Below are 71332 nucleotides of genomic sequence, written 5' to 3'. Positions count from 1 at the left end.
GGCAAGGCAAAATAAACAGTTTGCAGTTGACTAATTTGGATAATTTAATTGGATGTAAGCTATAGCAGGGGCTTCCCAGCTGACTCAACAGTAAAGAATCTGCCTGCAATGCAGGAGACACGATTTCAATCCCAAGGTTGGGAATATTCCCTGGAGAAGAAAATGGCAACCCACTCCAGTATTCTTGCCTGGAGAAATCCCATGGACAGAGGAGCCTGGAAGGACTACAGTCCATGGGGTGCAAAGAGTCAGACACAACTGAGTGACTGAGCATGCATGCACACAATCTATAGGGGTGGCCCCTAGTTTCTTGGTGCCTGGCTCTGGGATGATTAAGGTAGAGAAATAGGGCCTCCAGGGGTACACAAGCCAGATGGAAGAAGTAGAGCGCTGCATTAGTTAGTTTGCATTTTATAGGCATGCTCTTGGCTAAGTCATTTGCTATATCTCTAAAAATTGGTTAGTTCCCAATCTGTCCAGTCTGTTTTTTTAATATGTTAAAAATATGTCTGTTTTCTGTCCAGAAAGTTTTTTTAATATGTTAAAACTTCATAATATATGAAAAATATAAACAATATTATATTTATATGTATATTTAAACTGATATACATCTATTTAAACTGTCATATGTAGGGTAAGGGAGTCAGAGAAGGTGAGATTCAGAAAAAGAAAAAGACTGATACTTTCCAGGAACAGATCACCTTTAATGAGGCCAGAAAGGGCAGCAGTCAGATTAGTGAGCTGCTGCACTAACCCAAGAAAAGAGTAAGTATATATAGGCATATATGTGGAAATCTACTATCTTAAGGGGGCCCATTCTTCTCCAAGGTTGTTTGGATTAGTTTTCTCTTAAACAGCTGGGGCTGTTTAAGAATTCTGGAGATCCACCAGAGGCTGAGACCCGCTGGGAGCTGGACGTAATCAACTTTAATGTCCATTTTTTTCTTCGGGTGAGAGAGTTCTTTGCTTTGCCTAGAATGGTGGGGAGGACCCGGAGGGGAGTTTGAACTCCAGGCTATTTTGAGCCTTGCAATTTTCCTTCATTCCAGACCCTAAGGAATATATATAAAAAGAGAAAGAGAGGTGGGCGTCGTTAATATTCAGGGCTTCTTCATGCTGATAAATGAGCGTCAGGGGTTTGTGGTCTGGGAAGAAGGAAGTCTAAGGCCCATAGTGTTGATTTTCTATTCTAGCCATCAGGGTCTTGAGCAAAAGAACAGTCATGACTTGGTCTCGGGAAATGGCTCATATTCGGTACTGGAGGAATCCCTGGAAAAGATTAAACAAACAAGGCCCAAAGGTGAGTAGGAGGATGATAAAAACGAATGGTCTGAGAAGGGCTGAAAGTTATAAAAGGTTCCCTGTAACCACAGGGTGGAGATGTAATCTTTAACATGTTCAAACGTGGATCCTTGAGGACTCGAGACCTAGATATCTGCCAGAAGTTGTTCCAGGAATAATTGCAGTTGTGAGACAGATTGGTTTATCCATCACCAGCTGGGGCCAGTGGAAGCTGTGAGAACTTTGGAGTTGTAGGGCCTGCATGAGGAACTTTATAAGTATTAGTCTGGCAACCATTGTCATCATTGGGCTGCATAACCTTTTTAAGCCAAGTGATGTGTACCCAAGGGGTGATTTCTTTTAATTTTGCAGCAGTATGGGGTCAACAGAATTACCACGTAGGGACTTTGCCATTTTGGCATTAGATCTGAGTGGACTGAGCCGTCATATAGACTTTGTCTCCTATTTGAAGGAATGGGTATGGAAGATTGGGGTGTGGTCAAGGGAGTAGGTCATCCATATGTTGAAAAAGGGCATCTCATATCCAAGCAAAGGAAAAGGAAGGCAGCATGGCAGTTTGGGACCGTCCTGGGAGGGAAGGAGGCCTAATGGTACTATGGGCCCCCCATACCTGGCCTGGAATGGACTGATATTTAAGGGTTGTGTTTTGTTTTGTTTTGTTTTGTTTGTAAGGCCCGGACCTTTAAGAGGGCTAAAAGGAAGGGTTTAGTCCAGTCTTGATGAAGTTCAATTGTTAATTTGGTCAGAGTTTCTTTTAGGACTCGGTTGGCTCTCTCAACCTTACCAGAAGACTGGGGATGATAAGGAACATGAAACCTCCAAGGAACTTGAAGGGCTCATGCAACATTTTGGGTGATTTGGGATGTGAACTCGGGCCTGTTGTCAGACTGGAGGGAGGAAGGCATTCCAAACCTGGGGAAGATTTCAGTAAGAATAAGGTGAGGCACAGTAGAGGCTCATTTGTTGGTAGTCGGGAAAGCTCCAATCCATCCAGAAAATGTATCTACAAAGACTAGGAGAAATTTAACCCTTTTTACGAGTGGCATGTGGGTGAAATCTACCTGCCAGTCTTGTAGGAAGATGTTCACGAATTTGGTGGGTGGGGAAAGGAGGTGGGTGAATGTTAGAATTAGGATTTGTCCACTGACAAATGGTACAAGTTTGGGTCAGATTATTTAAATAAGTCACATTGTCCTTAGTCAGTTCAATAAAGTTCTGAAAGAAAGCCTTAAGTACTTTTGCAGAGGGTTGGAAAAGGGAATGCAAATATGAAAGTAATGTGCAGATGTTAGGCTCGTCAATTTGGGCTATAGTAAAGACAGGACTAACAGAGGGGCCTGCCACTTTGTTTCATGACCTGCTATATTGTTATAAAAGGAGATAGGACCATGTTGCTGATGTCCCTGGCAATGTATTACAGCAGCTGTTTTGGAAGCTGAGCCGCATGGAGGAGTTCAGAAAGAAAGGAAGCATTGAGAATAAGTGTGCCCTTCTGAGTCAGGAATCCCCTCTCCCTCCAGATTATAATGTTAGACTGTAATATGTTATAGACATACTTGGAGTTGGTGTAAATGTTTACACTGTAAATGTAAATGTTTACAGTGTAAATGTTTACACAAGGTGGCCATTCGAGCATGACAAGATCGAGTTGTTTAGACAAGTAAGAGAGAGGGCCCCATATGTCCCCCCTTTCTTGGCACAGAATCCCTAAGGCATCTCCTTGTTGAGAATGCACAAAAAGGAAAAAAGGCTTGGTATAATCAGGTAAGTAAAGAGAAGGGGCCTGTAGTAAATGTTTGATGAAAGTTTGTATTAGGGTGTGGAGAGAGGTGGGGGCCAACAAGTGTTCATCTAAGTTTCCTTGAGTAGCTTGGTAGAGAGGTTTTGCACAGAGGGCAAAATTTGGGACCGATATTCAGAAGAAGTTTAATAGACCTAATAGAGAAAGAAGTTCCCTCTTGGTTTGGGCCTGGGGGTCTGTGTCAAGGCTCGAAGTCTCTGAGCTGGAATTATTTTGGATGTGGGAGTGAGACGCAATCCCATGTAACTGACAGTGGTGGAAGCAATTTGTGTTTTGGAGAGCGAGACTCTGTAGCCCCAGTTGCCTAGTGCTGGGAGCCAGCATGAGGAGTCCTGCCTGTGGCAAAGGTCATGAGGTTAAGGGGCTCGACAGGCAAAGGCGAGTTGGACCTTAAGGGAGCCTCACTGGATTTGCTCGAGCATCTACTCCCAAAACCAGAGTCTGCCTGCTTTACTGTGTTATGCTTTCCGCCTACTCTTCTGACATTAACAGGGTGCTGTCCCCCCACCATCTTTTTCTGGAAAAAGTTAATTTAGAGCTTTTAGATAATAAATCTCCTGGGCATAATAAGAGTGTTTCAATCCAAAAACCCCTCTGATGGCTTTCTAGCCTGCCTGCCAGACTCTTACAGCTGCACATGTGATTGTTTGCCACAAGAGGCACAGGAAGCTTAAAACATCCTAGGAATGTAGGGGCTTCCGAGGAGTCAAAATCATTAGAATAGGACTGATTAAGGATTTCATTTGTTGAGCCAATACTTGCTGCCAAGTTTTCATATCTTTTATTTGTTGATATAGTTGGTATGTAGAAAAAACAGGTGGTAGCCCTGGCATTAGCAACATTAGATCTTTGAGTTAAGTATTTTCTTTGTTATAACCCACTGCACCCTTGTTCTACAGAAATGTAACTTTATTTAGTACTTTAAGGGTGATGCAGATTAAAGAAAGAACACTTCAAAGGAAAAAGAATTTTCTGGTTGATAGACATTTATTTAGGAAGAGAGCCATAAAAATGTTAACAGGCCTCTTGGCCAGAAGATAATGTAAACCACCTGAGACCTTTTGTATATGGGAAGGTATGCAAAAGGAAAGCCTGGTCTCAATAAGGATCAGGACTGCTGCCCCTGCATAACTCTGCATATTCCATTATTTCTTTATGTACAACTTGGGATATATAAGCTGCTTTTGAAAATAAAGTTGTGGGTCTGGCACCGATGCTTGGCTCCCCCATGTCGTTCTTTTCTTCCTTTTCTGGCTGAACTCCCATCTGGAGCATGGAGGCTCATCATGTCTATTTATTTGCCCTGGCTTCTAAGACCCACGCGAGAGGGATCCCAAGGCAGGGCACCCTCCACTATTCAAGCAGGTGCCGGTGGCCTACGTAGACAGTGCAAGTTCCTTGTCTTGGAACTTTATTGGTTTTCCATGTAAACCAAGTTATTCAGCATCTTTTCTCCACTAATTTTCCTACTACACTATTCTTTCCTAATCTCTCTTTATATTTCTAAATAAATAAGATTTTCCTCACCAACTCCATCCCCGCTTCAAATTACCCTGGATCCATGGGGCTGGAACCCGGCAACCTAGTGCATTTAATACTGTCACAGTGTGGACTAGGCAGTTATGGCAAGAGGAACTACATAACAATAAATCATCTACACATTAGGTAAGGTAGTAGAGCCTAGGTCTAAAGTTTGTCAGTCCCTTTGAAGGGCTTGACCGAAAAAATGAGGGCTATCTCTAAACCCTTGTGGTAAAACGGTCCAAATTAATTGTTGAGATTGATATGTGTCTGTGTCTGTTCAGGTGAAGGCAAATAGAGGCTGTGAAGAGTGGTGTAGAGGTATAGTAAAGAAAGCATCTTTGAGGTCCAATAACGTGAAATAGAGTGTGTCAGGAGGAATACGTGAGAAAAGGGTATAGGGATTAGCGACCATGGGGTGTATGGATATTATGGCCTCATTGATCTGGCAAAGATCTTGGACTAGATGCCAGGAGTGGGGTCCCTTTTTGACTGCCAGTATAGGGGTATTATGAGGAGAACAGATAGGCCACAAAAGGCTGGCTTTGAGCAGTTGGGAAATTATTGGTTTAAGTCCTTGTCAGGATTGTGTGGTCAGGGTATATTGAGTTTGGGTTATTACCTGAGAGGGATTTTTAAGAAACACCTGTATCGGGAAATGGTGTCAGGCTACCAACGGGGCTTCGGTGTCCCAGACCTGAGGATCTATTAGGGGAAGGTCAGGGGGCAGGTTTTGGGAGTGAGGGCTGGCCAAGGGTTCAGGTGTCATTTGGATGCAAAGAATTGATATGGAATCTAAGAATGGGAGGTTTGTAGAAGTTTGTAGCTTACCCAGAAGATCGTGTCCCATCAATGCCACTGGGCATTGAGGAACTACCATAAAAGAATGTATTAGTGTTGCCTTACCACGGGAACAAAGAGAGGAGGGATTATTTGGGGATAAAAAGAGATGCCTGAGACCCCTTCGATGGCCACTTCTGAAGGATGCAGAGGGCCCTAAAAGGTTAAAAGTGAAAAGGCCACTCCAGTGTCTATTAGGAACAAGACTTTGTGTCTGGCCACCATGCCAATTACCCGAAGCTCCAAGTCTGTCTGTATGGGGCAGACTTGGGGTCTGGAGCTTGGGCTCCATCACTGGAATAATTCAGGCACAGTTGGATCATCTCTCACTTCATCTGAGGAACCATGGCCTGGGGTGCCAGGGCCTCCCTGAGTCTGGTTCCCAGCCCATTATTGTTGGGCCTGGGGTGGACCCTGAGATTTGGTGGGTAGTGTGTGAGGACAATCTATTTTCCACCCCATTGTTTGCAGGTGGGGCAGGGTTTGGTGGGTGGCCAGGAGTTTGGGCAGGACTTAGCCCAGTATCCTGTTTGGTTACATCTGAAGCAGGGGCCTGGAGGGTTAGGTCCCATACAGGTGGGCCGAGGTTGATGGGCCAAAGGGGTTGAGTTTTTTTCTTGGATAGCTGCAGCGAATAAAGCATATTTGACCTTTCTTTCTTTTTCTTTTTTCACTTCTTCCTCCCTATTGTTGAAAATTTAAAGGCTATTTCTAGATCTTGCTGAGGGATTTTGGGGCCCTTCTCTAACTGGCATAGTTTTTGGCAAATATCGGGGGCTGATGGGCTTATGAACTGGATGTGTAGGTACAGAAGTCTGGCAGGGGTGGAAATATCTAGATTAGTGTATTTTTGGACTGCCTCAGTAAGTCGTGAAAGAAAAAGGGCAGGGTTTTCATATTTTTCTTGAGTCATTTCCCTAATCTAATTGTAGTTAACATGAATGTGAGAGCTTTTCAGCATTCCTTCTAATAAAAAGGTGATAATATGATGCAGGTACCCGATGCCGGCATCACCTGCTTGATATGTCCACCGTGGCTCAGTTAAAGGGACTGTATCATCAGCCACCAGATTAGTCCTACCTTGGTTATGGAGTTGATCAGCATGAGTCAGGGCGGCTGGCCATATCCGTTCCTTTTCATCAGACGTTAAAGTGGCATTTAGGATGTAATAAAGATCATTCCAGGTTAAATGATATGCTTGTGTAAGGCAGAGGAATTCTTTTCTATATATAGTAGGATATTCTGAAAATAATCCCAATTTTTCTTCAGTTTGGCTCATATCAAACACTGAGAAAGGCACATGAACCCATGTAAGGCCCTCCTGTCCCCCTACCTCTCTAAGAGGGAACATATATTTGCTTCGGGTCCTGGCCAATGGAGGGGGTGGAAATCTCTTTGGAGGTTTTGGAGTCATCGCTTTCTGTTTTGGAGGAGGAAGGGCTAGAGGATGGGGTCTGTCTCCGGAAGCTTTTTCTCCAGGGCAGTAGGGAGGAGCCTTATCTGCCAGATAAAAGCAGGGGCTCAGGGTTTAGGGGGCCTTTTAGGGGCTTTAGATTTGTATTCTTTTGTAATGGAGGGGGGAGAGAGAGAAGAGCAGGATTTGATAGGTAGAAGAGTCCTTGCAGAGAGAAGGACGGCTTCTAAGATCCCAGAAGGCTTGAATATAGGGACTTCCAACCATTTGCCATTCTGTTTGAGGAAGTTAGTGAGATCTGATAAAATATTGAAATTCCTGAACTCAGACCAGAGGTTTTGGTTATCCAGTTTGTATCGAGGCCAAATTTGAGTGCAAAGTGCCTCGAGTTCATGAACCTTGAGATTGGTCAAGAGTAGAGGTTGGAGGCTTTGTTTTACACAGGCAAAGGGGGAGTCCCACGGGAGGGACTGGCTTGACCCCCTAGCAAATGGTGACTGTCTGGTCGAAAGGAAAGATTGTCACCTAATCTTTTGACTGGGTAAAGAGAGAGAGAAAAACTCTGAAGGAGGAAGAGGCATCCCCCACAAACCTCCCCAGAGGGCCTTTTGGCTGGAAGGTTCCCTAGGAACCCAGAAAGGATGATAGTCAATGGCGCCCTAGAGTACCATCCGAGCTTACCTGGGCTACTGGGTCAGGCGAGAATTCCTGGTGAATGAAGGGAGGTCGAATGGCAAGAGGCCTCTGTCCTGCAGTTGGTTGATCTCATGGAAAAGAAAGTGTAGAGAAGACGAAGAGAGAGAGGCCAATATTCTTCGGGTTATGTGGAAAACCAATAAAGCCCTACACAGGACTTGTACCACTCACGAAGGCACAGGGTGTCCTCTCAAGGAGGTCTTGAATGTCCTGGGCAGGAAAGTGAGCTCAGCAGGCTTCCAAGCTCCGAAGAGCTGGCCATGGAAAAGGAGAAGGAATCTCAACAACCCACCTGGGTTTCGGCACCAAAAAATGTAGGGTAAGGGAGTCAGAGAAGGCAAGGTTTAAAAAACAGCACTGTACAGGAACAGATCACCTTTAATGAGGCCAGAAGGGGCAGCGGTCAGATTAGTGAGCTGCTGCACTAACCCAAGAAAAGAGTAAGTATATATAGGCATATATGTGGAAATCCACTGTCTTAAGGGGGCCCATTCTTCTCCAAGGTTGTTCAGATTAGTTACCTCTTAAACAGCTGGGGCAAGCACTTCTGGAGATCTGCCAGAGGCTGGGACTGGATGGGAGCTGGGCATAATCAACTTTAATGTCCATTTTTTTCTTTGGGTGAAAGAGTTCTTTGTTTTGCATAGAATGGTGGGGAGGACTCGGAGGGAGCTGTTTTGAGCTTTCCTTCACCGTGTGTGTGTGTGTGTGTGTGTGTGTATACATATATGTATATATGTGTGTATACATATATAAACTGAGAGATATGTGTGTATATATGTGTGTGTGTGTGCCACTTTAAACTTCTAACTCATTCTTTAACCTGCCTAATCAGTAACAACTTAAGCACATCATGGGTTGCTTCTGTTTTCTAGCACAATTCAATCTGACTTCTCAATTTACTTACATTCTGTTTGAACTCCCTCCCAAGTTTTCTTCCTCTCCCTTCTTCCCTACAATTAAGTCTAATCCTTACTAGCTCAGGTCCTGCCACTCCACCAAACAAATTATTCTAGCTTTCATTAACCCTTCCAATTATTGTTCAGCTCAAACTGATTATTGCCAAAAGGAATTTGAGCCCATCAAGACCAATTTTTAAAGAAAAATATGAATTTCTCCATGAACTAGCCCAAAGTTTTAATGTTAGTAACCATTTTTTTTAATGTACCCTCCTCCACACACACACACATAAGAAGATGTACTAGCCAATCTGATTGTAATTTCTGTTTACCACTTCTAAAGGGCCTGTGCGTGTGAGCTTTGGGGGTTTTAAACAGGAACTGTTCAAACTGGAGCCAATCAGTTAGTAGAGTAGTAGAATCTATTTTAATGCACACTAATCAGAATATTTAATAGACTCAGAATTTAGGATGGGATGAATGGTATCAAAGGAAAAACATAAGAGTGAAACAAGTTAGATTGCTTTGAGAAATGTTATATTTACATTGCTGGGTAGCAAGCGACATAGAAAGTGAATGTATTTCTCACCAAGGAGAGTGGTCAACAAGTTTGGAGGCACATATGTGTGAGACCTAGGTATTACTCAACTTAAATCGTCCAGAATCCGAAAAGAATAGGAACAGAACGGAGAAGGTAGACTGCCTATGGCCTTGACTCTTCACTCTTCCCCAGGGAAGCTCAAACAAAACCAAGAAGCAGGGGTGCGCCCTGCTGGCTTAGATACAATGGGAACCCCGTGCCGGGTCGCGCCTCCTTTCCCCGAGAGGGCGCTGCAGAGAATCCTTTCTCCAAGGGTAAGACGGCGCGCGCGCGCCCGGAAGCACTTCCACCCCGGACCCATTTCCTCTACGCACCAGGGGCGCTCTCATGACGCATTTCCGGCTGGCTGCACAGAGCACGTGTGACTCGAGAGGAAATAACGTCACTTGGGAGAGCCGAAAAGCTGGGTTGTGGCGCCGCCGTGAAGCCCTTCACCGACAACATGTCTCATTTACCGATGAAACTTTTACGCAAGAAGATCGAGAAGCGGAACCTCAAATTGCGACAACGAAACCTAAAGCTCCAGGGTGAGATGCGCTGAACCTCTCGGCGGCCCGGGTTGCAGAGGGAGCCGGCACGTGGGCCGTGGCGCGCTACGGCGCCGGACGGCGCTGGTGACTGCGGTGGTGACTGCGGCCCCGGTATGGCCCCGGCAGCCTCCCCCAGAGCATGCGTGCTTGGGGAGCGGGGAGAGGCAGCCCGGGGCAGCTTCCATTCCGGCCCAGCGCAGGTGCCGACGCCGCGTTGCCCCTGATCTGCCCCTGACCTTTCAACATCAGTTTCTCCTTTTCAGAACGCGGACAGGACCCCGGTTGATTTTCTTTCCGGCCGAACCAGGCTGCCCCACTTCCACCCTCCCTATTCCGATTCCTTCATGATCTCTAGGGTCCACCTCATCCCCCACCCCCATTTCCCAGCAGACACGTGGGACTTTCTCATCCCCGCTCATCTTCCTTTCACATCATCTATTTCGTGTGTGTATCGTTTCAAAACAAGCTGTGTATCACTCACTTCTCGGACATACCTGGTACCCTTGCTTTCGCCTATCTCCCTGCACTCGACTCCTGCAGACCTTCATCTCCTAAAGTGTCTCATGCGCGGTCATACGCGTGATGCATGTGCTCGTGCCGTCTTCCCGCCACTCCTCACTTATACGTTTCTTGGGAGCTTTTGCGTATTTGTGTCCATAACAAAGACCATTGCAAAGCATTTTACCTGAATGTCACTTTTCTTTAGTTTGCACAACTTCCTTATAGTGGAGCAGCCATCCTGAAGTTAGTTGTGTTAGCCTTTTTAGGTCCTGTATAACAGCAGTCCCTAACCTTTTTGGCACCAGGGACTGGTTTCATGAAAGACAGTTTTTCATGGTGAGGAGTGGGGCCGGGGCAGGGGTGTGCGGGGGGCGGCGGTTCCGGATGATTCAAGCCGGAATTACATTTATTGTGCACTTTATTTCAATTATCGTTATATCAGCTCCCACCTCAGGTTATCTGGCATTAGATCCCAGAAGCTGGGGACCTCTGCCCTGTTAGACCTAAAACCCCCTAGGGCAATGTTGGAGGCATACTGCCTAACACTAGTTGGTTTTCTACAGAGATCAGTTGATTGAAAGAAATCCTGGAGGAGGGAACAAGTGTGTGAATTTTAGGAATAATGTTTTTGAAGTTCCCTAATGTTCACATTTCCTATGGAATAACAAAGCATTGCTGACTATGTCTTGGTAGTTTAAGGTAACAAAAGGTAGTACTTTGTCAAAGTATAAACAGAAACTTGTAAAACATTGTTAGGCATTTAAATACAATAAATATCAAGGCAAATAAGTAGTTTCATCAACGGAATTTTCAATTCGCTGACAGCTGAAAAAGTAGATTTGTCAAATACCTAATATGTATGTTTTGTAAGTACCATTGTTTGGCCCCATCTGTTTAAATATTTAACCTCATTGAAGTTTTCTTGTTTCAGACTTTTGACTCCTTATGAACAGAGAGGTGGTTTTTTTGAAGTTAAAAAAATCAATGCAGCATTCTCTCCCTGTTTTTAATTTATTTGTGCTGCAGTGGAATACTATAAAATTGGAACTCATTTTAATGTACATAACAGGGAAGTAAAAGCTAAATCCTTTCAGTACTGGAAGCCATGGCATTTCATTAGGGATTCCAGGGCTTCTAAGCAAGTCTCTCCTTTGTCACAATGTGTTTTCCGTTTTTAAACAGGTGCCTCAGCTGTGAGCCTGTCAGAAACTCAAAATGGAGATGTGTCTGAAGAAACAGTGGGAGATGGAAAAGTTAAAAAGTCCTTAAAGCAGTCTGTGAGTGCGGGCTTGTCAGAAGCCCAAAATGGAGATGTAGCTAAAGAAACAGTAGGAAGCAGAAAAGTGAAAAAGTCCCTAAAACAACCCATGAGTGCTGGGCTGGCAGAAGCCCAAAATGGAGACACATCTGAAGAAGCAGGAGTAGGTGGGAAGGTGAAAAAGTCCCGAAAACAATCTATGAAGGCAAGCGTGTCGGGAGCCGACAACGGAGTCCTACCTCAGGGAGCCATGGAAAATGTCAAAGTTAAAAAATCCATGAAAGAGTCTGTAAATGCAGGCATGTCAGAAGCCCAAAATGGAGATGTATCTAAAGATGTATCTAAAGAAACAGGGGAAAATGTCAAAGTTAAAAAAGCCTCCAAGAAATCTACCACATTGACCAGTGGAGAAGCAGCAATGCAGTCTCCCAATTCGGAATCAAAAAAGAAGAAGAAGAAAAAGAGAAAAGTAGTGGATGATGCTGGGCCTGGTATGTACTTTTATTTTTTTTAACGTAAGCCATTAAGTTTTTCAAGTTATCGTTCTGCCTTGCCTCTCTTTTTATTGTAATGTCCACACGACATCCAAGGCTCCTCCACCCCCACCCCCACCCCCACCCTTACTGGCATGCAAGAAACTAGCCTGGTAGCTGGAGGAAACATCAGAGGAAGGTGCAGTTTAACTTTTCTCAAAATACTGTTCTTCTTTGGCAGTTAACTGTCTGAGCTTCTTATGATAAAGTGTACTGTGACATAATATTTTAGATCTACCTATTTCCAAAGAGAATTGTGGAATTACTAAAGAAATCTGGGCTGGTTTAGAATTTATCTTCTTGTGTCTTTATGAATCAAAGACTTTACATTAATGATTCTTTCACTCACCTCTTTTTTCCCCTGGTTCCTTTTTCCCCACAATAAATTCCTATCTGTGAAAAGCAGCATAATGATAATTTGAGTATGTAAAAATAGGAGTTGGGAAACTTCTGAATAAATGGAACATTAATTCCCCAGTGAGTAGAATGGCCAGAATAGGGGAAGAGGGGTGCTTTCATTTAGAAGATTATTGGACTGAATAAGTTTAGGTGAAAGAACAGGCATTTTCATTAAACTGTGAGTAGGCAGAGATTTCAGGGGAGGGTCAAACAGGTATCGGCAAACTGTTCAGCCTTCTGCCTGTTTTTGCAGACATGCTTAACCGGAACCCTGTGATACCCGATTGTTTACTTGACCTTTGTGATGACAGAGACCATACAACCTGCAAAACCTAAAGTGTTTACAAATCTGGTTCTTTATAGATAACATTTGCCGACCCCTGTGTTAGCATGTCCTATTCACCTTTTGTCGGAAATAAAGTTTTCACCTAGAAAGATGCTTTGGATTTTTCAAACATGCCTGGCTGTCTTTTTACTGCCTACAGACTGTAATGCATTTGTAAATTATAAGTAACTGCTTAAACAAAAAGTGAAACAAGACAGAGACTAAAGCATGAGGATTAGACATTACAGTTTTGATTTAAAGTGGTTGTAATCCTGTTCTAAAATTGTTAGTACCTTTAGGGTTCTTATTCTGAGTATGCTGGAGGAAGTGATATTTCTACTCTGAAGCACTGAATCACAGGACTGGAAATTTAAATCCTATTGATAACCTTGAACTGTTTTAACAAAAAGAGAAGTCATAAGCCTTGAAGTCCAGCTGATAGTATTCATGGCCTTTGAATCTGTGGGTCCTACAGAGTTGATCATTTCCCAGAAGGGTGTTCATAAGGCCCAAGGAAGAGGCCAGTCCTGGGTTACAGAGTCTTGAGTTCTGGCTTAGGTCAATTCTGTTCTAACTAGCATCACTAACTGCCATGAATTTTTAAAAGCACAGCATAGAGTTAACCTATTTGGCCCAAAAATAGAACATTTAAGAGCATGATGGGAGGTAGGACTGGGAAGGTAGTTTAGGGAACTGTGTTTTGAAAGTTGTGAATATATGCTAAGAATGAAGAGCTAGGAAACCTTCCCTCTCCTCTTACCACTTACATTCAAGGAACCGGCCAGCCAGTTTCTGTCACCCAGCCGAGTAGGTTGTTGCCCTTGCTTTGTAATCTGTCTCAAGTAGTATAAAGAGCTTTTGTGTTTCTGTTCCCCTCTAAGACAAAATTAGCTTTTATAGGAAATTGGTGTTATGAGAGGAAAAAGTGTTTGTTATGGGTTTTTTAATTAATCACTTGCCCTTGTCTCCTTAATGAATTTTATAGAAATGGGAGTGGTTGGTATACTTAAATTGTTTAGTTCAGCTCATTAAAAATTTCTTACTAAGACAGTATAATAAGTAGTAAGTCAGAGAAGGAAGTATTATATCACTTACATGTGGAATCTGAAAAAATAGTACAAATGAACTTAGAAAACAGAAACAGACTCAGAAACATAGAAAACAAATGTAGTTACCAAAGAGGAAGGGGGAATGAATAGGTTGGGAGTATGGGATTAACAGGTGTTACTACCATCTATAATAGATGATAAGGATTTACTGTATAGCACAGGGAACCATTTAGTGTAATGAAGGATTTTTTTTTAAATATCAATAATGCATATACCTATAATGTATGCATAACTGAATCAGTTTGCTGTTTACCTGAAACCAGCACAGTATTGTAAATCAACTATCCTTTAATAAATACATACACTATATATAGTATATATGTGTGTGTATATATACACTGAGAAGCCTAAAAAATAAAGCTTTGTTAGCAGATCTGCATGTCCTGCTGAGTTTTTAAATACAGCCAGATTTTTTTAATCAGGAAAAAGAGATTCTTAGCAAATTAAAACTGAAAACATGTTAAGCTTTTGAAAATAGCCTTTTTTTTTTTTTTTTTGCATCATACATCTGTTATTTTATGATCTCATTTGGTCTTGTTTTAAAAAAATTGGGGGATATTTGTCCTTTAAACCAAAGATTCCAAAAAAGCAAAAGCTGAGGACCTGGGAGACGCTGAAGATGGTGCCCAGGCTCCTGAAGAAACAGAAGACAGTGTGGAGAAGCCAGATGGCGAGGAGGAGGACAGCGAAGTGCCCAGCCTGCCACTGGGGCTGACAGGTAATGATCAAAGTGTTTCTCCAGGTAGATTTCTAAAATGTCGCACCTCCCTGGATTATAGGATTTAAAGGGTCAGTTGGAGCGTTTAATTTAGCTGGAAAAAAATATTAATAAGTATTGACAAGAAATGGTTTTATATCTGATTGCTGCTTTTTATTTTCCACATTGTGTGCTTTAGTTCTTATTTCTTTCTCTATTTTTCCTTTTTCTTTATTCCTAACATTAAATATTTTGACATGCACACAAATAGCTCTTAGGGTCCTCTATTTCTTTGGTTTGTCACTTTCCATGTTACAGTAGGAAAGTCATTGGCATGGAAGTCTGGAGCCCAGAGGTTTAATGCTGGCTCCATTACTAACAGAGGAGGATGAAATTAACATTATTGAGGGGCTTGGGCCAGGGTCACCTCCTCTGACCTCCATTTCTTTATCTGTAAAGTCAAGAGTTTAGAATCAATTGCTCCTAACTAAAAACGTCTAGCAGTTACTTGAGTTGTTTGGTGTGAGGTTTTTGTTTATTAAAATAGGGAAGCCCACAACCCAACCTGTATAATCAGAATAGCAATGGTTATTGTGGCAGTGGTTCTCAAGCAGGGTAACTTTACCTCCTAGGTAGGGGGACCCATCCCAGTTTTCCCATTTAAGGGGGTGCAACCCCATAAACCTCCTCTGTCCCAGGTAAACCATGGGAGCAGGTGACAAGTTTCCAGTGGGTAGAGGTCAGAGATGCTGCAGGACCTCCTATAATGCATAGGACAGCCTCTCACAGCAAAGAATTATCCATCCCAAGATGTCAGTGGTGCCAGAGTTGCCAACACCTGAGTTATAGCTGGGGTGTGTGTTGAGCAGGGAGCTCCCTGGTAGTCTGATGCCTTCTCCTGCTGGAGAACCACCACACACCTGATGTATAGGTACATTCTCACCATCTGGGGCCATCTCTGACTCTTCTCAGTTGTCTTTTTTGGAGTGAGAGTTGCTATTTTGACTGATTTCATACTCAGTTTTTATACTGAGTGTTTTCTTTCTTAATTTCAGATTTCTTAAACATTTCATTTCTATCTGAATTTTCCCCTGCAAACCTCACACCATCACCTTTGCCCCAGTCTGCCCCCACCTTGGCATTTTTATTTTTCATAAGTCCCTTAATTGTACCACCTCTCCAACTCTTTGTTATTTCGTTACAGTATAGGCTTTAGATTACACAGCCATTAGCAGTGGAGAAACGTGCAACAAGTATAAGGTCTTTTTCAATCAGCTAAACTAATTTAGGAAACTAGCAATATTAACTAGTCAGAAAAGGTAAATTTGCTAATGATAAACTGTCTTCTGTTTAGGAGCTTTTGAGGATACTTCATTTGATTCTCTGACTAATCTTGTCAATGAGAACACTCTGAAGGCAATAAAAGAAATGGGCTTTACAAACATGACTGAAATTCAACATAAAAGTATCAGACCACTTCTGGAAGGCAGGTATGGTTAACATGAGGTTTGGGCATTGGTCCTGGGCTTCCCAAGTGGTGCTAGTGGTAAGGAATTCACTTGCCAGTGCAGGAGATGGAAGAGATGTGGGTTTGATCCCTGAGTTGGGAAGATCCCATGGAGAGGGAAATTCTTGCCTGGGAAGTCCCGTGAATAGAGGAGCCTGGTGGGCTACAGTCCATGGGGTCGCAGAGAGTTGGACATGACTGAGCACGCACGCATACACACACTTAATCTCTCTGTTTTTAGTGCCAGTAAGTAAGTAAAGTCACTCAGTCGTGTCCAACTCTTTGCGACCTCATGGACTGTAGCCTACCAGGCTCCTCCCTCCATGGGATTCTCCAGGCAAGAGTACTGGAGTGGGTTGCCATTTCCTTCTCCAGGGGATCTTCTCGACCCAGGGATCGAACCCGGGTCTCCCGCATTCCAGGTGGCTCAGAGGTTAAAGCATCTGCCTGCAATGCAGGGGACCTGGGTTCAATCCCTGGGTCAGGAAGATCCCCTGGAGAAGGAAATGGCAATTCACTCCAGTATTCTTGCCTGGAAAATGCCATGGATGGAGGAGCCTGGTGGGCTGTAGTCCACGGGGTCACAGAGAGTCGGACACGACTGAGCGACTTTACTTTCACTCTGGGCTTCCCTGGTGGCTCAGAGGTTAAAGTGTCTTTAGTGCCAATAGTTTGGGGGAAAAATACCAGTATATTCTATGGATCTCACATTGTGTTGGATAATATATCTAACCTTCATTAAAGGCTTTAGGTTATTTATTGATGTTTGGAGAAAATTGTTCACTTCTGTTTTTAGCACAATTGTTATTTCTGAGTTAAGTGTTTAACCCACATGATTGATTTCAGTGATAGAGAAGGTGGGGACTATTTTCTTGTTACGATCTAGCCTCAGTGCCTAAAACATGTGTCATACTCCATGGTAGGTATTCAGTAAATACTTGCTGAATGAGTAGAGCAAATATGTTTCTCCTTTTCCGTTTTATTTTTTAGGGATCTTCTAGCAGCTGCAAAAACAGGCAGTGGCAAAACGCTGGCGTTTCTCATCCCTGCAGTTGAACTCATTGTTAAGTTAAAGTTCATGCCCAGGAATGGTAAGCCTGTGAGCCCACTGTCTCTGTAAGAATCTCACTAGAAGTCTGTCATGACTGTGGATGCACTCCTGGTGGTAACTACAGTTTGACTTTCACCATATATCCTGTTTTGCTTTTTAGGAACAGGAGTCCTTATTCTCTCACCTACTAGGGAACTGGCCATGCAGACTTTTGGTGTCCTTAAGGAGCTGATGACGCACCATGTTCACACATACGGGTTAATAATGGGTGGCAGTAACAGGTCTGCTGAAGCTCAGAAGCTTGCCAATGGGATCAACATCGTCGTGGCCACCCCAGGCCGTCTCCTGGACCACATGCAAGTAAGAGGACGCTACTGTGAAGCCCCATCTTCTGTCTCTGTGAAACATACACTTCGCAGCTAACAGTTTTTTTCTGTCCTTTGTCTTGTCAGAATACCCCAGGGTTTATGTATAAAAACCTACAGTGTCTGGTTATTGATGAGGCTGATCGTATCTTGGATGTTGGGTTTGAAGAGGAATTAAAGCAAATCATTAAACTTCTGCCAAGTAAGTGGGTTGCATCTTCATGTGGTTTGCAGAGCAGCTGTTGGAAGTAGCTGATAATTTTTCCTGTATGAAAACTATTAATGTCAGCATTTTAATTTAACCAAGTGAAATTGTTGTGCCGGTCAGACTTAGAGGTAGTTTGCAATATATACATCGATCTTACTGGTAACTTAATACAATGGTTTTTCCATTTGAGAGCTTTCAGTGCAAGTTAAACAATTTTAACATATGTCTCATTCCTGTCCATCCCTGCCACCCCATCTCTCATCTTCCAGTAGTCATCGACTTGTTGTCTTCTGTGTTATGTTTGAGTTGTATGTACCTTGGTTATAGTACTTGAAACATTTATAAACTGCTTATATCTATAATAACACTGTGGTTCAGTGCCTTATACGATTTCTCACTGCTTCATCGAGGTATAATTAACATAATAATCTTTACATGTAAGAACATGTAAAGCTTATTATGTTTGAAGTATAAGGTTTGATACATTTTGTCCTGTTTACACCTTGAAGCCATCACCACAGTCAATACAGTGAATATTCTCGTAACTCTCAAAAATTACTTTATGCCCCTTTGTGATCCCTCCCTCTCTCCCGCAGTAGCAACAACCCTCCCCTACTTACAACGACTGCTCACAGGTCTCCTCTCTCTCAGGTGGCTCTGGGTCTGCCCTCTGTCAGTGTAGATCAGTTTGCGTTTTCAGGGATTTGTACGAATGGAATCATATGGTGTTGCTGTCTTTTCGTCTGTTCCTGTGCTCAGCAAATTCTGTGATTTGTCTGTGCCGTTACATTTTCAATAGTTCTTTGCTTTGTTCCTCCCTGGCATTCTATTGTATAAATATGCCACAACTTGTTTATCCATTTAACTGTTGGTGGACAACTGTGTTGTTAACAGTTTTGGTCTGTTACATATAAGGTTGCTATGAACATCCACCTACAACTCTTTTTATGGGTGTATATCACCTTTTCTGTCATGTGATTATCTAGAAATGGAGTGATGGGTGTATGTTTAATTTGTAGCATTTTACATCCCCATCAGCAGAGTATGGAAGTTCCAGTCCCTCCTGTTAAGTCTTGAAATTAGGTAGCGTTAATCCTCCAACTTTGTTAATTTGTTTGTCTGTTCTCATCGTTTGCATTTCTCTGTGATGTTAGAATGTTTGTCAGTCTCTGGGATCTTGGGATTGCACTGAATATCAATCATTGGTGGAAGACAAAGTTGGGTCCTTCGGCACATGAATGAGGTAGATCTCCATTTATCAGCTTCCCAGTTTCTCTCAGAAGTGTTTCAGAGTTTTCACCGTACAGGTTTTTTCATTCCTTATGTGAGGTAAAAATTTTCACATCTCATTACACTGGCCAGACCCTCCAGTGTACTCCTGAGTGGAACTGGCGAAAGAGCACATCGTTATCTCACTCCTGGTCTTAGGGGGGAGACCCTCAGTCTCTCAGCACTAAGTGTGATGTAGGTGCTGCACGTCTAGATGCCCTGTATAAGACTGAGGATGATCCCTTTTGTTCCTAGTCTGCTGTTTCTTAAATCAGAAATAAATGTTAGATTCTGATAGATGCTTATAGTTCTGAATTCCCTTTGCTAAAATTTTGTTAAAGATGAGTTGGAAAGTAAGCTGTCTTCAGTGAGCTTTAGCGGAAATTGTCCATTTCAACTTAGTTGTCAGATCTGTAGACATAAAGTTGTCCTTGCTGTTCCTCTTTTACTGTCTGTAGTGATACCATGTTTCCAATTTCTGAAAGTTCTATTTAGAGCATTCTTAGTTGTGAAGCAATTCTAAAAATTGCCTGAAAAATTTGGGTTATTTTTATATGGTTGTGTTTCAGCACGCAGACAGACCATGCTCTTCTCTGCCACACAAACTCGAAAAGTTGAAGACCTGGCAAGGATTTCTCTGAAAAAGGAGCCTTTGTATGTTGGTGTTGATGATGATAAAGCTAATGCAACTGTAGACGGTCTTGAGCAGGTACTTCTTGTCAATACCTTCCATTTTAAGGATCTCCTTTGGTGTTTCCTTGCGAGTGTTTGGAGGATCCTCTAAAAAGCAAATGGGTTAATGAACTTAATAATAGTACCATCAATTTTATATGAGTAAGATGAATTCTGTTGTCCAATAATATCTTGCACTAAGATGTGAGTTAGAAGGTGGAGAGGCTGGTTTCAAGCACGTAACTGTGAAAATGAGGTGACAAAGAGCCAAAACAGGTTGATTAAAAATAGAACTTTAAGATTGAGTCTTTTGATGAGTAAAATATTTCTTTCCTGTAACAATTTAGCTTACAAACTTTTCATTGGTTATTTAGTTTTTAAAAGTATATTCACCTAGCTTTGTGATGTTGTTTAGGATAGTGTACTTCAGCTGTGGTTATTTAGGATCTTGCTGTTAAGGACCTTCTAAAAATGAATCATTGATACATTTTGAAGGTTCCAGTTAATAGAGGTATTGATTTTACTATGATTATAAGAACGTGATAAACAGTAGTCTCAGAAATATGGAAAATATTTAGTATCCAGTGATTGTAGCCAATAAAAGGAATCAAAAGATTTAAAATCAGTCTTATTTTAGGCTGCATTATTATAATGAAGGTAGTAATTTTGCTGTAGGTGAGGCTTAGCAGTGTGTATGCCATGTTAATCTGTTCTCTCCATCAGGTTATATCGGTTCATGAAGTTGAAAGTGTCCATTCGATTATTTTGTGTCTGTTCCCTTGAACCTCTTCTAGGGATATGTTGTCTGTCCTTCTGAAAAGAGATTCCTCCTGCTCTTTACATTCCTTAAGAAGAACCGGAAGAAGAAACTAATGGTTTTCTTTTCATCCTGTAAGTCCGTGAAATACCACTATGAGTTGCTGAACTACATCGATTTGCCTGTCATGGCCATTCATGTAAGTGGTTAGGATAAGTTTATTAAAAACAGCTTACACTTACCAGGTTCTGTAGGTTGTGGGGATTAAAGTATCGTTCTTGCCTCCAAACATAGTTCTGAGTAGTTTGGACAATAACAGGTGATGGGTCCTGTGAGGAGGGAATTCTGCCGGGGGCGCAGGGAGTGGGAACCTGAAAGGAGGAGCAGATGCCATCGCTTCGGGAAATAGACCGGTAGTGAACTTGAAATAAAGGAGCTAACAGTTCCACAGTTTAGGGGTTCTACATCAAGACCTCCCGCAAATGGTCTCAAATTTCCTCTTCCAGTGGATGTTTTGTTTTGGTTCTAGGGAAGGCAGAAACAAAATAAGCGTACGACCACGTTCTTCCAGTTCTGCAATGCAGATTCAGGGATCTTGTTATGTACAGACGTGGCAGCTAGAGGGCTGGATATTCCTGAAGTGGACTGGATTGTTCAGTATGACCCTCCAGATGACCCCAAGGTAACTGGCATCCTCTAGTTATCTCCCCAGGTTCCCTGAGAAGTACCCCATCCCACAGATTATTCCTCAGGTTGTTGCAGTCAGGCTTCAGCATACAGCCATACAGCGCCTCTGCAGTATCTCAGTGATGCTAACAGTGTTTAAGGCTTTCACAGGACCCAGAGAGGGTGTGTGCGAGGAAACGTGAGAGGCATCAGTGGGACTTAGGAACGTTGCCTGCTTGGGGCAGTCTGTTAAGAGTAGTAGATGTCAGAGGAATAAAATGTGCTTATGGAGATGAATGCCACTCTTTAGTATATGTAGTAAAATAAGGTTTTTTAGGTATTTTCAACAAAAGGTAGATTATATAAGTTGTCAGCCATTTGAATGTTTCCAAAAGCCCTTATGAAGTTGAAGCACGCTTACTAGCCATTTGATTGGATCATAGAATTAATGTGAATGTCCTGTCCAGCTCTCCTTGGCCTCAGTACTATCTCTGTGGGGATGGTGCCTGCAGAAGGCATGGGGGACCACTAGCTTTGGGGAGCATGGTGATGGGCTGTGTGGCAACCACCAAGGTTGCTGTGCAAACCAAACCAGTGTATTACCTCAGGTTTTTCTCTCTCCACCAAAGGAATACATTCACCGTGTGGGCAGAACAGCCAGAGGCCTGAATGGAAGAGGGCACGCCTTGCTCATTTTGCGCCCTGAAGAATTGGGTTTCCTTCGCTACCTGAAGCAATCCAAGGTAAAGATCGTCACGTGGGAAGCCTTACACTGGGGACACAGTCCTCTCCAGAGGAATTGTTTGCCGGTGCACATGGCCTTGAGCACCATTTCTAGGTGTGTCCCAGGGGTTCCAAGTTGTCACCATTCTGCTAGGACAGTTGGTGCGGTGGTTTAGCAAATGAGGTTTCTGTGGGTCTCGTCCAGGAAATATGAGCCAAAAAACTACCCACAAAGCACTGTGCTCGAGCCCTATGTCACTCAGGGGGCGTCCCTGTCCCCAGTCTGCGCACAGCCCTGTTGGAAGCCTCCTCTGCTCCTGCTCCCCTTCTGTCTTCACCTCTCCCAAAGCTGCAGGGAGCCCATCTGCTCCTACCCCGTCCCCTTCTGGGCCCCAGTCCTTGCCTAGCAGTTAGCGCTTTACTGTCTCTAATCTCTGACCAAAAAGATAGCTTCAGCCCTGAATCCGCTCTTGTCACGAGCTCCAGCATGGCTGCTGCCTGTTACCTTTCTTCAGCCTGCTGTTTGAAAAGTGGGTTCTGTTTTAACTGCTCTGATTCTGGTCTCAGTCCTCCCTTATCTGACTCTGGCCTTTCTGTTGCCGAGTCTTGTGAATGCTTGTCCGGCCTTGTCTTTCCTGACGTTTGCCTCCTCGTTGGCACAGTGTTGCCTGGTGGATTTTCCCCTACCACCCAACTAGCAGCAGTTCCTGGAAATTGCCATCCGGCCTTTGCAGTTTTTCTCTAGCTACCTAGTTCCTGGTTCCTCTGGGAGGGCGTCGCTGATCTCATCCCTCCTTCGTGTGCCCCCAGCACAGGTGCTTATCAAGTTGTCTGCCCACTCACCTGTCTCCCTCCAGGGGTGCAGGGCCTGGGACTCGGGTGGCTGCTCTTCTTCCCCAGCACCTGCATGAGCACTTTTCCAGTTGTCTCATAAGAGATGACTGGTAAGAAATCCCTCCTGTAGGAGTTAGTGGTCACAAACCCCAGTTTCAGAAACCCTGGTGTCACAAACCCCCATCACAGGGCAGTGTGGTGTCAGGGCAGCTTTCCCAACACTGAAAGAAGAGCTAGTGGTTCTGTAAACTGGAAGCTGAAAGCTGCTTCATCACATTGCACTACAGAGATGTTTAGAGAAGAGGGCGTCAGTGCATCATTGCCCCATTCAGTTTCATACCTTTTCTTTGTGGAGGGTTCCATTCAGTGTGCATTAGGAGAGGAAAGGTGCACCTCTCCCATTGGCATTGGAAGACAGGGAAACAGGTGAAATTGAAATTCCACAAGCCTTTTCCCTTCCGTCTCTTCAGTGACTGATGAGCTGCGTCAGACCAACCTGGTTTTCTAACCTGCATGCTTTTATTTTCTAGGTTCCATTAAGTGAATTTGAGTTTTCCTGGTCCAAAATTTCTGACATTCAGTCTCAGGTATGTGGGAGGGGTGGAGGGCGGGGGGGCATCCCAGCCCTGCCTCTGTAGTGTCTCATTGACAGTCAGTCTCCTCCAAGCCTCCCTTTCCATAAAGTGGGAAGTCTGGACTTGAGTGATCATTGCTGTGTCCTGCAGTGCTGGTGAGCACGTTCCTATACTGTCTACCTGGTTTCATTCTGTACCTGATTTTGCAGGCATTACAAAGCTTGGAGCAAGTGTTTTGGAACAAATGTTATAGATGTATTGTGCTTTCTTGTATTAAAGCCAATATTTATTTGTTTCAGCTCGAAAAACTGATTGAAAAGAACTACTTCCTTCATAAGTCAGCCCAGGAAGCATATAAGTCATACATTCGAGCCTATGATTCCCATTCCCTGAAGCAGATCTTCAATGTTAATAACTTAAATTTGCCTCAAGTTGCTCTGTCGTTTGGCTTCAAGGTGCCTCCTTTTGTTGATTTGAGTATCCTTTTCTGTGTGCTTATGAATTTGTCCAGGAGCTATGGGCCAGAAGCCTGACCAGGGGTTTTGGGGCTTAGCACTCAGGTTGACTTGCACTCTGGCTGAGGCCTGGGGCCCAGGTGGTCGTCTCAGTCACTGACCTCGTGTCAGTGCTCGCGTGGGGTAGTCAGGGTGGAGACGACAGAGACGAGACAGTTTATGGCTTTAAGAGAGGACACGGAATTTGAGTGGCAGAGCGAGCCAGGCAAGTTGTAATATGTTAAGTATTAACTGGGTTTAAAAATCCTACCTGCTAGTTTTAGCTCCCAGTCATGTGGCCACTCCTGATTCGAGCGTTCACATTGTGGTGGCTCAAGGAGGGGTGGTGGGGCCCCTGGTATACAGCTGACTGGTTCTTCCTTGGGTGGTGGTTTGGAGTTGTCTGTCTTTGTGTTGCTGGATTTCCTTAATGCCTGCTTTAGATGTGAACAGCAATGACGGCAAAGTTAGAAAGCGAGGCGGTGGCGGTGGATTTGGCTACCAGAAAGCCAAGAAAGTCGAGAAGTCCAAGATCTTCAAACACATAAGCAAGAAGCCATCTGACCGCAGGCAGTTTTCTCACTGAAGACATACCTTTGTCCTGAAATGGGTGTTCTTTTCTTGCTGTAAGAAAGGAATTTGTGTTACTTTAGGATTTGGACTCATCTAACGACGCAACTGAACTGAACTGAACTGAACGAGTATGAGATGACTTGGGTCACCGGCACTGAGGTTTCCAGTGAGTCTCCTTTTTAGGGATATAAAACAGGTCGCAATGTCTTGATTGCCCAAGAGCAAAGCAAGGCATCTTTCTAGTCTTTGTGATGATAGGATATTTCTAAGTGTAAATCTTTTTTTTCCCCCCAAACTTGTTACTGTTTTAATGTAATTCTTTTGGTACCTTGCTTTCCTAGTGTCTGAAACCTTTTGTGACTTGGATTGCTGTGTCAGCCTGCTAGAAAGGGCAGATGACCGGACACTGGACAGGTGGTGGGGGTGCAGAAAAATTGTCTCAATTGTTGTTTTTTTTTTGTTTTGGTTTCAGTTTTTTCTTGGACCTTAACAGTAGTTTTTTGACCCCTCCTGAAAATATTGCTGTGTGAAAGGGCAGAGAGCTTTGGAAAATCCCTAAGAAGTACCTTCAGTTAAGGGGGCACTGGGCTTTTATATGCCAGACTTTAAAACAATGAGCCTTTCTCCATTTTACTTTTTCAGGAGTAAGAAATATGGGTTGTCATTGTTATTTGAATAAAGTGCCCCTAGCAGTCCTGACATTGAGGGTGGTGGTGGTGGTGAAGTCGCTCAGTCGTGTCCGACTCTTTCCGACCCCATGGACTGTGCTCAGTCGTGCCCGACTCTTTGCGACCCCATGGACTGTAACTTACTAGGCTTCGTCCATGGGATTCTCCAGGCAAGAATACTGGAGTGGATTGCCATTTCCTTCTCCAGGGGATCTTCCCGACCCAGGGGTCGAACCCGGGTCTCCCACATTGCAGGCAGACGCTTTAACCTCTGAGCCACCAGGGGTGGGGGAAATCCCAGATACTTTAGTTTCACTTACAAGTGTAGTCTCTGCTGTTCTCCATTTGGTAGCTTAGCAGACTGAGGCACACAGAACGGTGCCACTCCTCAGGCAAATTTGTTTCTTTGAAGTGGTTTCAGTTTTGGTGAGTCCTTCCAACAGTATTTAGAAGGCAAAAGCATCTTTTTGAGAAAAACTGCCTCTTCCAGATCCGTGAAACGAAAATAGATTTATGATGAAAACTAAAAATGAGCACACAGCAGAATAGCAAAGTCAGTGGTTTAGTCAGATGGGGTTTTTTGTTGTAGTAATTTTTGATTTCTGGTGTGTTTGATGTTTTATTTCTAGTGTGTTTTATAACTACAAAATGGTTACCATATTTTGTAGTAATTTAAAACCAAAGTTGCTAACATCATTTTACTGTTGTACCAGTTAATATTCAGATTCCTATTAAATGTCGAAGAAACAGTCTGGTAAACAGCATTCCAGTAGGAAAAGAAAGATACTATCCCACATCTGGGCTTGACCACCGTCCCCCTTGCTGGACATGTGCTGGGCTTCAGACCTTGTTTGCTGGACTCCTGGCATTTAATACCTGTTTCTCTTTACATGACTTTTCTTTGTTTCAGAAATAATCATGTTTCAAAAAGTACACAAAAGCAGAGAAGAATATTTAATCACTGAACAGAAGTAAATACTGTTAATATTTTGATACTTAATCTTCCAGTGTTTTGTATATGTACTTTTTAATTTTTTTTATCAAAAGTGAAGTTAAATGATCCTCTACCCTGTATTTGTAACCATCTTGTTTCATAACTTATTTTCCTGTGTCATTAAACAATTACATCAACTTTGTATCATTATTACTGCTTTCACCTTGCTTGGTCTGGCCTGGGCTTGAGCCCTGGATGCCTGCCTATCCCACCCAGACTGGCTCTCCTTGTTACACTGTGTCTGGTGTCCATTGGTCTTGCCATTTGTGAGGAAAGCATATAAACAGAAGGTGGAAAGATTATTCTTACTCCTATAATGGCTAACCTCAGGACTTGCTGGGAGTCCTATATGAGATTATGCTCACAAGGCCAGTCCAGCCTAGGGACATCCAGACAACCTGCCTGGCCAGGATTCACATGGGAGGGAGCCAATCACCAGAATCTTCAAGGCCCATTTGCACACAGAAGACCGCTGAAGTCCCTGTGCTGAGAGCACAGCTGCAGGTGGCCTGTGTGGGGCCATTAATTTGACAGATAGGATTGAGTGGCCTCTTTATCCAGCGAGGCCGGGCAGCACAGGCTGGGAGCCAAGCAGATCACTGTATCCAAGTAGGAACCTTTAGGTCCTCCAGGCTGCAGGTGATGTTGTCATTGCCATTTCTAGATTTCTTTTGGTCTTACTGCCCAGGTGCAAGCTGAATTCAAATTAAAAGTGTCTTGTCTATTCAAAAATGCATAGTAGTTAAAAAAGTCTGGAACCAGAATGCCTGGATTCCGATTCCAGTTCTCTTTCCTGGGCCTATGAAATGAGTAGAACAAAGAAAGTACCAAAATCTACTTTGTAAGGGTGTACGAACTGAATGCAGTAACATGTAAGGTACTAGCATGGTGCCCGGTATAAAGTACTCAGTACCTGTTGGCTGCCTTTATCAGTACATAAATCCTACACAGAAGGCCTGCTGCCCAACAGCAGTAGGTACACAGACTCTGAAAAGCCTGAACCAGCTTGGGCCTTTTGGAGAATAGACCAAGGATTTTTGACAGTCTAGGTCCCCTGGAATTCCGATCAGACCTAAGTTTTGGGAAGTGTTCCAATCCTGTCATACCTTCTTAGGACAACCATCAGGTAGATTCATGCAGTTTTCAAGGCTACTCTTCAGACTGGGTGTTCTGGCAGAACACTGACTTCAACCGTAATCTTGATGAATTAAGAGCCTGCTAGGTGCCAGGGGCTGTGGAGGATACACATGCATATGGCTGAGCTCTTAGGAGCCTTGGAGGTCTAGAGAAGTTGTCATGTGCTGGCGACGGAATGAAACACCAGCACTGCAGAGTGGTTTGAATCTTTTTACTTTAACCCCTTGCTTCTTACAGCTGCTTTATTTTATATCCCTTGCACAACAATCTACAGGGCAAGTTGCCAAACACCATAATTCAGCGACTATACAGTGCGCAGGCACAGGGCGAGATTACCTTGACTTATTTACTGCAGCTAAGACTTTGTTTTGGGGAACTTCCTTATCAACTTAAAATCCGTTTTGTCCCTGGGTCTGTTCCTTTTGAGGAATCAGAGAAACATCCTTGTGTGCAAGAAATGTTCTTTTCCCATGGGAACAAACAGAGGATTCTTAGCTGAACATCTCGTTTGCAAGAATGTTCAGCCCTGGTTGAGAGTCTCGTTTGCAAGCACTTCTCAACCTTCCTTATACCTTGTTCCCTACAGTCATGAGCAATTGTAACATTGTTTTCCAAGTCATGTGATGGATGCAGATACATAGAGATATCCCAGCCTGGATATTCTAAGCCTGGAAATTCTGCATCCTTGAATTCTGGCGGACTTCAGCTGAAAAAGAGGTGTTGGAACTTTCTCCACCTATGGATGACAGACTTTTGCTCTGGGACATGAGTTCCCAAATGCCACACAATGTACTGCACAAGAAACCCTGAGAATTTTCAGATTTTTCTTGCCCCATGCCCAGGAGACTTAGCAGAGCAGAGGAGTCAGTGATTCTCAGCACGCTGGGTGTGAGAACATCCAGTCTAGAATACAAACACATACACGATCTTGGTAAACCTTGTAATGCTATCATCTTGCAAAATAAAAATGCCCAGGACAGGAAACGGTGTCAGTGTATTTAGTTATCCACAAAGCAGGGTGGCGAGAGGAGACACCTAAGACTTCTGGTAAGAAACAGCTGTGCCTTTGTTTGAATGCCTCGTGGGAAAGCACAGCATAGGGCAGCATAACAGCCTTGGCCCCCATGTCTCCCCTAGCCAGGCAGAGTCTCAAGATCCCCTGACAGTGCTCCGTTCAGTTGGGATCCAGTTGGTGTTCACATAGGAGATAGCACGTAGAGACAGCCATTCTCCTCTCTAGGACCCAGCATCTTCATTTGTTTGAGGGGCTGAGAATCATCTGATCTGCCTGTGTTCAGAGAGCATGCCATGTAAGTTCTAGTGGGTTGTCAGGATCACCTCTCATTGGAAAGCAGGAAAGCCTTCCCTGTAGTCAGAAGGGCTATGATTTATGTATAAATGGAAAGGCTTCCCAGGTGGTCAAGAACCCATCTGCCAATGCAGGAAACAGAGCGTGCGTTCGATCCCTGAACTGAGAACAATAGAAAAGGGATCTGATGGGTCGGAAACAAAACAATGTCTTTTCGGACTTTCCTGCTGTCCCCTCCCCACGATGAAAACGTCATGGTTTCAGATGCTCTAGGCCAGTAAAGCTAGGAAGGTGTCCTACAATTCTTGCGAGTCCGCATCTCGCCAGCAGGGAGCGCCTTCAGCCGGCCGACTCCTCTGCGCCGGATCGCGGGACTGATCGTCCACAATTTGTTGGCAGAAGAGGGCGATAGGGAGGTCCCTACCACTACCCTGGGGAGAGTAGGGGCGGCCACTCGCCAGGCTCCATCCTGCTCAGGAAAGGCGCGAGTGTCTCTAGATGCAGATGGGACACAGCTGCGAGCCTGCGCCCTTGATCCCCGACAGAGCGGGCGGTGCTGGCCAGGGCACAGGAGGCGTGGCTCGCAGCACTGTTGTTAACCAGGGCCGTCTTGCCTGGAAAATCCCCATGGACAGAGGAGCCTGGCTGGCCGCAGTCCATGGAGTCAGAGTCAAATGCGACTTTAGCGATTGAGCACGCATGGTGATAGACGAAAATTTTTAAAGATCAGAAACCGCACAGGCAGTGGTCTCACCTTTGTTCAGATAAACTGTATTTGAGCATCTAATAAGGGTAAACCAGGTAATAACTAGACCAGGTAGCTCAGCTGATAAAGTATCTGCCTGCAATGCAGGAGACCCTGGTTGCATTCCTGGATTGGGAAGATCCTCTGGAGAAGGGATGTGCTACCCACTCCAATATTCTTGGGCTTCCCTGGTGGTTCAGCTGGTAAAGAATCCGCATGCAATGTAGGAGAGCTGGGTTGGATCCCTGGGTTGGGAAGATCCTGGAGAAGGAAAAGGCTATCTACTCCGGTATTCTGGCCTGGAGAATTCCATAGACTACAGTCCATGGGGTTGCAGAGTCGGACACGACTGAGTGACTTTCACTTTACGACTTCCCTGGTGGCTCAGACTGTAGAGTCTGCATGCAGTGCGGGAGACCTGGGTTCAACATGGGTTCAATCCCTGGGTCCGGAAGATCTCCTGGAGAAGGGAATGGCAACCCACTTCAGTATTTTTGCCTGGAGAATCCCTCAGACAAAGGAGACTGACAGGCTCCGTGGTCCATGGGGTCACAAAGAGTCAGACACGACTGAGCCACTTCACTTCACTTGTTTAACGGTAGAACTCCAGGAATATAGAGGTGATGCTGATGTCCTTCTAGAAGCTTACTGTGAGAGGGATATGAGATAAATACCAGGACAATGTACTATACAGAGAAAATAACCATCTTCAAGGGTTAAGTGATCCAGAGCAGCTTTGGGAAGGTGTGACATCAGAGTCGAATCTTGAATGCAGATTTACCTAGAGCCACAGGGATGAAAGAAGGGGGCATCCAGGTGCCCAGGTAATATGAACGCATATGCAAAGGCAAAGAGGAAGCAACTTAGAGTGTTTGTAAAATAAGAACAGCACCATCCACTTCATTGGGCATCTGTAAGTATTCTAGGATGAACTTCCCGGGTGGCACTAGTGTAAAGAACCTGGCTGCCAATGCAGGAGACAGAAGACAGGAGGGTTGGATCCCTGGGTCGGGAAGATCCCCTGAGGAGGGCATGGAAAGCCACTCCAGTATTCTTGCCTGGAGAATTCCAAGGACAGAGGAGCCTGGTGGGCTGGGATCCCTAGGGTCACAAAGAGTCAGACACTAAAGCAATTTAGCATGCACACACACAAGGATTCTACAAACCAATATGATAAGCCTTTCAGAAATGTTCACCGCTATTAGCAGAATAGGACATGTACTTTCGGAAGCAGTGAGAGTCCAGGCTGGGAACCTGAGCAGAAGTCAGAGAAAGGAGGCTGGAAAGCCAAGCCGTGAAGTTTGGATTTGGATTTGGTTTGCAATGGAGAAAAAGTAGGTGCTATATCAAATTGTGTATTAGGATTCATGCTGGCTAATGGGTGTTTAGGGTGGAGATATTGCTGCCTTGTGGCTTAGTCACTCAGTCATGTCCGACCCCCTGGACTGTACCCAGACTCCTCTGTCCATGGGATTCTCCAGACAAGAATACTGGAGCAGGTTGCCATTTCCTCCTGCAGGGGATCTTCCTGACCCAGGGATCAAGCCCACATCTCCTGCACTACAGGCAGATTCTTTACCATGGAGCCACCAGGGTGGCTTAGAATGGAGAGGACCAGGGTGAAACTGGAGGTGGGGAAAGGTGGGAATTAGGGAAAGAAGCACAGATATGAGACCCTGGCATGCTGTAGTCCTCCAGACATACACCAGTGGAGGCGGGGGTGAAGCCGGAGTGGCTCGAAAAAGACCATGTGCTGACCACAAAGACAGGGGAGCCAAGAGAAAGGTGGTGCCGTTAGCAAATACAGAGACGCCAACCTGGAACCTAACTCATCAGCTCACCCCCCTCCTCTGACTAGTGAAAAACAATCCCTGCCTTGCAGCGTTGTTGTAAGAATGAAATAAATCAACAAATGCAAAGCAGCTTCCGACACAGCAAGGACTGAACATGTTTTAGCCCTCTCGTCTCCCCTTATGAAAACGCTGTCTTGTTTTGCCTTGTAATTATTTCACGTAGCAAATTTCTATCTTCTGGGCCAGTTCATCAGCACACATACAAATATTTTCCAAGTCTCCAGTTTTCTTACTGATCATTTTTGTACTTTGTGCTTACCTCATATGGTAATTTTCTTCTTTCTGTTTCTTGATGTCTCTGCGTCTAGACCAGTGGTTCTCAATGAAGGTGAGTTTGTCTCACAGGTGACATTTGACAATGTCTGCAGACATTTTTGGTCATCACAATTGGGAGGAGGATGCTGCCAGCACTTGGTGGTCAGGAGCCAGAGACGGAGCTAAACATCCAAGAGTGCACAGGACAAGCCTCCACAACAGAGAATTATCCAGCCCAAAATGTCAGTAGCATTAAGAATGGGAATGCCTGATCTAGACCCTCCTTGAAGGCATGGCTGGATCTTATTTATCTTGGTACCCCTTGGTTCTAGCACAGAATGTGGGCTTAATAAACAGGGATCACATAGAAAAGAAATCAGTAAATTTGTGATTTACGGGCAAGAAAAGGGACTTCATTTGGAGCAAGTCAATCTTGAGAAATCAGCAGGATCCCAGGGGAAGAGGCATGGGGGACCAGAAGTCAAAAGAGAATTTGGAGCAGGACGCTTGGAGACATTCCACCACCCATGCACATGGTGTTGAGTAACTGCTTCGTGTGAGGTGCCATGCTAGATGCTGTGGCATCAGAGGTGAGCAACCCCATCCTTACTTGTAAAGAATTCATGATCCACAGGAGGTAGAGACACAGAGAAGTAAATCCAGGAGGAGCAGAGCTCGTGGGAGCCCCGAGGATGGGCCACTAATGCTGCCTGGGAATTCATGGATACCGTGAACATTGACCAGAGACAGGAGGGACCGGGGGAGATCTCCTGGGTGAAGAAGAAGAGAGAGACTGGAGGATATTCCAGGCAATGGGAATTCCTCTTGCCAAGAGAGAATGGTGCCAATGCCTGGCTGAGCTGCATGAAAAGATGGTGAGGAGTGAGGTGTGTGGTGGGGAATAGCAGATATTTGGAAAAGGGTGAAGCATTTATGGGTGGACAGAAGGAGGGTGGTGAAGAGTTTTGAACAGTAGCCACGTGGTATCCTGTGTAATGAGCCCTGATTTCCTGTTAAATAAAAGAGTTCTTGAACCGTCACCTTGTCTAAGTCAAGAGCTGGTGTAGTGTCCTGGAAAGGTAGTGCTGCTTACTTTTTTGGAATCAGTCAGTTCAGTTCAGTCGTGCAGTCGTGTCTGACTCTTTGCGACCCCATGAATCACAGCACACCAGGCCTCTCTGTCCATCACCAACTCCCGGAGTTCACTCAAGCTCATGTCCATCGAGTCAGTGATACCATCCAACCATCTCATCCTCTGTCATCCCCTTCTCCTCCTGCCCCCAATCCCTCCCAGCATCAGAGTCTTTTCCAATGAGTCAGCTCTTTGTATGAGGTGGCCAAAGTATTTGAGTTTCAGCTTCAGCATCAGTCCTTCCAATGAACACCCAGGGCTGATCTCCTTTAAGATGGACTGATTGGATCTCCTTGCAGTCCAAGGGATTCTCAGGAGTCTTCTCCAAAACCACAGTTCAAAAGCATCAATTCTTCAGCACTCAGCTTTCTTCACAGTCCAACTCTCACATCCATACATGACCACTGGAAAAACCATAGCCTTGACTAGACAGACCTTTGTTGGCAAGGTAATATCTCTGCTTTTGAATATGCTATCTAGGTTGGTCATAACTTTCCTTCCAAGGAGTAAGCGTCTTTTAATTTCATGGCTGCAGTCACCATCTGCAATGATTTTGGAGCCCCCCAAAATAAAGTCTGACACTGTTTCCACTGTTTCCCCATCTATCTGCCATGAAGTGATGGGACCAGATGCCATGATCTTAGTTTTCTGAATGTTGAGCTTTAAGCTTAACCATATCCTTGGGCAAAGGAGAGAGAGACTGAAGATAGAAAAGAGAAAGTGAGGGTAGTTGACAAAGAAGTTTGGCAGAGAAGGCTGGCAGGTGAGTAACTGATTTAAGTAGGACACTTTGCTGTTGGATGTCTTCCTCACTCTAAGTAAAGTTAAGAAGTGTTTGTTTCCTAAGAGCATCCCAGAGCATACTTGGATTTGAGGTGTAAGGTGGCATTCTAGCTCCCCTGGCACCAGGGCCTGGAGGGTTTTCTGCTCCATAGGAATCTAGGTGAAAAGACCAGGTTCTGGTTAGGACAGGAGTACCTAAGATATGTTGGGATCTGTGGCAGCCAAAATAATGCCCCCCCAATAATGCCCACATCCTAATCCCCAGAAACCCTGACTATATTACCTAACGTGAGAAAAGTTTTGTGGATGTGATTAAGTGATGATCTTGAGATGCAATGTTATCCTGAATTATCCAGGATAGGCCCACTGTCATCACAGGGTGCTTATAAGAGGAAGGCAAGAGGGTCAGAGAAGGTGACAACAGAAGCAGAGATCAGAGAGTCGGGGAGAGATTTGAAGGTACTGCCCAGCCGACTTTGAAGATGGAGGCAGGGCTGTTAGCCAAGAAGTGTAGACAGATGCTGGAAGCTGGAAAAGGCAAGGAAAGCTTCTCCCTGGAGCCTCCAAAATTCTCTGCTGATACTTTGATTTTAGTTCAGGGAGGCCCACCTTGGACTTCTGATTACTGTAGGATAAATTTGTGCTGTTTTATACCACTAAGTGTCCGGTAGTTCACTGCAGCAGCCATAGGAAGCTAATATAGATAGCATCTTTCCCCCATTTCCAGCTGAAAGACTTCTTTGCACATGTGCACATTTCACGGGATTCTTGGCGACCATTTAGAAGACAGAATCTGTAAAACAGTGGACTTCTCCATTCAACCTTGGAACAGGTTTCACAGCTGTGGAAACTGAATTTAAATCTTAATAGAACTCCACAGGAATTGAAGACGCTTTAAAACAAGCTATATTTTGACCTCAAATTAGGCATCTGGCAGTCTCATTACAGACTCTCCTGCAGACCCCAGTGTGGCAAGGAATTAAATTCACCAGCATTCTCTGCTTCAGAGGAAGGGTCCTCTGAGAATTCCAGCTGGACTGAACCTTCTTCATCTGTGATGGACAGAGCACAGCAACATCCCTAATGTGTTTGTTTCCCTTAATCCTTTCAAGTGCCTTTGGGGAATAAACGGTAGCGCAGTGGTTGAAGTCTTCAGTATTTTCGCCCACCTTCATTTCCTTCAACTCTAAGTAACTGCTTTACATGCCAGAATAGGTTACCATAGCAATATTTTCTGAGCAATAGGTGGGCTGAATTGCACTATTGAAGACTCACAGGAAAAAATATGAAATAACCTGAGAAAGTCCAGCGAGCTGCAGAGCCTCGAGGCTATTAAAACAAGGGGCTCAATGGGTTCCCTTGTGATCGATCAGAAAAGCTGTAGCCCCCAGCTCGAATCAAGTGCTGTGTGGGCAACTGTGAATCACCTGAAAAATCCTCACCTCCTCATCTCCAAGTCACCCATCCACGAAGCTCAAATGCTAAAAGCAAATGAGGAGAGGGGGAATCTTTGAAATTCATATCCACAGGAGGTACTTGACAAAGCTCTCCTATGGGAATCCTGGGAAGATGGTGGTCATCATGCCAGGATAATTTTTGGATCTTTCTGCATACCCACATAAAAAGAGAGCAGCCAGAGAGCAAAAAAATCCACAGGGAAAAAAAAAAGAAAAAGCCACAGGCAATAATTACAACAAAAAGTAGAATCCTGTTGAATCCCACAGCACAAGCGGGTGGGACAAAGTAGCCGATAGCCACAGACCTGTTTGTTATTGGCAAAGTGCAGGAGGAAATGATGGGAAACCCCGCAGTAGCCAACGGACCTAAGAACAGGAGCACCTCCAAAATAGCCGACAAGGGGGCAATTTGCCACCAGCTGCTAAAACTGGAGGTTTTCCCACTCTATCATGAGTAAGGGCAAGGTCAGAAGGGCTGGAGGAGTCTAGCACCTTTGAATATTTTTTGATAGCTCTATTGAGATATAATATACAGGCATATCAGGCTTCCTAGGTGGTGCTAGTGGTAAAGAACCTGGCTGCTAATGCAGGAGATGTCAGAGACTTGGATTTGATCCCTGCGTCAGGAAGATGCCCTGGAGGAGGGCTTGGCAACCCACTCCAGTATTCTTGCCTGGAGAATCCCCATAGGCAAAGGAGCCTGGCGGGCCAGAGTCCATAGAGTCACGAAGAGTCAGACACAACTGAAGCAACTGGGCACACACTCATAGAGGTATATTACTGTAAAATTCTAGTACCATACAGTTTCACCCCTGAAAGTATGTTTCATGTATTCAAGAAGCTGTGCAACTATCACCGCAATCAATTTTAGAACATTGTCACCACCTCAAAAGCAAATCTGTGCCCATTAGCAGTTTCCTCTTCCCCCTGCCTCTGGTCACTGACAATCACTAATAGATGTGATTGTACCTTTATAAATGTACCTATTCTGTATCATTCTTATAATTGGAATCATACAATATGAGGCCTTTTGTGCCCGGCTTCTTTCACTTAGCATGTTTTCAAGGTTTATCCATGTTATCACACGAACTTTTCAGGGCTTCCCAGGTGGCTCAGTGGCAAAGAATCTGCCTGCCAGTACACGAGATGCAAGAGACCCAGGTTTGATCCCTGGGTTGGGAAGATCCCCTGGGGGAGGAAATAGCAACCCACTCCAGTATTCTTGCCTGGAAAATTCCATGGACAGAGGAACCTGGCAGGTACAGTTGGTTCCGTTAACAAAGAGCTGGACACGACCGAGTGAGCACCCTCACATGAACTACATTCCCTTTTAAAGCCAAATAATAATCCACTGTATGAATATACCCAACTTTATTTATACATGTTTCCATTGATTGACATTTGGGTTGTTTCTGTGTTGGGGTGTTATAAAGAATGCTATCATGAACATTCGTGTGCAAGTACTTATGTGGACACAAATTTTCATCTCTCTTGGAGTAGAATTGCTGAGTCAGATAGTAACTCATGATTAATTTTTTTTGTGGAACTGCCAGGCTGTTTTCCAAAGTGTCTGCACCGTTTACGTTTTTAACAGGATTGCACGAAGGTTCTGATTTCTTCACATCCTTGACGACACTGGTTATCGTCCAACTGTTGATTGTAGCCATCTTAGTAAGTGTAAAGTGATGTCTCATTGTGGTTTTGATTTTTATTTCTTTGTTAACTAATGATGTCTTGAAGCTTTCCCTCTATGTTATCTTCTAAAAATTGCAGAGTTGTAGCTCTTACATTTTGGTCTTTGATCTATTTTAGCTATAATATCATGCTTTCACATGTAGATATCCAGCTGTTCCAGCACCACTTTTTGAAGAGGATGTTCTTTCCCCCATTGGATGGGCTTGGCATCGATGTCAAAAGCCAACTGCCCATAAATATATGGGGTTATTTTTGGACTCTCTATTCCAGAGGTCTGTTTTATCTCTCCTTATGCCAGTACCACACTATTTTGATTATTCTGACTTTATAGTAAATTTTAAACTTGGGGATTATGAGTGCTACAACTCTACATTTCTTTTACAAAATTATTTTGGCTATTTGGGGGGTCCCTTAAGATTCTGTATAAATTTTAGGATCAATTATGTGAGAATGCCGATGTGATTTTGATAGGGATTACATTGAATTTGTAGATCACACTGGGAAGTATTTCTGTCTTAATAATAGTGTCTTCCAATGCATGGGCATAAAATGCCTCCCTATCTATTAAAGTCTTTTAAAATTTCTTTCAGCAATATTTTGTAGTTTTAATTTACAAGTCTTGAACCTTTTTGGTTGATTTTATTCCTAAGTAGTTTATTCTTTTTAATGATATTATAAATGCTTGGTTATGGAAATATAATTCATTTTTGCATGTTTATCTTATTGCCTGCAACTCTGATGGATTTGCTTATTAGTTCTCACAGTTTTTTGTAAATTCTTTAGTGTTTTCTTCATATAACACCATGTCATCTGTGACATGTCTTAGTTCTTTCTTTCTGGTTTGGGTGCCTTTTATATATTTTCCTGTCTAATTGCTGTGGCTTAAACTATGGTGAACAGAAGTATTGAAGTAGCATCCTTGTTTTGTCCCTAATCTTAGGGAGAAAGCTTTTAGACTTTCATCATTGAATGTGATGTTACTTATGGGTTTCTCATATATATCCTTTATTATGTTAACAAAGTTCTCTTCTAATCCTAGTTTATGTATTGTTTTATCTTCAAAGGGTGATAGATTCCTCAAATGCCTTTTATCCCCTGCATGCATAATTTTGTTAAAGATTTGGAAACAACACTAAAAGATTACCCTATATTTATTCTTTATTTCATGTTTAAAACATACCAAAAAAAGAAAGTTTTATTTTCCATTGTGATTGACTGCCATTAGCCTTTCTTAAAGTCAGTAAGGAAACTAACGGCTAGTATTTGACTGGGAAAGTTTTTAAACAAAGACAGTCTGAGGATTTCCAGAATTTGTCATGGAATCAATCATGGCAGGGAAAGGGGTGGGTCCGGTTGTAATGACTTCCTCATTTCTGTATCATTTCACCCTCAATGAAGAATACTGTGATGCTGGTAGCTTCATATCTTGCCAACAGAATATACTCAAAAGAGACAACAAGGACTAGCAGCTCTTTTGACTAGATGAATTCAACTGTCAAATTACTGAGGAAACAGAAAAATTTCCACTGGACCATAACGGCATAATACAAGAGACTTGAGAAAGAAAAACAGAGAAAATCCTCCATGACAAGATCATCGGGGAAGTGAAAAGCAATTTGAATGAAGAGCTTTATGACAGAAAATGTGAGCTCCTTTAAGGCAGCTTAAGTCAAATTTATCTATTTCTTTAAAAGATTTGCAATCAAAATCAATAAAGACCTAGTTTATTAAAATTGTTGCAAAGAAAGGGAAAAGAAATATACATATATTTCTACAATTAGGAATGAAATACGAACCACAGTGAGTTACCACTTCACACCTACTAGGATGTCTATAGTTTTAAAAACAACAAGTGCTGGTATGGATGTGGAAAAATTGTAACTCTCACACTTTGCTGGGTAGAATGTAAAATGGTGCAGTTGCTGTGGAAAGCAGTTTCCATCCTAGCGTCCTGTGTTTTTCTTTCTTCTTTTCAGAGCCTGCCCATCAAGTCCCAATACTTACAACACCTCCTCCAGGAAGCCCCACCTCACTGCTCTCCCCCACTGAAGTTATCTCCTGTGCTTCTTGAATAGTAACTTACGACTCTTTGTTAGACATCATCTTGTATTGCTCTCAATCTATTTAATGTGCACTTTTTCATCCATCAAATTGTGTCTTCGCCATTCTACCTCATCACAGATATTACAGGTGTGGTTCCCTAGGACACAGATGCTAGGATGGAGACTGATGTGCAGGAAGTTTATTGGGGTGTGACTCAGAGGAAAACATCACCTTCTGGGGCTGAGAGAGAAGCCGTGCTGAGACGCAGTCTCCAAGAAGTCGCAGTTAAGTCCCTTGGCTCTGAAGCTGAGATGACCCGTCTGAGTCTCAGGTTGGGAAATGTGAGCTGAGACTTTATACTGCATGTTGATCTTGGCTGAAGGGTCCTGGCAGGGGCTGCAACCTGGGCCAGGAGCTTCCTTCAGTGAAGGCAATTCCAGAGAATCTCGGCGGTATAGAGGGCTGTTGGCAGCAGCTTCCTCAGCAGCCGGGGGACCGAGTCCTTCTATCCTAAAAGTGGAACTAGGTGTCAACCCTGAGGGCTAAAAGTAAGGCAGGAAAGAAAAGGGGAGACAGAGGGAAAAGAAGAAAAAGGGGAGGGGTCCATTGGGTTACCTTGCATCTTGTTTGGACCAGATGTAATAAGGTAGTCACTCCCTTATTAGGGCGACGAGCTGCAAGGAGGCGAGAGAGCCACCATGCAGGGTGGTGAAGTGTCCTGTCTAAGGGGCTCTGCTGCTCACTGGCTAAGCTAGGATTTGTGCCCACGAGTGTCAGGCTCAGCCCGAGTCCCCCTTCACTGTCCTCCTGGTTGGCACACTGAGCCTCCGATAACAGTAACATCATCATTTGGAAAGTATCTGGAGATGCTGAAGGAAAAGTGGGCGCAAAACCAAGAAAGACAATTTTGCAAATCCTCTGCTTTCTCTCTAATCCTTAGAGACTGAAAGAAAGAGTTCACAGAAGGAAAATGATTCTGTGCACGATAGAGGTATTTCTGAAAGGTAAACGTTGCCTAAAATGAGCATATCCAGAGACCAGAATTTCTGTAAAGTTCAGAAAGGAATTCAAACTTTTGGAGATATAAAGACTGTGCCTGGAATATGCTGAAAATCTGAAATTACAAACATCAAAGAAAGTCCATGGTGGAAGCATGATAATGACTCCCTCTTACCACCCACAGAAGATCAAATTCCAGTGAAGAGAAAGATCCAAATGACAGCGGCAGGGAGGAGGAAGTGGGAGGCAGAGGTGAGCCCAGCTGGCATGATTTGGGCAATTTGAAAGTATTGTTCCCACTTCCAACTTCCAAAGCTTATTTAGCAGTCAGTTGTCACACCAGGGGAATAGGGACCACAGAGGCTATTCCTGCAGCTCAAGAATCTGAATTTATCTCAGAACACCACTCCTCTTTCCTGCTTCCCCTAACACTGGGAAGAAATTAAAGTCCAAAGCTTCTGGCAATCATAATACCTTCCTCTCCCAAGGATCTTGGGCAGAATTGGGGTTTTCATCCAAGAGTGTGAGGCAGGACAGTGAGTGAGGGATTTTTCCTAGAATCTATACTTCCTGATGTTCAAGCTAGTTTTAGAAAAGGCAGAGGAACCAAACATTACTTTGCCGACTAAGGTCCGTCTAGTCAAGGCTATGGTTTTTCCTGTGGTCATGTATGGATGTGAGAGTTGGACTGTGAAGAAGGCTGAGCACCGAAGAACTGATGCTTTTGAACTGTGTTGTTGGAGAAGACTCTTGAGAGTCCCTTGGACTGCAAGGAGATCCAACCAGTCCATTCTGAAGGAGGTCAGCCCTGGGATTTCTTTGGAAGGAATGATGCTAAAGCTGAAACTCCGGTACTTTGGCCACCTCATGCGAAGAGTTGACTCATTGGAAAAGACTCTGATGCTGGGAGGGATTGGGGGCAGGAGGAGAAGGGGACGACCGAGGATGAGATGGCTGGATGGCATCACTGACTTGATGGACGTGAGTCTGAGTGAACTCCGGGAGATGCTGATGGACAGGGAGGCCTGGCGTGCTGTGATTCATGGGGTCGCAAAGAGTTGGACTCGACTGAGCGACTGAACTGAACTGAACTGTACTTAAATCCATGCCTTTTTCAAAATATTTCATGCTTTTCTCTCACACCTTGCAGTTAAAATTCACCAGCAAGCTAGAGATTGGTAGGATATTTCTTTATGGCTCTCTGTATTCATCCTGTAAAGCTGTAAATTAAATTTACCAGATATCATCTGATCTTGATCTATTTTTCTAACCTGTACTTCTCTCCATGGGGTGTTTCCTAGTTCACCTTTCCGAATGAAGAGACTCAGAGACCTTTGATTTGTTTTGTTTTCTAAGTACAGCTTTCTTCTGCTCCTCTGGGCTTAGAGATGGCAACCATTGGTCATTCTAGGGTTGACGGCTCAGTTACAGGTGTGTGTGTGCACGCTCAGTCACTCGGTTGTGTCCGACTCTTTGCAACCCCATGGACTGCAGCCCACCAGGTTCTTCTGTCATGGGACTTTTCCAGGCAAGAATTCTGGAGCAGGTTGCTATTTCCTCCTCCAGGGCATCGAACTCACGTCTCCTATGTCTCCTATACTGGCAGGCTGATTCTTTACCACTGAGCCATCTGGGAAGATCCAGAGTTAAATCAACTGGTCCCTGAAGCTCAGATAGGGTGAAGGATAAAAATTAGCCTGCAGCGGGGAATGTGAGATCTCATTACAGCCCTCCTTCTCAATTTTGCCTTTCTGCTTAAAATGTAGAAGTCCACCTAGACAGCCCCTCTCTTCCATGCTCCCCCTCGTTTTCTTTATTCTGCTTTAACTCCTTCCCATGCGGGGAGGCAGCCTATGGGAACATGAGCCAGAGGGCAGAGCTCTCAGTTCAGTGGGGCCAACCTGGGACGTGACCTGTTGGTGCAAGGTCCTGGTGGTAGTCTTTATTATCATTATTGACACTGGAGAACTTTCAGCTGTAGGCCAAGAATCTTTGCTAGAAGTCCTTGCTAGAAGAAAGGAAGGATTTTCAAGGGTTGAGGTTTGAATGGGGAAAAAACATTACCTTGTTTATCATGGAAAAGAAAGCAGCTAGGGGGAACATGGAGCCCACCTACTAATTAAAACTCTCAAGAGTTGGAGGAGGAACAATTACCATAAGGCACTATCTCTCCCACTTTCCAGCAAACAAATTAGCTTCAACACCCACATGGTGGAAAAACAAACGCCAATTATGCCTGGATGCTTCCTTGAACAAGCTTTCTCTTCCCTATCTCCATCTGATCGTTAATGTTACTTTGATAGTGGGTTGCAGATAAGAAAAATTATTTTCACCCGCTTTCATTCTAAAGCAAAGCCACCGGCAGTGGGGAGAGTGGGATCAGCTCAAACCCAGATTAACTCCTCCTTGTGTATGAGGTGAGAAAAAGTACCTTTTTCAACTTCAGATAGAACACAAATCTCTGGGTGGCTGAGGACCAGTGATAGTCATTCATAGCATAGGAGAGCAATATGCTTTTAACTGTTAGATTTCAATGTAAAATATAATTGAAGAAATATACCTTAAAATAGTTTTATAAAGGCAGATGGCGTTATAGCATATGTTAATGTACAGAGGATGTGTTTCTAGATGTATTTCTAACTATAGATATAATGGGGTACCTGGCTGAAACTAGCCCCCATGCTTTTTAAAACCCTGATAAAGACCAGCAGTGGGTGTGAGGAGGAGAGATGGGTATTTTAAGGTCGCAGGCAGTTATTGCTTTCTTTGGAGGAGCAGGCCTGAATTTCACCTTTGCTGCCAGGTAATTCCTCTGAGCAATTTGGTTATGCCAGGACAGGGCACAATCCTTTCAACAGAGAATTTCAGGAACCACAAGGAGGGAAACTGGTCTGCATGGCTCCATAAAAGAGCATGTTCACTGTGTGTGAACTCCTGGTCACATTCCCTTTAGGGGAAAAAAATATTATCCAAATATGGATTTAGACTATATTGTCCTTACATTTCGTTTATTCTCGAGGGGTGTGTGTGTGTGAGCACATACTCTTGCAGAAGCATTCTTGTTCAAGAATTTAACAGCTGTATTAGGAGCAAACAGGAGCCGGGACAGTAGCAGGAAGGACGCAGTGAGACAGCTTCATTTCACACTTGCTTTATAAAGCTTCACACAAAGAGTCATCGTGATTGAATAACTCTGCTTCCAAGGAAGGCATCTCTTTGGATTTTCATACTGCCTAAGTGAGGACAGAGACTAAGGAGAGGCCTTAGGAGGACGGTTTGTTTCTGATGGGAGCAGACATTCTAAGGGCCAGATACCCCAAAAATGGGCTGGGCTGTGAAGATTGAGGGGTTGAGGCTAGAACTCCAGACTGGTGCGAACTCCTCATGGGCCCCCACTGGGAGGGACCTTGTCACCTACAATAGGGTGATTCGGAACAGCCATATCCAATGCTCAGTGCTGTCTTCTGTGTGATTCCTGGGCAACTAAGCCAGGGCACCATGCCAATGTTGAGGAACTTTCTCTGGGAAGATGTAGGAAGGGAAACTAGTAGGACTAACACTTATGTGGTGGAGCAGGACATTTGAGATGAGAGATACTGGCCAGAGAGACAAGTCTGAATCACCCAAGCCAGTGGTTCTTAGCTGCAGTGGTTTTGATTCCCAGGGAATGTCTGGAGACGTTTTTGTGGTTGTCACACCTGGGAAGATGCTTCTAGTATCTAGTGGGTGAAGCTCAAAGATGCTGCTAAATATCCTATAACAACTGACCCCACCCCCCACAGCAAAGAATGATCTAACCCAAAATGTCAACAGTGCTCAGATTGAGGAACTCTGGCTTAGACGGAGGTAGTAAATGCACTTGGATGTTCATACGCAAATAAAATGCAAGCTGAGTCCTTAATAATCCAAAAGAAAAGGTTGTCTGGCAAAAAAATAACACAATTAAATGTGTCTGTTGAGGATCTAGAGTGTCAGGTTTTGTCATGTGTTTTGGGGTTCTGGAATCCAACAGGACAAACTTCTTGTCCTTGTGGAATTTATAGTTGGGAGAGGAGGCCCCTAAGACACGTTTTGGGGTTCTGGAAGCCAACAGGACAAACTTCTTGTCCTTGTGGAATTTATAGTTGGGAGAGGAGACCCCTAAGAATCGTGTATGTTTCAGATCATAATTATGCTATTAGCTCTTGTGAATTAACCCACTGAATTCTCCCTATAACCCTGTGAAATACGTGCTCCTATAATAACCCATTTAATAAGACACTAAAGCCTATGGACATAAGTACCTTGTCCAGGGTCACACTGCTGACAGTGAGTCACAGTCTCTACAGCTTTTAAAATTGTTTTTGTCATCAAATAGACTTTAGAACTTCACTAGCTATGTGATTTTGGAAGCTTAATTTATCTTGCTGCTTCTTTTATGTGTAGAATGGAGATAATGAAAGTATCACAGAAGGTTGTTGAGAAAAGTAAATATGTTGATTGATAGAAAGTGCTTGCACATAGTGAAGGTTAATAAGTCGTGTAAGGAAAGTGAAGAGAGAAGAGCTGAAAACCTGCTTTAGACCAGTGGCCCCAAAAGTGTGGTGATAGGATGAGCAAGAACATCTGGGAGCTTTTTAGAAATGCAAGCTCCTGGAAATTCCTGGTAGTCCAGGGGATAACCATGCTCCCAGTGCCAGGGGCCAGGGTTCGATCCCTGGCCTGGGAACTAAGATCCCACATACAGCAACTATTGAGCCCTCACACAACTTGAGAAGCCTGTGCACTGAAGACTGTGCAATGTGACTGTGCAATGAAGACTGAGAACAGCCAAAATAAATAATTTTTAAAAATTACTTTTTAATTTAAAAATTGCAAACTCTTGCACCCAGCTCAGGCCTAATTCTGGGCCCTAGCATCTGGGTTCAACCAGCTCTGTGGGTAATTCTGATGCAGGCTGAAATTCAAGAACTCATGCATGAGACCCTTCTGAGGGCAGTGGTGTTTAGGCTGTGACACGGGAGTTCTTCTTCACCCAGTCCTAACTTCCTCCCCAACTACAAACTGTTTTGTTTTTTTCAGTTTTTTTGGAACTCTATATTTCCTCCCTTCTCTTCTGCTATTTCTTCACTTTTGCTTGGCTCCTTCTTGATCGATCCCTTCTCCTTACCATCCATGACCAGGTATCTTCCTTGATACCCTTCCACACCCTCAACTGCCCTCCACCTGTTACCAAGTTCAAGATCGCTCTGCTCCCACAAGATAAGTCAATGAATCTGAGCAAGGCGTTGGGGTCAGGAAAGGACTTTATCCAGGAACCAGCTGACCCACGGATGGAGAAGATGGAAGGCTAGCACCTCAAAAGAACCGTTTTGTTCCAGGCCTGCTTGCCAGGTTCTTTCATGGATCAGGCATGGGAGGGAGAGGTGAAGAAAACAAAGTAAAATTCAGTCCTTGCAAATGTCCCCTAGAATGGCAAACCTCAGGCAGAGGAATGTTTCAGTTTCACGTCCTTAGAAGTCGTGCTCAGATGGGCCGCTCAGTTGGGCCGCTAAGGTCATCTCCCTGAGGCAGGCCATTAGGTAAGCTTACAAAAGTGGCAGGATGGGGGTTAAAGTCGCAGAAGCAGATTCAGCATAAATTCAAAATTAACCCTTCCAGCTTACACACCTTCAGTTAGTTCTTGACTCATTCCTTCACTCGCTCATTCATTCACGCAAGCATACACGCTCACTGAGCCATGGGAACAAGGGCAAGGAGAACCCAGCCATATCCTCAGGAACCCTGCTGCCTTTCAGTGAGAGGCAGAAACACGTCCTGTCTCAGGACTGCCTCAAGGGCCAGCCAGAGCAAGGTCACTGCTGAGGCTGGGGCCGAGGCAGAGGTGGGGACCAGGACCAGCTTCTCAAAGGAGGTGACACTTAACTAGGTCTGAGAGTTGATGAACTGATTACTTGAATGGATAGGAAAGGAGCCTGATAAAATAATGTTAAAAACCATCTAGAGAGCACAAGGGCAATAACACAAAAGGACAAAGGCTTTTTTAATGAAAGGAGAAGAAGGTCATTGCAGGAGATGCCTGGAAGCACTAAAGCATGGAATCCTAAAGCAAAACCTGACAAATCAGAAGTGAATGAACTGCAGGCACTTGCAGATCCTTCCCTGTTGGTCCCTTTGTTTTGTTTTTGTTCTTTTGTCTCCAAGTCTCTGCTCACCCCTCTTCCTCAGAAGGCTATGCCTCTGTCCTCCTCCACCTCCCTCAGGGAAAGTCCTCCTGTCTTTTAGTGTCCAGGTCAAAAGCTGCTGCCCTCTCTGCTCCTTCTCACTGGAGGTGGCTCCTCTCCTGCAGCAAAACCAGATACCTTTGTTTCTACTTCTAATCAGCTGTTGGCACATTCTGCTGCATTCTAGTCCCATCACAGATAGATTTTGTTCTGTGTTGGATGAAAAGGCTTCAGGGTCAGAACAACATCTCACCTGCCTCTGAACCTCCCAAAGTCTTGCCCCCAACAGTCAGGACTGGGCTTTGCTACACAGAATCACACAGAGCCCAGGGATGAGAAGGCAGATCACCATTTCCTGCTGGGACACACACAATGAGTCCAGAGAAATCAAAAAGTTAAATTCCTAAATCTATCCATAAACTTTAGTAACAGAAATAAAGGGCAAGAAAGTAACATCATTACAAAGAAAACTAAGAAAAAAAAAAAAGTAAACTAAGAACATCAGTGGAGACAAAATCAATGGGTCCTATCATATAAAAGAAAAAAATTAACGCAACAAAATGTAATAAAATTACAAATGCAAAGAGTGGAATGACAGAGAAAAAAGTATATGACAACAACAAGGATGAAAATCTGCTCTTTAATTACACTGAAATTTATCAATAGCCATAAGATCAGTATTCAGATTCCAATATAAAGTAGTTAAAAGGGGATGAACAGTTTCTACACAAGAATATATACATAATAAAAATCACCATGTGGAAAAATCAGGGTTTTTTTAGCCATTGAAGAAAAGCAAACTAAGACAATTAAAATAAATCATTATACCCCAATTAAACACTTTTTTTTTCCTAATAAAAAATAGATTTTGGCAGCACTCTAGGTCTCTCTCTTGTTTCTCCAATGCTAGAGCTAACACAACAGTGGATTCATTAAATCTCTCTAGGGTACACTTTGAAAATATGTAAAAAGAGCAATCACATGATTCCCACTGTTCTACTCAGTTACTAAATTTGGGGGGGGGGAATATATCAAGGAGATAATCTCAAAAGGGTGAAAGAATTCTGCAAATTATAATTTTTAAAACAGTTCTATTTGTTCATTCATTTCTGGCTGTGTGGGTCGTCCGCTGCTGCTCAGGCTGTTTCTCTGGCTGTGGCGAGTGGGCTCTGGTTGCAGTGTGTACACCTCTCAGTGTGGTGCCTTCTCATCGCAGCGCACGGGCTCCGGGGCACACAGGCTTGGCACACGGGCTCAGTTGTTGCGGCTCACGGGTTCTAGAACCGGCTCAGTAGTTGTGTATGGGCTTCGTTGCTCTTCAGCATGTGGGATCTTCTCGGACCAAGGATTGAACCCAAGTCTCCTGCATAGGCGGGAGGATTCTTTGACCACTGAGCCACCAGGCTCAGTGTAATTGCTAATTGTAATTGGAAAATCAGCAAACCAAAGGCCTAGGCCTGACAAGAACTGGGCAGGGCCTATGAGTTTACCCTGTTTGCAGGCTATGTAACTTTTTCATAGATGCTGTCACGAGACAAAAGGCTCCCGGGCCAAAGGCAGAGTCACGAGACAAAAGACTCCCGGGCCAAAGGCAGAGGACTTCATTCCTCTGGGCAGAAGCTGCAGTTGGAGCTCCATGTTCATGTGCACTGGCTCTCCACATCTCCCAAGCCCATGGGGTTCTAGAAAGGGCCCCAGGCTGGACCCTGCATAGGCAGGGGGCTGGGTTTCAGAGAGGAACACTTCGCTTGGGGGACTCCTCACGGTCATAGTAATGGAAGGAAGCAAGCTTGCCCTTGGCCCGGGGGGAGGGATTCCTTCACCCTGTAAGGTGGCTTACTACACATACAACTCAAAGAGATAGCCTGGATAATAACGAATCAGCACCTGGTAACCTTGGCCTGCACTATATGGATGTGCAGGGGGCTCAGGGCCCTGGATCACCTCTCCCAACTGTGCCTCAATTTATTCATTCAGCATATCCATTCAAATGTATTGTCACCTTCTATGTACCTGCCACTAAAATACAGTTGACCCTTGAACAACAGGGGTGTGAACTGCACAGGTACACTTATACACAGATTTTTTTTTTTCTATAAATACCTCTTACAGTACCATTCAACCAAGCAGTTGTTTGAATCAGTGAATGTAGAATTGCAGATAGGCGGACTGATTGTAAAGTTATAGGTAGATTTTCCACAGCACAGCACCCCTAATCCCCAGCTCCAGGGTCAACTGTAGATGTTCAGGATACAGTGGTGAATATATTTCCTGCCTAAGAAGAGCTTGGGCTTCCCTGGTGGCTCAGACAGTAAAGAATCCTCCTACAGTGCAGGAGACCAGGGTTCTATCCCCGAGTCAGGAAGACGCCCTGGAGAAAGGAGTGGCAACCCACTCCACTATTCTTGCCTGGTGAATTCCATGGGCAGAGGAGCCTGGTAGGCTACTGTCAATGGGTTGTAAAGAGCTGGACACCACTGAGCAACTAACAAATCCTTTCAGTTTTCTTTCAAAAAGATCTTACATAGTAGGGGGGCAGATATCAAAAAGGAATTAAATAAATAACCTGATTTCCATGAACTGTTGTGAAGACAAAACAGAAGAGTGGGACAGAGCTGCCTTTAGATAGTGATGGATTGTAGATCCGATGATCAGGGATGGTCTGAGATGGTAACACTGGACCAGAGACCAGAAGGAAATAAGCAAATGAGCCACATGACTACCTGAGGGAAGAGCATCCCAGAGACCAGCATACCCACACCCCATAGCACTGGGAATGGGATGTGCTTGTCACCTTCAAGGAACAAGGGTGTCTGGAGTGTGGTGAGCAGGGGAGAGTAGTCAGAGATGAGAGCAGGAAAGCCCAAGAGACAATACAGTTTTGTAATGGGGACAATATAGCTTTTTAAAATGACAGACTTTTCACATGAAACAATTTATTTAAAAAATAGGGTGGGAGGTGGGAAAGAGGCCCAAGAGGGATGGAACGTATGTATATCTATGCTTGAACCATGTTGATGTATGGTAGAAACCAACACAATATTGTAATTATCCTTCAATTAAATAATCTTTAAATAAATAGAAAAAATAAAAGAGTTCAGTAAAAACCACCAAACTGAACTCCCAGTCCAGTGTATGAAGGGCTACTTGGTATCAAGGACAGATGTGGGAGGGAATCAGAAGAGCTGAGCCTTGCCCCCACCATCAGTTAACAGGCAACAAACCTCTCGCTGTTTCTCCATCTACAAGTGAGTAAGATCAAGTGAAATAAAAAGAGTGAATGTATTTTGTGGCTACAAATACTTGACAGAGTACCACTGTAAAAACACAATCTGTGTCAAAAGGTCATAAGAAAATGGAATTTTCTTGTGAAATAGAAATAGAAATTTAAAATAGTAGCATCAGTCATCATTTACTGAACTCTTAGTAAACTATTAAACTATAGCTTTATAATAATCTCATGACAGATATAATTATCCTCATTTTTAAAATGAGAAAACGGTCTCAGAAAGCTTAAGTTGCTCAAGTCTCTGACCTAATACATGGAACAACATAAAAAAAGAAACATAACTATGAAGAGAGTATTTATAGCAACATGAAAAATATTAAGAAAAATCTGCAAACTAAAAAATTGATTTTAGGCATGAAAAATGTGTGTGGATAGATGCAAAGAACAGAAAACAAAAGCATGCCCTGCATGTGACTGGGGCAAAATGAATACTTTTATACTTTTTATATTTTTTTGCTATTGTTAGAATGTTTGCCCAATAAGAGAGGGAGAAAATTCTTGTGAAACTATTTCAAAGACTAGTCACCATTTCTTTCTAAAGGATGGTGTTTGTCACGTCAATTTTCTCAACACCATCCTAAATCCAGCTTTTTCCACGTTTCATGCAAACCCTGCTCCTCGACATTTACCCCTGCTTGTCCATCTCCTGGTGACTTGACCCCAGCTACTCACACTCTGGCCAGGTCCCGTCCTCCATTTATCTCTGTGCAACACTGAAATGCCTTCCTAACAATTCAGTAAGCCTAAGGGCTTCTCCCACCACAGCATCCTCCCCTCTGTGATCCCTGAACAGTTCATCAATTTCCGATACTTTTTATCAACCACTTGACCATTATGCCTGAAAGTGCACATATTTTCACTGACTCCTTTGCCTGGAGTGAGTCTCTGTGTGTTAGCAAGAACAGTGCCAAACAGGATGCAGAGCAAACGTCCCCAGTCTTTGAATGGATAAGGAAAGGAGAGCAAAGACATTCTTGCTGTCCTTGATCCCCAAAGATTTCTCTAGATGCCAGCGGTGGGAGGCTCAGAGGACCAGGGAGGAACCCCCATCACCCACTGCAGCTTAGGGCATTTTTCCACAGAGAGCCCCTTCTGCGGACCCCCTGCTCAGCCTGAGGCTAGGTGTTAATAAGAAACCAAGCTGCCCTGACAAGAGATGGGGCAGTTTGGGCTCTGTGTTCTTTACATTTCTATTCTACTCCCAGGAACAGGCTGTAAGGCAGCTTTAAGTTGACTGTATTATGATTGAACTATTTTTTAAAGACTGGAAACGGGCGAGGCGGGGCGGGTTAGGGGAATTTCATTTCCCACTGGTTTCCACCTTTGTCCAGGGGAATATAAAGGGATGTCCAGGGAAAACAAAATATAACTCCATCTTCACCCTGGATATGAAGAACTGGAAGACGTGCCCTAGGATCAGGAACTTCGGCAACTGCAAAGGGAGGGCAGGGTGGAAATCGAGGAAGGTTGTGTCAGAGACGGAGACGAGGCGGTGGACAGGCCCTTATCAGGGCTTCGGCCAAACAGCTTGAAACTTTTTGAGTCCTTTCTCTGTAGAGCCAGAGAGAGAACTTCTCAAGGCAGCCCGAATCCTCCGAGGGGCAGAAGTGTAGGCAGGATGGAGCCGGGGCGAGGAGCTTCCACTTTGACGTACCTGACACCCGAGTCTCCTAGTTCACGCACGCTTAGGATGGAGATCGAGGAAAGCAGACCCTCTCTGTCCCGAGAGGGCGGGTCCCCCTGTTTCCGTATGTCAAACTGTACCTCAGGCAAGTCCCAGGGGTCCGGCTGCGAAATTCCTAGGCTATTGTGAACCTTCTTCGGGGACTCCCGCCTTAGGGTTCTCTCGGCACAGAGGGGAGAGGGAGACCCACGGGACAGCCTCAAGACCCTGCTCCAGTCGGCTGCTTCTCCAGACCACGCCGCCCACGCCCACCCCGGGAGCAGCTCTGCTCAGGGGCCGCCGGCTCGGAGTCGCGGGCCCCTTTCCAAACCCACTCTGCGCGGACCCTCGCCACGCCCTCGGATTCCCAGCCCTGTGACAGCCCGCTAGCGAGGCAAGGCAGGAGGGACTGGCGCAGGGACTAAGGTGGAGGAGATGGACTCCTGAGGGGCCCACTTTTTCCTCCACTGGAAAGAGACCCACGAGGACTCAAAGGCGAGGCGCCAGAGGGGTGGGGAGCTGCGGCCCAATGAGGGACCAGAGTAGGGCGAACTGGACTCCTCTCTGCCCTCCCCATCACGCAAGGCCCACTTCCACGCCCTCACTCGCCGCGTCCACCCCGAGCCCAGGGCGCGCTAGCGTCCCCGCGGGGGAGCCGGGATGCCGCGCGCTATGGAAGCAGCTAACCTCTCGGTGGCCTCCACCGGCGTCGCCCTTCGCCTGGGACCCGAAGCCTTCAGCAGTAGCCCAAACCCAAGCGGGGTCGTCGGATCGACCCCAGGTGGTGCGGCCCCGCCGGGCCGAGAACCGCCTTTCTCCGTCTTCTCGGTGCTGGTAGTGACGCTGCTGGTGCTGCTGATAGCGGCCACGTTCCTGTGGAACCTGCTGGTTCTGGTCACCATCCTGCGGGTCCGCGCCTTTCACCGTGTGCCGCATAACTTGGTGGCCTCGACGGCCGTGTCCGACGTGCTAGTGGCAGCGCTGGTAATGCCCCTGAGCCTGGTGAGCGAGCTATCGGCGGGGAGACGGTGGCTGCTGGGCCGGAGTCTATGCCACGTGTGGATCTCCTTCGACGTGATGTGCTGCACCGCCAGCATTTGGAACGTGGCGGCCATCGCCCTGGACCGCTACTGGACTATCACGCGCCACCTGCAGTACACGCTGCGCACCCGCCGCCGCGCCTCGATGCTCATGATCGCGCTCACCTGGGCGCTCTCCGCTCTCATCGCCCTCGCACCATTGTTCTTCGGCTGGGGCGAGGCGTACGACGCTCGACTCCAGCGCTGCCAGGTGAGCCAGGAACCCTCCTACGCGGTCTTCTCCACCTGCGGCGCCTTCTACCTGCCGCTTGGCGTGGTGCTGTTTGTCTATTGGAAGATATATAAGGCGGCCAAGTTTCGCCTCGGTCGCCGCTGCAGGGCTGTGCTGCCCTTGCCCTCCACTGTGCAGGTGAGGCGCGGGTTGGGGAATGGGGATTTGGGAAAAGGATCGCTGAGGGACGAGGAAGCCTGGCGAAAGGGAGAGCTGGAGGTGCAAATTTGCACACTTGGCGCAAGCTTTTCAGGTTGGCCAACCGGAGCGCACGCGGAGCTTGCCATCTGCTCTGCTACGGAGGAGCTCAGCACTAGCGCCTGGCGTGCACACGAAGGGTTCTTGCGTAGATGGTGCGCGGCGCGGGGGGCGGTGGGGGGAGTTCCAGCACCTGCCCACTAGGACTGGAGCTGGAGAGGGCACCGCGGCACCATGCGGCTGAGAGGGGCGGCAGGAGCAGTGTTTCTCGGTAGCGTTGAGCACGCGGCGGATCCACTGTGCCCTCCGTTGCTTTTCCCCTGGAGCTATTGTGTCCGTGAGGGTCCTCAGTCGCCAATTTCCTAGCCGCAGCTAGACCAAGCGTGACCGCAGGGGGCTGGAAATTCGTCCTGCCGTTGAACCTTCTGTGACCATTCGCCCCGTATTTTTATCTCCACTGCACCCTCATTCAACCCTGCAGTTCCGAGACTATTCACTCTATTGGCCAGCTTCCTGCCAAGGGGAAAGGAAGGATAAAAAAGAATCCAAGTATCACTTTTCTTTCACTGTCTCAACCTCAGTGACTTTGGAAAGAGAAAAGCTCAGGACGTTGGGGGAGTTACTTAATCTCTGTGGGCGTTGTTTCCTCCTCTTTAGACTGGTTAACTCCTACATAATAGGGCTCTTGGCTGACCTGAGATAAAGAATGCAGACACCTGGCACAGTGCCTGGCAAACGGGGGTGGAGGGGTCGCAGAGCTGCCTGCAGCGAGGGGATCATCAGGGCCAGGGCGTTGCCCGGCAATCTACAATGGGAGCCAGAAACGAATGAATGAGAGGGAGGAACCTGCGTTTGGCAGAACTTCTCTCCACTGTCTTTAGAATGGGGCCTTTTGTTTGTTTGTTTGTTTGTTGTTTACTCTGTAATTCCCGTCAGACTCTTGAGACTCCATGGACTGTAGCCTGCCAGGCTTCTCTGTCCATGGGATTCTCCAGGTGAGAATACTGGAGTGGACTGCCTTTTCCTCCTCCAGGGGATCGTCCCCACCCAGGGATCGGACTTACACCTCCTGCTTGGCAGGTAGTTTCTTTACCGCTGAGCCACCTGGGAAGCCCCTCGGCCTTTTGGCCAGACCCTAATAGACCCTAGCTCCCTCCTCATCCCGGAAGCCTCGAACTTTCCTTTTGGGTGAGTGTGGGCTTCAGGCCTTTAGTCCTGGAGAATAATAGGAATTATTGCCTCTTTCCTAATACAATGTATGGACCAGGGGAAGGAGACATGAGGAGGGAAAGAAAGACGGTAAGTTTTTTTGTTGTTAGCTTTGTTTTAATTTTGTAAGTTAACTCAGATGCTTAGGTTATTCAAATGTGTGTATTTTTAAAAGCAGGCATCTCCCGCCTACCGCCCCCGCCCCCAACACCCTTCATGAAATGGCAGAGGAGTTTTGTAGGATAAAACGGGAATGTCAAGTCTATAATTGGAAAGTGTTGTTAGGGGAGAGCTTTATTCAGAATTAATGATGTCTTTTGAAAGGTCCCTTGGAAATGCCTGGGGTGATTATCCTTTTTCTATCTGATTGCCAAGGCAGGGCAGACTTTTACTAGCTACATCGATCCAGGGTGCACCCAGAGAAATCATGGTGAAATGGATGCCAGAAAGGCTTGTCACGCCTGAGTTTAGTGTTCGTTTTTGACAGACCCTGTTCAAGCAGTTGATAACAAAGCAGATGTGCCTGGATGATGGGGGACCTGGACAATCAGGATGGTCACTGGTAGGGGGAAAGTTCTCTGGGTGGCAGGGCAGCCTAGTGGTTTAGCCACCTGCCAGCAATGAGCTTCTTTCACATTTTGGGCTGCAAGCTTGCTCCTCTAAGACATAGCATTGGTCTAAGTCATGGCTAAGAGTCTTGTATCATATGATGCTGAGGTTGTAGATGAGATGGGTTCCAGAACATCCTGCTTCTTTAGGCTCCAGCAAACCATCACTCAAACTTCTGGGTAATGTTGCAGAGTCGGCAGTTGCAAGCTTGTTGACCACACCTGAACAGAAATTTTAATGTGCCAGAAATACTCTCTCTGTGCCTTCCCCCACCTGTTTTATAAAACAATTTGATTGGAGGATAGTTGCTTTACAATGGTATGTTGGTTTATGCTATACAACAGCATGAATCAGCCATAAGTATATATACATCCCCTCTCTCTTGAGCCTCCTCCCCGCCCCCTTCCATCCCACCCTTCTAGGTCATCACAGAGGCGGGTCTGGGCTCCCTGTGTTATACAGCAGCTTCTCACTAGCTCTCTGTTTCACACATGCTAGTGCATATATGTCAATGCCGCTGTCTCAGTTTATCCCACCCTCTCCTTCCACCCCTGTTTCCATAAGACCATCCTCTACATCTGCGTTGCTATTCTTGCCCTGCAAATAGGTTCATTGGGACCATTTTCTAGATTCCATATATATGCATTAACATGTGATATTTGTTTTTCTCTTCCTGACTTATTTCACTCCATATAACCTGCTTTTCTCTGCATTCCAGAGGAAATGAGTAGAGCTGAATTTAGGTCCTGCAAAATGTCTTTATTGCTTTCTGTGGGTGATGGGAGCACTTAGGAAGGCAGAAGGCCTCTGGTCATGAGGTTGTGGACACCCTTCACCCTTTCCAGGATGCTGTGACTAGGTTTCTAACACTAAAATAGGATCAGGGAGGGATCTGCGGTCATGCCTCGAATTTTGAAAGTAGACATGGAAAGAAATGCTGAGTGAGTGAGTTCCATCTTCCAGGCACGGTGACCTTTACCTTCTTCCTCTTATTTAATCCTCAGGCTCCAGACACGTTGGCAATACACTGTCTATTTGTCAGGATAAGCTAAGATACACTGAGTAACACAGAATCCCCAGACTAATGGTTTAACCCAGTTTCACTCAAAGTTCAGTGTGGGTCTGGTGGCCCTCCCGCTGCTCTGCTCTTCTCCAGGCAGTAACTTGTGGATCCAGGCCCCTTGTCATCTTTAAGTTATGCTGTCTTGAACATGTGGTTTCTGAGGTTGCTGTGGAAGAGGAAGTGAGACCTGGAAATACAGCAGCTTCTACCTGCCTTACCCAGAAGAGTCCCTTCTGTGCGTAGTCCATTGCCCAGACACTGGCTGTGAAGACTAGGGGAACCTATGGCTCTTTGGTGAGCATTAACCATCTTTGCCTCACAGCTCCCATTTTTGTTGTTGCTCAGTCTTTAAGTCATGTCCTACTCTTTGTGACCCCATGGACTGCAGCATGCCAGCTTCCCTGTCCTTCACTATCTCCCAAAGCTTGAGCAAACTCATGTCCATTGAGTTTGTGATGCCATCCAACCGTGACAGAGGATGGTCTGTCACCCCCTTCTCCTCCTGCCCTCAATCTTTCCCAGCATCAGGACCTTTTCCAGTGAGTTGGCTCTTCACATCAGGTGGCCAAAGTATTGGAGCTTCAGCCTCAGCACTGGTCCTTCCAGTGGATATTCAGAGTTGATTTCCTTTAGGATGGACTGGTTTGATCTCCTTGTAGTCCAAGTGACTCTCAAGAGTCTTCTCCAGCACTACAGTTCAGATGATCCAATTCTGGTGCCATAAAGTGAGTTCATCCATGACCGCACAGTTACTGGGTGGAGAAGCTAAAGTCTGTCCTGGATCTATCAATATTTATCCCTTTTTCATTATGCTGTGCTCTCTCCAGGAATTTAATTTCTGAGCACTGTCACAAGCATCTAGAACTTCGTGGGAGTGAGACAGTCATATCCCAGTCAAGGTGGGTCATGGGGATGTCAACTGGAAAAAACAAATACAACCTAAAAGTTGAGAATTATGTTTCCTTTGGCAGACTTTCTGAGAACTTCATCCTGGAAGACACGCTCTCAGATAGCTCTGAGGTACCCACTGTGTCATCTTGTTGCAACCCCATGAACTGTAGCCTACCAGGCTCCTCTGTTCATAGGGTTCTCGGCTCATAGGCAAGAAACCTGGAGTGGGTTGCCATTTCCTTCTCCAGGGGACCTTCCTGACACAGGGATCCAACCTGTGTCTCCTGCATTGGCAGGTAGATTCGATACCTCCTGAGCCGCTGCAGAAGCTCATCCATAGGGAGCAGGATCTCATAACTATGAACTCCTTTGTAGGAGAGTTGAACACAAGTGAATACAGAGGCACCATCCGCTTCTCTCGGGAGTGAGGGTTAATTCCCACCTGCATCCTTTTTCCCACCTCATAGATGGGACACCATGATGTAGTATATTCTGCTGTCCCTAATGCATCCCCCATGGGTTATAATTCTTTCCTACTATCCTATACTCTTTACTGCTTAGAAGAGGAAAAAAGCAAAGTCAATAGAGATGGTTTGTTTGGTTTTTAAAATGCAACATCAAACATATTGTTCGTTTTAATTGTTTGTCTGATAGCTGTGCCTGATACCAGGGCATGCTTATTTATTAGGCTTAGTGGGTACACCACCGAGAGCCTCCATACTTTTAGGGGCCCATGGAAATTGTTTAATTTCTTTTAGAGGGAAAGTGAATATAATAGTAATGAATGTGTAATAATGAGTTCAGCCTTGATTATGTTAGTCTTTATAATAATATGATCATAAAAATATAATTTTTAATATTTTTAATGGAAGAAGGGCCCACAGAGGCATGGATGCCTCGGGCTCAAGAAGGTTATAATGCAACCTTGGTTGATACCGTCTTTCATTCACTCAATCAATAAACATGTTCTGGGAGACAGTGTGCACATTGGTTGAGAACTTGGGATTTGGAAACAAGGAGACCTGGATTTCAATTCTTTTTGTGCCACTTATTAACTCTCTAGCCAAGTGAGTTCAGCTACATCTGTATTTCCCTGTAGGTAAAATAGAAATATTGCTATCTGCCTCTTAACATTCTTGTGAAGAGTAGATGAGATAACTGTGTATATGGAGTAACTAAAATCGTAAACCCTAAGTGATGGCTGTTGTACTATTTTCATTACTATTTTTTTTTGCAATTTTTCTTATAAGTTAAACTAACATGTTATAAATAATGTTATTATTTTATTTTATACTCTTACTGCTGTTACCATTACAGGTGGATTAGTTATTTATTTCTTAACAATTACCCCTATCTTTAGTGTCTTAAAACAACAAACATGTATGAACTCATTTCTGTGGGTCTGGCATTGGGAACAGCTTAGCTGGGTGGTCTGGTCCAAGGTCTTTCGTGGTTGTAGCTGTGGGTCACACGGCTGTTAGTGGGAGATCTCTAAAGGGCCGCTTGAGTGTCATCCCCAACATGGTAGCTGGCTTCCCCTAGTCTGAGAGTGAGGCAAGGGGGAAACTGCAATGCCTTTTATGATCTGTCTCAGAAGCTACATGCCATCACTTCCCTTAAAATCTATTCATTAGAAGTGAGTCACTAACTCCACCCCACCCTCAAGAGAAGGCGAATTAGGCTCCACTTTTGGGAGATGAGTGAATGAACCCGTGAATGTATTCTAAAATCACCACAAAACGCCACGCAGATGGTATTCAAGGTTATTTGACTTGTACTGACCTGTGCATCAGGCAACATGGTAGCCTCTGAGATTTCATAGCAGTGGTCTCTGCTCTCCAGGGATTCATGTTAGTAAGCTACAATTACAGAATTATAAATGTAATAAAGTCTTAAAAATTTACTTTATTTTTTTGTCTGTGCTAGGTCTTCGTTGCTGCACGAGGTCTTTCTCTAGTTGTGGCAAGCGGGAGCTCCGCTCTAGTTGTGGTGTGCAGTCTTGCTGAAGTGGCTTTTCTTGTGGACCACAGGCCCTTGGGCACACAGGCTTCAGTAGTTGTGACTTGCGGACTCTAGAGCTTGGGCTCAGTAACTGTGACGCACAGGCTTAGTTGTCCCGCAGCATGTAGGATCTTCCTGGACCAGGGATTGAACTTGTGTCCTTGCTTTGGCAGGCAGATTCTTAACCACTGGATCACCAGGGAAGTCTGCAATTATGTCTTACAGGTGTTCCATCCAGAGTACAGTGGTCTTGAAAGACTGACAGTATTTGGGAAAGCACTTTGTAACCTGTAAAGGTCATAACAAATGTGTAGTATTGAACTATTGGGTTTGTGATGACTTGGACCTGAATTTTAGGTAATGTCATATTACAAAATATTTGCCTCTCCAGACTAATCCTCCACATTAGATTTGTGTTGTACGCATACAGTATATAGGCCCTAAGTTACCTAAAAACTATACAGAACACTTGATGTTTTTGTCACATCTTCAGTGTTTAGCTGTCTGTTCCACCCCAAAGACTAAGGGGCTGTTGGTCTTGTGGACCTAGCCACGTGTGGGACCAGAGTTCAGTCAGAGCTAAGCTCTCGGAAGAGGATGGTGGAAAATCACCACCCTCATTCTGATTCCATCTATTAAAAGAAATATGACTCAAACCTGTCCTATGCCAGCATGCAAGACTATTTTAACTTTAGAAAAGTAAATTTTATTCATCAAATTGTAAGGTTATTTTAACTTTAGAAAAGTAAAGTTTATTCATCAAATTATATGGTAACAATACATCTGGCTTATCATTTGATTCTTTTAAGACTGATACCTAATTGTCTGAAAGTTTCCAGAACTACTTGCGTGGACAAAGGAGCATTTTCTCTAGACTTTTTAGAAATATCCCTGGCTCTCCCCTCTCTATAAACTTCTTCCTTGTTCTCTTCCATCATTACATTCATTCTGCCTCTTTACCTCTGTTTCCATTTCCCTTTTCCCTGGTTGGATTGTTGGGGAGAGTGCAGGGAAGGAAGACCAAGGGGGATGTAGACAAAGTATGGTGCAGGGATCAGGTGTCTTCCCCAGTGACCTTGCAACAAGCTACTTCTTAAATCCGTGTAGTTCTTGGAGAAGATTGAGTTTCTTGGTAGAAGAATGAGATTCAAATTCCATGGTTATTAACCCTTTCATGGGTCACAGAATTCCTTGAAAATTAAAGAAGGCTTTGGACTTGCTGCTCAGAAAGGCTTGTAGGCGCCTGCTTGCCCAGTGTGCCTAGGGCACTGCCTGAAGCCTATTTGGAGGGTGATCCTCAGTCTTGCCTCCCACCCACTTTTTGGAAGAATGGAACCCACGGTGCAGTAGGAACTGGGACTCTCCACAGTTGGCAGTGGTTGTCAGGGGAGCCACGGCCCCCTGTGCAGCCATATCAGGACACTGAGGCTGGAGAATGCCTGTGCCAAAGGCAAAACTGCCCCTCTCTTCATTACACCCTCCTTCTATGCCAAGACTCTCTGGCCTGGGAGTCTGGGGGCTTCAAGGTAAGGACTCTAACAGAGAGGACCTTCCATTGGCCTCCACCCATAAAAGAGCATAACTAGATCAGACGATATTAGAACAGAAACAAGTGTTGTGTAATTTTAAGTAACACACTCGATTACAGTTTCCCTTTCTCAGTATTAACTCCAGTGAGTCCTTAGCCATCCCAGGGTAATTAAGCACCCCCCACCACCAAATTCATATTTTCCAAATGTAATATAGCGATTATCCTTTATGTTATGAACATACCGAGTTTAGCATAACTTTGTGGTGTATGTAATTACACTCAAGGGAAAGGTAATTTTTTTTTTTCAAGCCCAGCAGTACTCTGCTTTATTACTCTGTTTTGTTTTTTGTTTTTTTTTTAACAAGAAAACATCTTTATTTTCTGAAATATTTTGCACAAGGGACGCTGCTGAGAAAATTTCCTGTTGTAGTTTGTTAGACAAGTTTTAGACAGCTTCTGTTTACTTTGAGGGGCTATTTTGGTTAGTTTTCTCTTCAAGGTGCCTTTGAGAAGTACACCTTGGAGCTTGGTTATCTCCATACAGCATGGGCAGAGAGAATGGTGCCCTGGGTACTCCATCTCCTGGCCCTTTTGAGCTCTGAATAGAAATGGGAAATTCCAGTTACAATCCGGATTGCCTTCAGCCAAGCCTGGATGCGGCTCAGTGTCCTCTGTCCTCTCCCAGAGACCTCAGGGCTTGGTTAGTCACCAGGGGCGGTGTGTCCCCACTGCCAGCCTTGTGAAGAGCCTCGCTGTACTGGATGCCTGACCTGTGTGTCACCACCCAGACCTGTCGGTTTCAGAAGTGACTAGGAACCATCTTTCTTTTTTCTGCTTTCCTTTTCTAGTTCTTCTTAGGCTGTTCATCTGGCAACATTGGCGGTTTACAAATGTCTGCGGGTGTTTTCTGCAGCAGCTGAATTTTTTTTTTTAATTAGAGGGGAGGGAAGGGACATTCCTTTTACTTAAAGGGGACATAAAATTAACATTTCTGAGGTCCTGCCATGTATTACTGTCTCACTGTCATCCTCCAGGAAGACCACCATATATGACAGATAAAGATCTTCATCGCTGGAAATGTAAAAATGGGAGCTCAGATTGGAGTCCTGTCTAATCACTAATTTGCTCTGAGCCTTGGTTTCCTTATTCCTTAGTTACTGGCTACTGTTATATCCGAGTAAGATGGTGTGTGGAACCATGTGGCCAAGTAGTAGATGACGGTCAGGAGCTCTGAAAGTCTGAGGTTTTTCCCTGCTGGCAAGCTAACAAGTCAGCCTACCCTAGTTTAGTGGATACTGACAAAAGGCACGAGCCTTCTGGGTCAGAGTCAAAGGGCGTTATTACTCGTGTTACACAGGCAGCGTGACCTTCATGTGTGCATATGTTCTCTTCTCTTCGAAGTCCCATGCGCCTGACATGGAGTGGGCCAGCTGGGAAGTCCCATGCGCCTGACATGGAGTGGGCCAGCTGGGAAGTCCCATGCGCCTGACATGGAGTGGGCCAGCTGGGAAGTCCCATGCGCCTGACATGGAGTGGGCCAGCTGGGAAGTCCCATGCGCCTGACATGGAGTGGGCCAGCTGGGAAGTCCCATGCGCCTGACATGGAGTGGGCCAGCTGGGAAGTCCCATGCGCCTGACATGGAGTGGGCCAGCTGGGAAGTCCCATGCGCCTGACATGGAGTGGGCCAGCTGGGAAGTCCCATGCGCCTGACGTGGAGTGGGCCAGCTGGATTTGCATCACAAATAGTAGGGAAACTCCCAGATTAGGGAACTCAAGTCTGTATTGTCCAGGACTGAACAATATATAAACCTGCCTTTCGCTTTTTGGAAACCTGAATCTTTAATAATGGGTTGCAAGTAAATCTGTCTTCTTTCCTACTGGGAGATACTCTCACTCTTCCAAGGCTGTTTGTTGTACAAACATCCTTGACAGGCTGGTCAGAAACAAGAGCTGTCAGTGCCTTTGCTGGCAAATGTGTAGAAACACAACAGACTTAAAAGAGACTTGTCTCCCCCAAATAAGTATTTATTTAGTGTTTGTTGAGATTTTACTATAGACCATACATTACACTAGGTACTGGGGACGCTTCAGTGGACAGGACACTCATGTCCCTGCCCTCCTGGAGTGTTGATTGTGACACAATATTCACAGTCAGAATGAAGATTCAGAATCCATGCCTTGGTATCAGAGTGCTTATGAGAATAGTGGGACAGGATGTTTGAAATTGGGACTTCATGAACAATTCCAGTATGTAGTCCCTACGTGCACTAGTCTAGTGTTAGTTGCTCAGTCACATCCAACTTTTTGTGGCGCCAGGGACTGTAACCCACCAGGCTTTTGTGTCCATGGGATTCTCTAGGCAGGAATACTGGAGTGGGTCGCCATTCTGTTCTCCAGGAGATCTTCCTGACTCAGGGACTGAACCCAGGTCTCCTGCACTGCAGGCAGATTCTTTACTGTCTGAGCCATCAAGGAAGCCCCAGTAGATGATTAATAAATGTCAGCATATATTGTTGGGCTGATTTGGTCCTTAATTAATTTTAGATGGAAAAGCCTCAGATTCTATGGAGATGTTTAAGTGAACTCATCTTTTAGGTCATGTCTCACAGTGGCAAAGAGAAGCCAAAGAGGCCTGGAGCCAGACAGATGGGCAGGCACCTTGGTTCTGCTTTGCCCTGCTCGTATGACCTTGCTCATAGCATCTGATATCTCCAAAATTCTGTGTACTCAAAGCACCTGTCCTTTTACAGCAGGACAGAAGGTGGCAGGTGCTACTGGTTGTGTGCCTTCACCAGTCAGTATTTTTACCTTCAGATTAGTGGATTCTAAGAATCTGAAACCTCTGAAGCCAGAATGGTCAGTTTTACAACAGATGTAGAGAGGATTGTCAGGGCTTCCCTGGTGGCTCAGACGGTAAAGAATCTGCCTGCAATGTGGGAAATCTGGGGTTCAATCCTTGGGTCAGGAAGATCCCCTGGAGAAGGAAATGGCAACCCACTCCAGTACTCTTGCCTGGAGAATTCCATGGTCAGAGGAGCCTGGCAGGGCTACAGTTCATAGGATCATAAACGTTGGACATGACTGAGTGACTGCCACTGCTAGAGAGCATTGTCAGGGAAAAGAGGCTGAGGAGACATCCAACCAAAGAGGAAAGATGGAGAAGTTCAGGGCTGGCCCCAGAGCTGACTGCTGGAGCCCCGAGACGTTTCCCAGGAAGCCAGAGACATTCATTCTGAAGGCATCCCAAGCATAAACGTGATCCTAAAGTAGGTTCTGTGTTTTCTCAGCTGTCAAATGGAGATAATCGCTTGAAGGTTTGGCATGAGGGCGAATCAGAGTTGTTCATTACAAGTGTCTGTTTTGCAGTGGCCTTTCTGGAATAGTTCTTTGTGTCTTTTGGTTTTATATTTCTTCAGATGAAAAAAGCCATGCTTGTCAGTCTTCTAGCAAACCAGGGTCTGGCCTCATTGACTTGCTGACTCTCTGAGGCTGTTCTGGAAAGATTCCTTTGTCTGTCCTGTCCCTCTGCACAGGGTGCAGGAGGCTCAGGTGAGAAGCGGTGGACACAGGCTCCACTTTGGTGGAGCCAAGGGGGGCTCTGCCAAATGCTGCAGTGGTGGAGGCTGAGGTGTTTTAAACCTATTTAATTACTGGATTTGCCTTTTCTGTTTCTCTTCCCCCAGGATCCCTTTGCACTGAATTGACCCCATGTGTTTATTTCGTAGCATGACAAGGATTTGGAATTGTGTTAAGCGAGGAAGGAATTCAAGAGCCTGGGAGGTCATTGAGGTCAGCAGAGAAATCTTTTCAAAAGTGCCCATTAATTAGCTGAATGGGAGAAAGACAAACAAACCACCTTCCACTGCCTCTCTGCCCTGATAATATTGTTTCCTGTGGACGGTAGACTGCCAATATTCATAGGTGATTTTAGGATGTCACGTTTTCTCCCTTAGACTTCCATTAGCGGATGATGGTAACCCATCATGTGAGATGTCATGTGGTCAGTGTCACCTCTTCTAAAGGGGAGAGATGAGCTTCAGCTCCCACCTGCCTCAGGGGGACCAGAAACCTTGCGACGGCTCATTAAAGAGGGAGTGCCCGCTGGTCTGCACAGGGTGCGTGTTTGCGGAGCCAGGAATTTGTAAGGGGCCGAGGGGTGGGGAGGAGTGAAAGGCTGGCTGGTCTCTCCTGGAGTCACCTGCCTTTTCCTTCTCTCTCTGACTGGCAGGCGGGAGGAGGCTGGGTTTACACTCAGAAGGGAAAGGACTCAACTTTGTTCGTATCACCATGATCTGTTTCAGGGTGACTTAGTGATTTTCCAAATAAATAGAGATGAGTGTTGGGAGGAAGTAGCAGAGATGGAGAATTTGAAGGTATATCTTAGAGGGAGGAGCCCCAGGTTTGCACAGATCAGACCACCTGGGTGCTTTCTAAGCTCCATCCTACCCCAGGTGAGAGGAACCCGGGCTCTTCCCTTGGTGCCTCAAGGTCGGGTGGCTCTCCTGATGGCTGCTGCCAGTTGTGTCTGGGAGAGAAACTAGCTGCAGGCCTTGCCTGGGAGCCCCTTGCCTCTGGGTTTTCACCAGCATCATGACTGGCAGCATTCTGGAAAGGAAGAGACATGTAGGCGAGGAGCATGTGGTTGAAATGATCAATCAATGTGGCAACTGTTTCCTAGGCACTGACCGGGTGCCAGGTGGTGCTGCCAGGCAGGTGCTGTACAAGGAAAGGCTGGCTGTACACAGCCTGCTGTGGTTCAGCTTGGGCCAGAGGGACACCACGTGTAACACCCATGATCACCCACATGGCTACAAAGGAGGGGAACGTGGTACCAGATCACAGAGAGATGTGATTGAGTTTAAAGGGGCAACAGGGCTGCTCTGAGGCTGGTGGCCTTTAAGCTGAGACTCAAGAGGCAGATAGGAAGTGACCAAAGGCCAGGGGTGAGAGGGTGGAGAGCAGCCAGAGGCTCCTTAAATGGTAGCTAATTATCACCACAAAGTCACTTACACTTTGTTTATTTTAAGCTAGGCAATACAAAATTATCTCCTAATTTAAAATGAATTCACTTAACACAGTAATCATATAATTTCTTGCAATATTGATATTTACAGGCGGCCTGCCTCTCTGGCTGTGAACTTTGTGAGGGGCAGGCCTGGGTCTGTTCCATTCAGGGTCCGGGTCCCAGCCCCACCCCCCTCCATGAGTACTGAGTTGTGAGTGCCTGTGGCAGGGGGCACACACACATTCCAAGTGTTCATTCACAATGGCCTTATGGCAGGGAGGGGGCTTGGTCACCCAGCTTCATACGCAGGAAATGGCTTGGCCAGTGGGGCTGGAGCTCAAGCCAGGCTCTGACACCCAGGCACGTGTTCTTCACCTCCCCCTGTTCCCCTTCTCAGATCATATTATTATTTTATTAGAATACCCTGGTAGCTCAGATGGTAAAGAATTGTTTGTTCTAATATCCAACATTGTGGGGACCACCACCACTCTCAGTCCCTGAACCTTCAGGACATCTTTTAACCTACAGTTTCAAGAACTTCTTCACCTAGCATTAATATTTGGGGGTGGATTACGGCATCAGTCGGGCTTCCCTGATGGCCCAGGTTAAAGAATATACCTGCAATGCAGGAGACACAGGAGATGCCTGTTTGACCCCTGGGTCAGGAAGATCCCCTGGGGGAAGAAACTGCAACCCACTCTAGTATTCTTGCCTGGAAAATTCCATGAACAGAGGAGCCTGGTGGTCTACAGTCCTTAGAGTCACAAGGAGCACTTACACGCCTGAGCACACACACACAATGATGATGGCATCAGTGCATTTGTATGGGGCGGGAGGGGGAGGGGCTGGCCAAGGTCGGATGTATTGTATGTCACTGTATTGCCCAACATTATGCATTTTATGTTTGAATTATGCATTTCCTCTGTTCGCAGGTAAAGGAGGCCCCTCAGGAGGCTGAGATGGTGTTCACGGCCCGTCGCCCCATGGTGGCCTTTCAGACGAGCGGAGCCTCGTGGCGGGAGCAGAAGGAGAAGCGGGCGGCAGTGATGGTGGGCATCCTCATCGGCGTGTTCGTGCTGTGCTGGATCCCCTTCTTCCTGGCTGAGCTCATCGGCCCCCTCTGTGCCTGCAGCCTGCCCCCCATCTGGAAAAGCGTGTTTCTGTGGCTTGGCTACTCCAACTCTTTCTTCAATCCCCTGATTTACACAGCATTTAATAAGAACTACAACAATGCCTTCAAGAACCTTTTCACCAAGCAGAGATAAACCCAGGGCTTGGAGAGGGGAGGGAACTGGGATTTCTCCCCTTCATTTGTGGTCTGGGCTAGAGCTGTCCCACCGCTGAATATTAATGATGTTTGGGAACCACACCACTTGGGCTTGGACTACAGGGGCAGCGAGGCCAAAGGCCCTCCAGAAAGACAGCAGGTAGGTGGCAAGTGTGCAGCTATGCCCGCTCACCGAGTGATGGACATTGCTAATCGATCTCAGTATATCTTCCCACTGAGCTGGAACTCAGCCTCAGAATCCTTTCTGGACAATGCATTCGGCAGTTATTGCTAATTGGCCAGAATTTATACAAGAGTGGCATCCCAGGTGGGGCTAGTGGGAAAGAAGCCGCCTGCCACTGCAGGAAATGTAACAGATATGGGTTCAATTCCTGTGTTTGGAAGATCCCCTGGAGGAAGGCATGACAACCCACTCTGGCATTCTTGCCTGGAGAATCCCACGGACAGAAGAGCCTGGAAGGCTACAGTTCATAGGCTTTCAAAGAGACGGACATGACTGAAGCGACTAAGCATTTGCTCTGTCCTTTATCTGAAGCTGATTTGCTCTTCCTTTGTCTCATTACCATATTCTCAGCACAGGGCCCAGTGACCCGTTTGGTGGCAGAACGGGTACCTGGACTCAAGTCTGCCTGAATCTTAACATGGGAAAATGAAGGGAACACAACCGAAATCTGACTGGACTCCATATTTCAGTGCTGGCTTGCATTTTGTACCATGAGACCCACACGTGGTGTAGTGGTTCACTTGCACTTTTCTACTTGGATTCCAGCAAGGGGCCTTAGAGAAAGCATCTGGGTATGGTTTGGAGGAGGGGGCAGTGATATTTTTAGGCTTACTCTCACTATTGGATAGGATGCTTTATCATTGTGTTCACTCGACCTGGGCCTTGACTTCATGTAAGATCATTATAGAAGCATCCCAGGCAGAGGGAATCATTTACATTTGAGTTTGATGTTGTTTGCTGACTAATTTGATGGCAACTTTTGTTGGACCTTTCAGACTTGAACTTTTTCTTTGCTTAGGCCTTCCCTGACTACTCACTATAATTACAAAATGCTCAGTTTCTGAGACAGATCTGTTTAGTACAGTCGCTCAGATGTGTCTGACTCTTTGCGACCCCAGGAACTGCAGCACGCCAGGCCTCCTTATCCATCACCAATGGCCGGAGTCTACCCAAACCCATGTCCACTGAGTCAGTGATGCCATCCAATCATCTCATCCTCTGTCATCCCCTTTTCCTCCTGCCCTCAATCTTTCCCAGCATCAGGGTCTTTTCCAATGAGTCAACTCTTCGCATGAGATGGCCAAAGTATTGGAGTTTCAGCTTCAACATCAGTCCTTCCAATGAACACCCAGGACTGATCTCCTTTAGGATGGACTAGTTGAATCTCCTTGTAGTCCAAGGGACTCTCAAGAGTCTTCTCCAACACCACAGTTCAAAATCATCAATTCTTCGGTACTCAGCTTTCTTTATAGACCAACTCTCACATTCATACATGACTACTGGAAAAACCATAGCCTTGACTAGATGGATCTTTGTTGACAAAGTAATGTCTCTGCTTTTTAATATGCTGTCTAGGTTGGCCATAACTTTCCTTCCAAGGAATGTCTTTTAATTTCATGGCTGCAGTCACCATCTGCAGTGATTTTGGAGTCCCCAAAATAAAGTCAGCTACTGTTTCCACTGTTTCCCCATCTATTTCCTATGAAGTGATGGGACCAGATGCCATGATCTTAGTTTTCTGGATGTTGAGCTTTAAGTCAACTTTTTCACTCTCCTCTTTCACTTCCATCAAGAGGCTCTTTATTTGTCACTTTCTGCCATAAAGGTGGTGTCATCTTCATATGTGAGGTTATTGAGACAGATCAGTTGATGATTAACTTTATCTAAGGATGTACTTGTAATTCCTTTTATTTATTTTTGAACTTTTTATTTTGTATTGGGGTATATAGCTATACCCTAATAAAAAAAAGTTCAAAAACAATCAATGTTTTGATTTAGTGTCAGGTAAACAAGTAAATAGCAAAGGAGAAAAGGCAAGATAGAAGCATCTGAATGCAGAGATCCAAAGAATAGCAAGAAGAGATAAGAAAGCCTTCCTCAGCGATCAATGCAAAGAAATAGAGGAAAACAACAGAATGGGAAAGACTAGAGATCTCTTCAAGAAAATTAGAGATACCAAGGGAACATTTCATGCAAAGATGGGCTCGATAAAGGACAGAAATGGTATGGACCTAACAGAAGCAGAAGATATTACAAGAGGTGGCAAGAATACACAGAACAACTGTACGAAAGAGATCTTCATGACCCAGATAATCACGATGGTGTGATCACTCACCTAGAGCCAGACATCCTGGAATGTGAAGTCAAGTGGGCCTTAGAAAGCATCACTACGAACAAAGCTAGTGGAGGTGATGGAATTCCAGTGGAGCTATTTAAAACCCTGAAAGATGATGCTGTGAAAGTGCTGCACTCAATATGCCAGCAAATTTGGAAAACTCAGCATTTGGCCACAGGACTGGAAAAGGTCAGTTTTCATTCCAATCCCAGAGAAAGGCAATGCCAAAGAATGCTCAAACTACTGCACAATTGCACTCATCTCACACACTAGTAAAGTAATGCTCAAAATTCTCCAAGCCAGGCTTCAACAGTACGTGAACTATGAACTTCCAGATGTTCAAGCTGGTTTTAGAATAGGCAGAGGAACCAGAGATCAAATTGCCAACATCTGCTGGATCATGGAAAAAGCAAGAGAGTTCCAGAAAAACATCTATTTCTGCTTTATTGACTATGCTAAAGCCTTTGACTGTGTGGATCACAATAAACTGTGGAAAATTCTGAAAGAGATGGGAATATCAGACCACCTGACCTGCTCTTGAGAAACCTATATGCAGGTCAAGAAGCAACAGTTAGAACTGGACATGGAACAACAGACTGGTTCCAAATAGGAAAAGGAGTACGTCAAGGCTGTATATTGTCACCGTGCTTATTTAACTGGTACGCAGAGTACATCATGAGAAATGCTGGGCTGGAAGAAGCACAAACTGGAATCAAGATTGCCGGGAGAAATATCAATAACCTCAGATATGCAGATGACACTGTCCTTATGGCAGAAAGTGAAGAGGAACTAAAAAACCTCTTGATGAAAGTGAAAGAGTAAAAAAGTTGTCTTAAAGCTCAACATTCAGAAAACTAAGATCATGGCATCTGGTCCCATCACTTCATGGAAAATAGATGGGGAAACAATGGACACAGTGTCAGACTTTATTTTGGGGGGCTCCAAAATCACTGCAGACTGCAGCCATGAAATTAAAAGATGCTCACTCCTTGGAAGGAAAGTTATGACCAACCTAGATAGCATATTCCAAAGCAGAGATATTACCTTGCCAACACAGGTCTGTCTAGTCAAGGCTATGGTTTTTCCTGTGGTCATGTGTGGATGTGAGAGTTGGACTGTGAAGAAAGCTGAGTGCTGAAGAATTGATGCTTTTGAACTGTGGTGTTGGAGAAGACTCTTGAGAGTCCCTTGGACTGCAAGGAGATCCAATCAGTCCATTCTAAAGGAGATCGGTCCTGGGTGTTCTTTGGAAGGAATGATGCTAAAGCTGAAACTCCAGTACTTTGGCCACCTCATGGGAAGAGTTGACTCATTGGAAAAGACTCTGATGCTGGGAGGGATTGGGGGCAGGAGGAGAAGGGGACGACCGAGGATGAGATGGCTGGATGGCATCACGGACTTGATGGATGTGAGTCTGAGTGAACTCTGGGAGTTGGTGATGGACAGGGAGGCCTGGCGTGCTGCGATTCATCAGATCGCAAAGAGCTGGACACGAGTGAGCGACTGAACTGAACTGAAACAGCGAAGAGACTCAGCCATACATACCCATGTATCCATATGTGATTCCTTTTAATACAGAGTATCAGAAATAGAAATCTATTGACAATATATCAGATTTACAGTAAATATTGCAGGAACTTCCTTAAGCCTAGTCTCTGTTCTGCCTCAAATCTCTTTGCCTGTAGGACATGAGGGAGACAAGGCCAGGCAGCTGTAACTGGAATTAATCTTGTCAGGATTCATTTGCTGATTAAGTTATCACTGAAGGGTCTTCATGTCCAAATCCCGTTCCATAAAGTTCCAGGCCTGTAGGGTGGATGTGGCTAACCTAGCAGTTTTATTTTATAAATTTCGTCCTGCATAAAGCATGCTATTTTTCTCCCCTTTATCATGGCCTCCATGTTTCTTCAGGCATGTCTGAGGAAAATATGGATTCTGTTCACAAGTGCTATCCTCTGTGAGCATCTCTTCCATGTGTGGGTACCACCTTAGAAGCCTTCTCTTTGGCCCCTGACCTGCTCCCTCCGCACTGAAGCTGGATGGTACAGAGGAGTGTCTTTTAAACTCCAGGTCAAGTTGCCATGAAATCAGTTGATCATCTCAGTCAGCTATGTTCTCAACATCTGCACACAATCACTGCAGAATCTGAGTGGTGTATAGCAACAAGCCTCCTCTGCTGAGGTGTCTGTGAGTCACTGGGATTTCACTGGTTCAGGCTGGGCTCAGCTTCAAGCTGCAGGTTGCTCTCGGTCTGCTCCATGTGTGTCTGAACCTCCTCTGGCCAGCAGGGTAAGTTTTTCTCCAGAGAGGCTACAAGAGGGCCATACACAGCATGTCCTCAAACCTTTGCTCCTGTCAAGGCTGCTAACAATCCAAGACCAGGCCGAGCCCGAAGTCAAGGGGTGAGGAAGCACATTCCACCTGCCAGGGTGCCGTGACAAGGGTGTCTGCTCTGGGGAGTGAAGAATGGAATCCAGTACAGTAGTTAGCATTTTTCAAAAATTAGGTAGAACAGGAAAAACACTAGACTGTAGTATGGAAAGGGTATGCACTGTCTCTTTAAACTTCTGTCTCAGGCGTGTTGCATATAGATTATCAGTCATTGCTTAGCTGGGCTCCCTGCTTCTGCCCCTGCCTCCCCTGCAGCCTGCAGTACCACCAGAGGCGTCTTCGCTGAAATCTTGTCAAAACCCTCCCATGGTGCCCACACAGGTCCCCTTCCGCTCCCCAGACTCACCTGCTGTGCATGCTCCTACCTACACCTTGATACCTGCTCCTCCCTACACCTTGATACCTGCTCCTCTCTGTGCCTGGACCTCTCCTCACACAGCATCTACCTATGTGACTCATTCCTTCACTGCTGCTGCTGCCAAGTCGCTTCAGTCGTGTCCGACTCTGTGCGACCCCATAGACGGCAGCCCATCAGGCTCCCCCGTTCCTGGGATTCTCAAGGCAAGAACACTGGAGTGGGTTAGTGAGGTTTTGCTTATTAATATTTATTTAGTGGTAAGAACATAGATATCCTAAAGAAGGGGCAGACAATTAAGGAACAGTAATTTTTTCTAAATAGGATTTTCATGATGAAAACACTCATGAGTCAAACCTCTAAAACAGAAAAGCACACAAATCTAGAAAAATGCAAAATACTTTTTCTCTCTTACCTGAATTAACCTGAAGTGAAAGTGAAAGTGTTAGTGGCTCAGTCATGTCTGACTCTGAGACCCCACTGACTGTACAGCTCCCCAGGCTCATCTGTCCATGGAATTCTGCAGTCAAGAATACTGGAGTGGGTAGCCATTTCCTTCTCCAGGGGATCTTCTTGACCCAAGGATTGAACCTGGGTCTCCTGCACTGCAGGCTGATTCTTTACCCAACTGAGCCACCAGGGAAGTCTTGAATTAACCTGATGACACCTCGAATATCAACTTTGAGAGTAATTTTAAATCGTGCAAAAAATAGTATTTGTAGCATTAAATCATAAAAAAGTATCTGGCTTATATGTGACAAAAATAAAATGAAAGCAAGTAAAAGTAAACAGTTT

At 45.1% G+C, this 71332-nt stretch overlaps 2 protein-coding genes across 2 annotated transcripts; both read left to right on the top strand.

Annotated features, from left to right (window-relative positions):
• Nucleotides 9431–25919, top strand: DDX18 (DEAD-box helicase 18). Its single transcript, XM_005676246.3, has 14 exons — nt 9431–9601; nt 11288–11854; nt 14307–14447; nt 15781–15916; nt 16924–17024; nt 17145–17344; nt 17437–17551; nt 19396–19535; nt 20293–20454; nt 20785–20937; nt 21551–21664; nt 23009–23065; nt 23353–23530; nt 23991–25919. Exons 1-14 carry the CDS (start codon nt 9517–9519, stop codon nt 24131–24133), a joined length of 2292 nt encoding a protein of 763 aa, XP_005676303.1. The 5' UTR covers nt 9431–9516; the 3' UTR covers nt 24134–25919.
• Nucleotides 47834–65777, top strand: LOC108637965 (5-hydroxytryptamine receptor 5B). The gene is made up of 2 exons (XM_018061982.1): nt 47834–51794; nt 65097–65777. The coding sequence occupies exons 1-2, from the start codon at nt 51006–51008 to the stop codon at nt 65427–65429; spliced, it is 1122 nt and encodes a 373-aa protein (XP_017917471.1). The 5' UTR covers nt 47834–51005; the 3' UTR covers nt 65430–65777.

This window comes from Capra hircus, chromosome 2 (assembly GCF_001704415.2).
Source record: "Capra hircus breed San Clemente chromosome 2, ASM170441v1, whole genome shotgun sequence".
Lineage (NCBI taxonomy): Eukaryota > Metazoa > Chordata > Mammalia > Artiodactyla > Bovidae > Capra > Capra hircus.
Note: the sequence above shows the minus strand (reverse complement) of the source record. Positions and strands in the feature narration are given on the sequence as shown.

Bases quoted from the DNA above. Each gene is read 5' to 3' on its own strand.
- LOC108637965 (XM_018061982.1), top strand. From the start codon at position 51,006: ATGCCGCGCGCTATGGAAGCAGCTAACCTCTCGGTGGCCTCCACCGGC. The intron at 51,795-65,096 runs GTGAGGCGCGGG...CTCTGTTCGCAG, and splicing joins CCTTGCCCTCCACTGTGCAG to GTAAAGGAGGCCCCTCAGGA.
- DDX18 (XM_005676246.3), top strand. From the start codon at position 9,517: ATGTCTCATTTACCGATGAAACTTTTACGCAAGAAGATCGAGAAGCGG. The intron at 15,917-16,923 runs GTATGGTTAACA...TTTATTTTTTAG, and splicing joins AGACCACTTCTGGAAGGCAG to GGATCTTCTAGCAGCTGCAA. The intron at 20,938-21,550 runs GTAACTGGCATC...TCTCCACCAAAG, and splicing joins ACCCTCCAGATGACCCCAAG to GAATACATTCACCGTGTGGG.